The sequence below is a fragment of the Aegilops tauschii genome, chromosome 7 (assembly GCF_002575655.3).
Source record: "Aegilops tauschii subsp. strangulata cultivar AL8/78 chromosome 7, Aet v6.0, whole genome shotgun sequence".
NCBI classification, from domain to species: Eukaryota; Viridiplantae; Streptophyta; class Magnoliopsida; order Poales; family Poaceae; genus Aegilops; species Aegilops tauschii.
In genome coordinates, this window is record NC_053041.3 from 527,069,012 (window position 1) to 527,141,100 (window position 72,089).

General features: G+C 45.9%; 3 protein-coding genes across 7 annotated transcripts in view; all 3 read left to right on the forward strand.

Annotated features, from left to right (window-relative positions):
• LOC109767386 (uncharacterized) overlaps positions 1–2,406 on the forward strand; it is an 8,629-nt gene extending 6,223 nt beyond the window's left edge. For both annotated transcript variants that reach the window (XM_020326139.4, XM_020326138.4), the window contains exons 7-9: positions 831–1,623; positions 1,702–1,902; positions 1,999–2,406. In XM_020326139.4, coding sequence (XP_020181728.1) covers positions 831–1,623; positions 1,702–1,902; positions 1,999–2,129 — 1,125 coding nt within the window. In that variant the 3' untranslated portion in view covers positions 2,130–2,406. The remainder of the gene's footprint in view (positions 1–830; positions 1,624–1,701; positions 1,903–1,998) is intronic.
• Positions 2,407–3,029: 623 nt separating this feature from the next.
• Positions 3,030–6,716, forward strand: LOC109767391 (uncharacterized). 4 transcript variants are annotated; one of them, XM_020326144.4, is made up of 4 exons: positions 3,030–3,212; positions 3,297–4,501; positions 5,670–5,727; positions 5,858–6,716. In XM_020326144.4, the coding sequence occupies exon 4, from the start codon at positions 5,872–5,874 to the stop codon at positions 6,259–6,261; it is 390 nt and encodes a 129-aa protein (XP_020181733.1). In that variant the 5' UTR covers positions 3,030–3,212; positions 3,297–4,501; positions 5,670–5,727; positions 5,858–5,871; the 3' UTR covers positions 6,262–6,716. The 4 variants fall into 4 exon arrangements, with proteins under 4 accessions (XP_020181733.1, XP_020181734.1, XP_040250433.1 ...); XM_020326145.4 differs by having other exon boundaries at positions 5,670–5,722; XM_040394499.2 differs by lacking the exons at positions 3,030–3,212; positions 3,297–4,501 and having other exon boundaries at positions 4,530–5,722.
• Positions 6,717–8,391: 1,675 nt separating this feature from the next.
• LOC123494713 (uncharacterized) lies at positions 8,392–9,953 on the forward strand. Its single transcript, XM_073502857.1, has 2 exons — positions 8,392–9,033; positions 9,134–9,953. Exons 1-2 carry the CDS (start codon positions 8,449–8,451, stop codon positions 9,788–9,790), a joined length of 1,242 nt encoding a protein of 413 aa, XP_073358958.1. The 5' UTR covers positions 8,392–8,448; the 3' UTR covers positions 9,791–9,953.
• The last annotated feature ends 62,136 nt before the right edge of the window (positions 9,954–72,089 follow it).

A 72,089-nucleotide genomic window follows, 5' to 3' on the forward strand; every position in this document is an offset into this window, starting at 1 on the left:
AAGCTTGCCAGTCGTCATGTTCCTTTGCGGAACTGGTACTAGATGCACACAGCTTGCACTTACGTTCATAAGTGTATACAACATAAAATTCAGTTTGTGATCGTGTGATGTGTAATGCATGGATATGGCTGCATGACAGACATGCACCTCTCCAAAACCACCACCAGTTATCTTTCCAGAAGGAAGGTATTAGATATGCAACTCCTGTTTCTAGGAATCCTAATTTGCAATTAAGTGGTGATGGTGCACAGGGCAGAATCTTTTAACTCCAGTAGCATGTATCATAAATTCTGTACATAAAATTCAGTTTGTGATCGTGTGATGTGTAATGCATAAATATGGCTGCATGACACACATGCACCTCTCCAAAACCACCACCAGTTATCTTTCCAGAAGGGAAGGTATTAGATATGCAACTCCTGTTTCTAGGAATCCTAATTTGCAATTAAGTGGTGATGGTGCACAGTTCAGAATGTTTTAACTCCAGTAGCATGTATCATAAATTCTGTATGATGGTTTGTAAGCACATAGCTCGTAGAATGAGGCACACATGATCCATTTATGGAAAGGAAAACTGGATAAAAAACTCCAAGAACTACTAATTATTTGCTATATTTGTTGGTTGAGAATTTTACGATTCATTGTAACGAATTTGATACATGAATATAGATATCATTCGAATATATTTTACCCTACCCCAACTTGCTTGGGACAAAAGGCTTTGTTGTTGTTGTTGCTGCCCTTCTCAAGCACACCAGTTATATATGTACAAATATTACAGGCTAGTAAGGTTTGTGTTTAGCATAACTTTATTTTTGGATCTGTTGCAGCCATCACTATGGCATAAATCTTCTGTCGAAGTGATGTCCAGTGATCCTGCAAGGGTAGCAGCAGAAGATCCTGCAAGGACAACAGAAGAATACATATCCTTGGATAAAACAACTGGGCATTGTGCACTAACTCTTGGTAACCTTGGTGATTCCTGTGGACCAAATACATTGGCTGAAAGTTCCACAGCTCTTAGCACCAAAGGATGTGATACTCTTGCAGTAGCTACGGTGCCCAAAAGCCATGATTCTGTCGCACCAAGCAGTGTGCCTGAAACATCTACTTCTTCTGGTGGCATATGCCTAGCTTCCCCAAGTGTGAAACCCAAAAGTAGGGATTCTCCTATACGAATAATGTCACCTGAAAGCTCTGCAAATCATGGTGCCAAAAATCAGGATCCTTCTGCAGCTAGAATGGCACCTACACTTCATGACGTCCTTCGGAGGACAGCTTCTGGAAAATCTGCATCTCGTGGTGCGGAAGGTAGCAATGGTGTTGCACCAAGTATGAGACCTCATGGTTATGCTTCTCCAGCACCAACTAATGCCTCAAAAGGCCGTGGGATTGGTGCTCCGGGACTCAGTCTGAAGGGCTCTGAATGTCCTGGGCCAGTTTTGGCACTGGGAAGCACCAAATTCAGAGGGATGAAAAGTCCCAGCTCTGTGCCAAGAATGACACCTGAAGGCCCGGAATTTCTTTCACTGAGTATTGCGCCACAAAGCCAAGTAATTTATCCAACTAAGTGCCATGGTGGTGATTTGAGTTCTTCTGTCGCAGCTCCAGCTCACGTGCCAGGTAACTTGTGGATCATGTGTAAAACTGATTCTTTCCTAACAAAAATGCGAATCATCGAGGCTGTTCATGATCATGCAGGACATGTGAACTCTTCAGCTTTGAGCGCTGAAGGCTGCGATTCTCTAGCACTGAGTATCGCGCCAAACTGCCATGATCCTCCAGCATCAAGCAATAACGAGCCAGCGTTCCATGGGGCTCCAACAACAAATACAGCATCTGAAGGCGAGCACTCTCAGGCGCCGAGTGCAGCCACCATGGATTATACTGCTCCTGCACCGAGTACGTCTGTCATAAACAAACGCCTTTTAACCTGTGACATCTTAGCTACCATCATTCCTGTTTCCACTGACACAAACACTCCTTTACCAATTGCAGCAACCGGGGAGGCCGTACAATTTGGACCCTGCAATAAGCCATCGGCGCCCGTCCCTGAGCCCGGCAGCAACGTCGCTCAGGCGGCTGACATCCTCGTCGCCCTGTCAACTCCGCGAGAGAAGGGCAAGTAGTAGCAGAGGGGACAGCCGAGACTGCACCGCCGATGACCCCTTTGGTCCCCGTTTTGGATCTCTGTTGCTGTACATGTAAATGTTTACCCGTTTCATGTGCTGGATGGTGGCTTGGCTTGCCGTTGTACAGGCGGGGGGAACTTGTGCTGTTAGCTCAGGTGTAAACAAACCAGTGGGATGTGCTGTTAGTTTGGGTCAATCTGTAGGGATACATACCAGTCACCCTGTCGACTCTGAACACAAGTAACTGTTTATCTGTTGAACTTGGCAACCGTTATCTCCTCTGTTTTATGTGCCTGTGGCCGTGGTGGTGTTATTTAATCTCTGTGGTACTCCTAGTTTACCCGTTTGTCCAGTGCTGAACCTAGGCCAGGAATTTCTTGGCGTTCTAACCTCGACATGGCAATTGGCACGCCCGGTTGGTGCTGTATACATCACCACAAGGCTTCTTCCTTCGACCGGTGGTGCAAAAATACTTCTTGCAGGACGAGGAAAGAAGTTGGCAATGGCCTAAGGACTGTAAAAATCGGAAGGCATGTTTATGCCATCTGAGTTCATCCTTCACTAAATTATGGTTGCAGTCCTATTCTTCATGCATTGCTTTGTAGTTTGTATAAGTATTTTGTTGGCAACATAACCTATGCATCCGGAGGGCTTCTACTTGTGACATCTTTTAATTTCCTGTAACATGGACGGACGCTGTGTAAGGGGGTGATTTTTAGGACCACCTGGAGATGCTCTCCACATGTCACAAGAAGAAAGTTTCAGCAAGGACCGAGGGAGAAGTTTCACAAGTTAAGATTGTGTTTTTCTCGCTGATGTTCTGAAGATGGTTGGTTAGGTGGGCACGCACAAACAGTTTTGATACAAGACCATCTATTTCAACATTTTCTCGGTGCAGCTGCTTCAACTTAATTTTCTATTCGTTTGTTTTTCTTTTTCAGGGAAAAACACAGACGTGGTTAGTGGCGGTGGTTACCAAGAAGAGCAGGTGCCATTTGGAACGAACTGCATATCCAAGTCATCAAACAGCTTTCACTACGAGGCACAAGCACAAGTCCAGCTCCGGCCTTGCCTTGTCAGGTACGTCCGCCCCTCCTTTCGATATACCAGTACTGGAATCGAATCCATGACGCCGATGGTAACCTTTTGCTGTGCTCCATGCAGGCTCCGGGTGCCAGGTTTGAAGCTAGAATTCTTGGCTAGAAACCAGATTAATTTGAGGCAACCGGCAACATTCCCTGGTATTACATCTTTCAGTACCACATTCAGGTTTTTCCACATTGATCAAAAGCGGTATCACCGTGTCACGCAGACTCCAGGTATATACAACTTCTCAGTCACAACGGCACCATGTTGATTTTCGATGGGAATATCATATTATGTGTTCCTTTGGGATGCTTCATATGTACTCCCTCCGTTCCTAAATATTTGTCTTTCTAGACATTTCAAATGGACTACAACATACGGATGTATGTAGACATATTTTAGAATGTAGGTTCACTCATTTTGCTTCGTATGTAGTCACTTGTTGAAATCTCTAGAAAGACAAATACTTCCTCCGTTCCCAAATATAAGTCTTTCTAGATATTTCAACAAGTGACTACATATGGAGCAAAATGAGTGAATCTTCACTCTAAAATATGTCTACATACATCCATATGTTGTATTGCATTTGAAATGTCTAAAAAGACTTATATTTAGGAACGGAGGGAGTATTTGGGAACGGAGGGAGTAGGATATATTCTTCTTCTCTGTCTTTTTAGGAGCCTACCTCCAAGCAACAGCTAGCTTCATGGTCAAGCCATTGCCGTCCTTTACTTGTAGTGGGTCTCGATTCCAATTGGAGCGCGTATGAACACTGGTGGTTCAACCATGGCCCTGGGCGTTGTTGGGTCAGGTGTAAATTAACAGACCAGACCAGTGGGATCTGCAAATGTCACCACACCTGTCGACTCTGAACATAAGTAAACAACTTTTGATCTGCCGGAACTTGGCAAGTACTGTAATATCCGATGCGTGTCAGCTCATCAACTAGAGAATAAGATTCTTGCCTTCCTTCACGGTCATCAAGAGTACACCGTAGGCACATGCCTTGCTCTTGTATACAGATAAACAATCTTCCTTGCTTGCTCTTTGTCTGCGATCAAACGCGAGCGCCGCAGCCACCCGCCGTCCTCCTCCTGCTGCCCCAAGAACGCGGGAGCGGGCCTCCGCCGCCGCTGCCCGCCGGTCTTCCTCTGCTGCCACACGGACGGACGTTGGCCGCCGCCACCGGTACTCCTCTGCCTCCTGCTAGACGACAGGATCCCGCCACCGCCGTCCCCCTGGTCGCCTGTCCTTGACTCGCCAACTGAGCAAGTGCCCCACAGGTTGGTTGTTTGCAACTTGATCGATGTGGCTTCCATTTGTAGCAGAGCAGCTTCGGTTGATAAAGATTTAACTTCAGTTCCTAATTCCTATATAGTAAGATGATTCGCCAGCATCCTACCAATTTACATCCACTCTCTTCTGAGTCGTTGGTCTATGTAATCAGGAAGAACATTTGCTGTTATTTGCTTCATCTGAATCGTTCATCAATTTAATGACGAAAATTTATGTGGATTGTTTAGTCAGGAAGAAACTTGGGTAGTACCCTTCTCAATCTAGCTACTCTGCACAATCCTTCTTTGGTTGAACTGGCTGTTTCATGTCCTTTTGAATTGTTTGTGGATACTGCCACATAGTGCATGGCGGCATGGTTCCATTGGAATGGTAAATTGCAGGCAACCACTGCATTTTATATTTCTTTTGATTGACTGCCAAAACTCACTCCGGCACCCATTATATATCTTCAAATCATCCAGACACACATGTTTGTGTAATAAGTAGTGGCACACCATGGGGATTTTATTCAGAACCAAAGGTTACTCTTAATTGAACATACATGATAGAGTTTGTGAACTCACTTTTAAGGTAGATGATGCAGCTTTCCTGGTTCACCATCTATAATTGAACAAAAAATATTGACCAGAAATATTCCTTTTTTGACATTACAGTGGTTGAAGAATATTATATGTATGTACGTAAAGGGTGGATAGTTTCACTGTCTTAGTTGTTTCTCCGTACTTGTGTTTCATCTGATCCAAATTCTTGCCTTCAAGTTGGCCTATCATGTGCTATGACCTATGACTGATGGTAGAAATTAACCATGCTCTGATCTGTGTGCATCACTTCTCTTGGTAGGAATTAAGCAGCCTTACGTAACCACTTAAATGTCATTGGTACCATATTTAACCATGCTCTACCCATTCTGATTTGCATGTATGCGCAAGTCATCTTTTTCATGAAATCAGCAGGAGCTGCTATTTTATTGGCAATATGAGGAAATGGCTCATATGAGAAAAACATAGATGGAAAATACAGGGATTGCAATCATGTACTAAAAATTATACTCTAGATGTGAACTTACAGAGAATTAGACATATATGTACTCTAAAGAAGGTGCATGTATCGTTTGTTTTCGATTGTCTGTAATTTGCATTTGTCTTTTTCGTACAGAAACCGGCGTGTCGCGTATCTATATCAACCGGGTGCATCTTCTTCTCGATCTGGTGTGGTGAGCGTGACCCTGTTAACAAAGATTGTACTGCTTGCTCAAATGCGAAATGCCATGTTCTCCACACAAGCATATTACTTTTCTCCCTTTTATATTTAGTGATTATAGTGTTTCCCCATGATTTTAACAGGCCGCCCCAACGACATGTCGTCGCAGCCGCATCACCAGCCGCTCGGCATCACCGCCCCGGTGCCCGTCCCGGTGCACGAGGACGACCGGCTGGCCAAGCTCAAGAGGCGGATCAAGGAGAAGCGCGGGCCGCTGATGGTGGCGGCGATGTTCCTGGCGTGCGCGGCCCACCGGTCCGCCCTGAACCCCCCGGGCGGGTACTGGAAGCACGGGCGCGACGCCGGCACCCCGGTGATGGCCAACTACGAAAACTTCAGAATGCTTACCTCCATGGCGTTCTTTACGTCACTGGCGCTCCTGGTGCTGCTCTCCTGCGACCGCTTCTACCGGACGTGGGAGAGGACATGGCAGGGCTGCTCCTCCTCGCTCTCTTCGACGCCGGCTGCCTCGCCTCTGCCTACGTAGTCGGCGCCGGCCAGATTGACCAAACCGACGGCCTCGTGTTCCTCCTCGGAACCCTCATGGTCTTGTCCTTCCTCTTCTTCGGCGTCCCCAGGGCTTGGAGACTTGTGAATCGCTGCTGCTGAGTATATGTGTAGATAAAAAGCGTCTGCATGCTTGAAGATGGTTAAGGGTACCACCCTGTCTATCTGTTGGTGGTTGTTATTATTGTACCGTACGTAGAGTGCATGGGTTCAGCAAATGCCCGCTGTACGTAGAAGAATGAGCAAGCCGTCACTAGCTGTGGTAAATAAGTTGTGTTGTGTTGGCCATGGTTCAGCAACGCGCGCGGTCTTTTCTAATCCAGGGTTTACTTTTTTGCTGTACACCTGCTGGGTTCAGCTTGTAAATGCCCGCTGTTGGACAATGGCATCCATGACTAGCGTGCAACAATTAATAAGATTGGCACTTTCGCGGAAGTAATCAAGATCATAAGCGGTAAGAGTAGATTACTGGCTCATGGTAAGTTTCTTCTACAGTGAATATCACCTGGCCTGCTTATGTGCATTCCAGATTCCACAGCAAATGAAGACATGTACTAATCGCTCCAAACGGGTAAAATTAATTAGCCCAAGTTTAAATGCCGTGATGATGAAATGAAAATCTAGTGGGTGGACGTAGGATTGGGCAAGCATTGGATTCTTTCCCCTCCTAGCTAGGATAAGACGGACTTACGCGATGGATGGATTGACTTGATAAGAAGGCAGTCCTGCTTCCTTTTCTTTTGACAAAGAATCTGCTTTCATATATAGGCTACAGTACTAGGTCTACAGTGGTACAACGTGGCTGATGCTTGTTGTGACTAGCATTTTCAGTACGCCTTACTCGTGCATTGCTTGAAGACAAATTTTGAATTGATGCTCGCTAATACAGACGTGCTAGGCGTTTTATTTTTTATTTAAATTTACAGCACTAAATACATCCGCTAGTTATCATGCGAATCATGTTTTAGACTGGACCGCACCAGTGGTACAGAAATTTAAAAATCATTAGAGGTAAATAAATGTCCATAGTACAGTTGAGGACGTGGCAAAGCACGATGCGTGCTCGACACGTACGTGGGCTAGCTGTAGGAGGTGACAACCGATGCGTGGCAAAAGCACTATGCGTGCTGGATGGAGTAGATACGTGGGCTAGCTGTACCAATTGACAACTGATGGAAGCCTTTGGTGCTAACCCTTTCACAATCTTGCCATGCACTCTTCGTCGTTTACTTCTCCCCAACTCGTAGCCCCAACTCGTAACCCTGGTGCACCCAGTTTTGCATAGTCATTGATCCTGTGTTGTACTACGCACAGATACAGGCATTCCGTTCTGCATGCGCTTTCGTTTCTCTCCCCTCTCAACCTTTGCACGCAGCGCGCGCACACACGCGCTCTCTCTCTCGCGCGCTCTCTTTCTTTATGTCAATTTCCTGTCATCACCACAAGGAACCGAGCAAGAGCAAAGCACAGTGGACACCATGCTGGACAAGAGAATAATGGAGCAAATAAAGCCAAAATGCCATAGGTTCATAGCTAGGGAATCTCAAAAGGAACAGCAGTGTCCTACGACAGCAGCCCATATTGCTGCACTCTTTAGTTTACCCGTTTGTCCAGTGTTGAACCAAGGCCAGAAATTCCACACCTCGATGCCCACCATGGCATGCAATTGGCACGCCCAATTCCACAAGGCCACAGATTAATCAAGCGAAAATCACGATGAGCTACACCGTACCGCATTGTAATCGTGACACTGCAGTTGCAGAGCGGCCGTTTGCTATAAAAGCAAGCAGGCAAACACACATTCAAAATGACCATGGGTAGTACAGTAGATGCTTCTCGCTGAGAAGAGACGCTCGCTCGGCATGCAGCTAGCGTTGCTCGTGGGTCTGCATGCGCTGTGCATGGCCGGCGTACGTGGCGGGACCCAATGCGTGTCAATTCATGTGAAACAGGAGTCGCGTCGATGTCGACATAAAACACCATGGCCACATGCCTAGCTCTTGTAGGTATAGTACAGAGAAGAATCTCGCCTCGCCTCTCTTTACGGGCACGCGGCTGCGGCTAGCTCTGGCTGGGTATTTACCAATTGAACCAAGGCCAGAAATTTGTCACCTCGATGATGCCATGGTAATTGGCGCCATAAAATTGAACAACGGACTGAGATCCCATGCCTTGCCAGAGGCGGGTCACGGTGTGCCTTGCGCCCCTACATCCATCGTCCAAATTAATCCTACGGCTGGCAGCAGTTCACACCCAGTCAAAGCGATTCAACACAGGGAAAAATTACGCGGGCGGCCAGACACATCGCGCGGGCTATCTCGGGCGGGCCGGGGAAAACTGCGCGGGCTGGGGCATCGGCCGCCGCCCCCCGCTGCCGCCGCTCTCCGGCCGTCCCCGCCGACGCTCTCCGGCCGCCCCCATTTCCGCTCTCCAGCCGCTGCCGCCGCCCCCGCTGCCGCCGCTCTCCGGCCGTCCCCGCCGACGCTCTCCGGCCGCCCCCATTTCCGCTCTCCAGCCGCTGCCGCCGCCCCCGCCGCCGCTCTCCCGCAGCCCCCCCCCCCCCCCCCCCTCGCCGCAGGAAACAGAGGGGATCGAGCTCCGGCCGCGGCCACTGAAGAAAACGGCGTCGGCAGGTTCCTCCGTCGCCACTCCGGGCTCCTCCACCCCGTCCCCTCCGACGGGCTCCAACGGCTCTCTCCGTCCATTCCCTCGCCCCCGCACTGGCCATCGAGCTCCAGGCCGACTCCAACAGGTAGCCGTTTGTGCTATTTAGCTGATTTTTTTAATGTACTGTGTGATTGGGCTGCGTGGTTGTGCAATTTAACAAGATTTGAGTGTTGTGCATTTGCAAGTGCCGTGCAATGGGAGAAATTGACAATGGGATGCCTCAAATTGGCAAGAGGTTTAGAAATCCGGATGAAGCTTGGCTGTTTTGGGTTGCATATGGAGGCCGTGTTGGGTTTGATGTGAGGAAGAGAAACAAGCATGTAAGTAAGATGGATGGTCAAGTGACTTCATGCACATTTCTTTGCTCCAATGAGGGTATACGAAAGAAAGGGATAACAATAGATCATGAGCCAAAACATGTTCGAGCTGAAACAAGGACAAATTGCAAAGCTCGCATGATTATATCATTGGACGGAGTGCAAAGAAATTACGAAGTCACAGATATTGTGTTGGAACACAATCATTGCCTTCAATTGCCACAAACATGTCACTTGATGGCATCACAAAGTAAGATTTCCGAACTACAAGCTTTTGAAATAGAAGCTGCCGAGGATTCAGGAATAATGCCCCAAGCTGCACATGAGTTTGCTTGTCGCCAAGTTGGTGGACCATTTAACCTGGGCTACACTTGTCGTGATCAAAAGAATTATTTGCGAACCAAGGACAAACAGAGTCAGGCTGGTAGTATGTTGAAGTATGTTCATGACAAAATGATCGAGAACCCATCTTTCCAATATGCTTTGCAGCTGGATTGTGAGAAAGATATAGCCAACATATTTTGAGCTGATGCTAAAATGCTTCTTGACTATGCACACTTTGGTGACGTTGTCACATTTGATACAACTTTTGGCACAAACAAAGAATATAGGCCATTTGGTGTTTTTCTTGGGCTCAATCAGTTTAGAGAAACCACCATTTTTTGCGCGGCATTGCTATTTGATGAAACATTTGAGTCATTTAAATGGCTTTTTGACACTTTTTTAGCTGCACATAATGGGAGCCAATCTAGAACTATTTATACGGATCAAGATGCGGCCAGGGGAAAGCTATAGATAATGTCTTCACGGAATCATATCATGGATTGTGCACCTTTCGTATAATGCAGAATGTTGTTAAGCATTTATGTCCATTCACTACTAGGAAAAGGGCTATAGCTGATATGGACATTAATGGCGCACCATGTATGTGGTGGCCACTGCTATATAGCAGTGGCACATCAGATACAGGTGCGCCATTATTGACATATTACTAATGGCGCACCTGGTGTGTGGTGCGCCATTAGTAGTTTTGAAAAAAAAAATTGTTAGCAATGGCGCACTGACATAGTAATGGCGCACCACACCCACCGTGCGCCATTATTAGTAGTTTTGAAAAAAATATTGTTAGTAGTGGCGCACTATCCCATGGTGCGCCACTAATTTTTTTTTAAACTACTAATGGCGCACCACACACCAGGTGCGCCATTAGTAACCCTGGTGCTAAATGCAACCCCCGGACCGTTTTTTCAGTTTTTTAAAAAATAAAAGAAAATGATGGAAATGTCAAAAAAATAAGTTTCCCATGTGATATGTGGTCTAGTTGTTGGGAAAAATTTACAAATATGAATTTCCACTTTATTTGCAAAATCTCTCTGGAATTTAGTAAAATGGGCATAACTTTTTGCATACGAACTCGCATTAAAAAGTTTTTTATATGAAAAATCATCTACTCGAAAAGTTACATACGAATTGAATGGGGGGAACGCCGTTCAACATCTTCGAAAACCCCAAAAACCTAACAAAACAAAAGATACGGGGCTTTTAAGATCTAGAGGGGGAAAATGGAAAAAAAATTCAAACTTACTAGTGGCGCACCATTCGCCACTAGTAACAGAAAAAAATTGGTTAAATTTTTTTTTTTGAATTTTTTTCAAAATATGATACGTAATATGACAGGGAAGTTTAAAATATTTTTTCAAAATTTCATCACACTCATGAACATGAACAAAGTCCTAGACATCAACAAAGTTTAATAGGATTGATATGATAGATATATTAGTAAGTGCCTGTGAAGTGAGCTAGTGCTGGGGTTGGATAGAACTGTGAAGTTAAGCGTGCTCGGGCTGGAGTAGTGTTGGGATGGGGATTAAGCCATAGTGACCCGAAATTAAGAAAAAAAACGAAAGAAAAATTTGAAAAAAAATTCCTGATTTTTTTTAAAAAATTGTTAGTAATGGCGCACTTAGTAATGGCGCACCAGATAGACATAGTAATGGCGCACTACTATAGGTGCGCCATTACTATCTTGTTACTAATGGCGTGATAATAGTGGCGCACCTGTAGTGTGCCATTAATGGCAAAAACAGGTGCGCCACTAATTAGCCTTTTCCTAGTAGTGATTGAAGGGTGAAGAAAAAGATGAAGGCGTGGGGCGGAGGGGATTGCCGGCGTCGTTATCCGGTGGCCGCTGCCGGAGCTCCCATGGCTCCCTTCCCCACGGCAGCGACAGCGGCAGAGCTCTGCGTCGGAGCCGAGTTCCCACCCGCGAAGCCTCCGTTTTCCCACGGAGCTGATTTTGCCTCGCGCGTGAGGAGGAGGACGAGGATGAGTTGACGACCAGGTTGTTTCCGTGTTGACTGATTCTGACCGTCGGATGCAGATGGAGGGTGGATTCGGAGCCTCAAGGCAATGCGTGCCTTGCCTGAGGCGAGGCACCGGATCTCAGAGCATCTCTAGTTGCACCCCCAACAGGCCCCCCAGGCCACTTTTTCAGCGCCGGCGCCAAAAAAACGCCTCAGTCGCGCCTCCAGGACGCCGAAAAGCGCCGGTTAGGCCCTTTTTGGGCCCGACGGTCGCAGGCCGAACCCGGCGCACTGGGGGGCGACCGGGGGCTTCGGCGCAAGGGAAAAGAACGACTGGCCCACACCTTCAGGTGGAAAAGTCAAGTTTTTCTTCCCCGACTCGCCTCCCACCCCCCGCGCCCTCGGCCGCCACTAGCTATCCCAGCACCGCCCAGCACCCTTCACCGCTAGATAGCCAATCCCCGCCGAAAAAATAGCAGAGGTTCGTCGAGGCAGCCCCTCCACCAGCAGCTGGCCGTTTCCGGCCGCGGAGGGGCAGTTTGGCGGCGGGTACACGCCCACCGGGCGCAAGGTGTTCGGCGATTTGCCTGCCCCGGCGATGGACTCGGATGACGAGGATGCGCTGGCCGCACTGCTAGAGGAGGAAGCCTTGGCCGACGTCCAGGAAGAAGAGCATCTCATGGTGCTCGCCGCCCTCGCCCAACTGCTGGCGAGCAATGAAAAGCCGCGGCGAGGTGGCTCGGCGCCGGGGCGGGTGAAAGCAAAAATCCGGCATCGTCTCGAAGGCTACTGCATGCTCTACTCCGACTACTTCGCCGGTGCTCCACTTCACGGCGACAAAACATTTCGGTGCCGTTATCGGATGAGCCGAAAGCTCTTCCTTAGGATTGTGAATTCCATCCGGGAGTTCGACAACTACTTCAAGTGCAAGATGGATTGCATCGGCAAACTTGGATTCACCTCGATCCAGAAGTGCACGACAGCGATCAGGATGCTTGCATACGGAGCTCCCGGTGATTCACTCGACGACTATGGGCGCATGGCCGAGTCCACCAGCATAGAGTGTTTCTACAAGTTCTGTCGGGCAGTGGTGGCAGTGTTTGGACCGCAATACTTGAGAACACCCAATGCGGAAGACACTGCTCGGATCCTAGCACAGAATGCAGCAAGAGGATTTCCTGGGATGCTTGGAAGCATCGACTGCATGCATTGGAAATGTAAGAATTGCCCATTTGCTTGGCAGGGGATGTACAAAGGCGCCAAAGGCGGTTGTAGTGTGGTACTTGAGGCGGTGGCCACACAGGACCTCTGGATTTGGCACTCCTTCTTTGGTATGCCAGGAACTCACAATGACATCAACGTGCTGCAGTGCTCCCCTATCTTTGCCAAGCTTGTTGAAGGTCATTCTCCTCCGGTGAACTTCGAGATCAATGACCGGCACTACAACAAGGGGTACTACCTAGCTGATGGCATCTATCCGAGATGGTCTACATTTGTGAAGACTATCTCAAACGCTGTGCCAGGAGGCAAGAAGTCCCACTTTGCCAAGGTGCAGGAGGCTTGCCGGAAGGATATCGAGCGAGCATTTGGTGTGCTCCAATCTCGATTTGCTGTTGTCCGGTACCCTGCTCAGACCTGGTCGAAAGATCAAATATGGGAGATCATGACTTGCTGTGTCATCTTGCACAACATGATCATCGAGAGCGAGCAAGAAGACCCAGTGTTTGACACTGAACCATACTACAGGCAGGGTCCTCTAGCCGAAGTTGATCACCAGCTACCGGCAACCTGGACTGCCTACCTCAGTATGCGTCAGGAGATCCGAGACACACAGGTGCATCATCAGCTGCAGCAGGATCTGATGAAGCATCTATGAAGGCTCAAGAGTGACGCCGGGTGCGACGTGTGATAAAATATGAGTTTTTATTTGTTGAACTATATAATTTGTATTGAACTATTTGTTGTTGTACTATTTTGTTGAACTATTTGATTTTTTGTGATGAACTATGTGATAAAAAATATTTATGTTCATAATTCAATGCCCAGCCACGGCGAACCACGCCGAATATGGGTCCCATATGGGCCCTTTATTCGCCAAAAATGGGCCGAAAAGTGGGCATATATCGGCGCCTGGGGGCGACCTGAGGGCGACGGCTGGACGCAAAACCGCCCCCAGCGCCGATTGTATCGCCGGCTCACCCCCAGAAGGCGATTTTCCTGGGGGGCCAACGGCTCGAGATGCTCTCAGTCCGTCTCGCAGACGGGTAAACACGCCAGTTCCCGACTTCCTCGCGCCACTCTTTGCCCGCCGGTCGCCTCCGGAGAGCTCGCCCTCGCCACCACGCCGCCGCCTCCTGGTCGCTGGACGACGCCTTCGGGAAGCTCCTCCCGCCTCCACGTCTAGTCACATGTTCCTTCCTTCCTACCCCGCTTCTTTTTTCTCAAATCGCCGACGAACTGGCGCCCATCCACGGGGCGGTGCTCGTGCATGCTCTCTCTCTTGCTCTCCACACAACCCGACCACGGTCTCTCGCTCTCTCCACATGACCCGCCCACGGCCGGTCTTCCCGGCGAGCAGGAGCGGCCAGCAAGCCCACCCAGGCTCGAGCCCTGCCTCTTCCTATTTGCTTGCTCTATTATGTCTCCCATTATCACTGACTAACTTCCTCCGACCAAACAGGCCGTGAATCCAACGCCGGTCCAAGATGTCGTCGCATCCAGGCGACCTGCAGCTCATGGATGGCCCAGTGCCCATCCAGCACGGCGACAAGGACGACCTGCGCATCGACGTCCCGGAGCCCGCCCAGCAGGACGACGACGACAAGGACGACCTGCTGCTGGCCCGGACCAAGAGGTGGATAAAGGAGATGCGCGTGGGGCTGATGCTGCTGGCGACCATCCTGGCGTCGCTGGCCTATCTGTCCGCCCTGTACCCCCCGGGCGGGTTGTTCTGGAGAGAGGACAAAGCCGGGCCGCCATACCCATACGGGCACGACGCCGGCGACCCGGTGCTGCCCGGCGAAGCCATTTTCAAGTCGCTCAGCACCGTGGCCTTCCTGACCTCACTGCTGCTCGTGCTGCTGGTCTCCAGCGAGTGCTTCTACCGAACGTGGGACAGGGTGGCAGGGCTGGTGCTCACTAGTGCAGAACAGGCCTTTATCACCGGTTCGTAAGGGCCTTTAGTGCCGGTTCTGCAACCAGCACTATGGAGTGGAGACTAAAGGCCCCCCCCCTTTAGTACCGGTTCGGCACGAACCGGCGCTAAACTGCCACCACGTGGCACGAGCCAGGCCCGTGTGCTGGTAGACCATTAGTACCGGTTGGTAGCACCAACCGGTACTAAATGTTTGGGGGGGTTTTGGTTTTAATTTTTATTTTTCCATTAATTTTGTGTTTTCCATTTAATTCTTTTTTGTTTGCTAGTATTTTACGATACTACATATTGTACACGTTATGCATATATATAAATAGATTTTCTCGTAGAACTGATCATATATATATAATCGAATGTCTCACAACCACCATTAATTATTCACACATACACATGTATATATATACAATTTCTCCTACATGTTGCCTTGGTGCCTTCGGAGCACGATGACAAGTGGTTCATGGGGGCGGTAGCGGGTAATAGTATTCTCCTTTGGGATCTATGACCTGGTCGAGCAAAAATCCCGCTATTTCCTCTTGAAGTGCTCGTATGTGCTCCTCTGATAGGAGCTTGTCTCGCACCTCTTGGAACTGTTAAGAAGGAGATCAATATGCATGTGTATTAGTTGTGTGACTAGATATCGACAATCATGTAAGATTTGTGAATAGTGTTCTGGCAAACGTACCCAGTCCTGTCTATCAGATCTGCTCCTTTCGGACGCCATCATGCGAATGTTCTCGCAAACGTAGTATGCACACACTTCAGTCCCCGGCGCCTGCTTCAGAGCCTTTACGACAATAGAATTTAATCAGATAATAATTAATCAAGCATGTTAATTGATTAATGGTATTGAAACAAGAATTAAAGAGATGGTAGCTAGCTAGCTAGTACTACTTAATTACTTACCTTGGGTCGATACCAACATAGCTTTTGTCGCCATTTTCCTGGAGTCACTTTGATGTACTTTGCCCAAGCCCTACCCGCCGGCAAAGAAAATTAATAAAGGAGTTATTAAAAATAGTTCATATCAGGAAATGACGAACTAAATAGGCCGAGATATAGTTAATAATGATTGAAATAACCTGTCGACTATCCCCTTCACGATGCTGTAGTCACTATTTCTTTTAAGTAGTGAGTCAAGTACTTCAACTTTTCCTTCGTCAACTTTAATGTCTAACAAGATCCAGTGAAAGCTGCATGCTCATACGTTTACATGTATAAATTAAGCGGGCATGTGCATAACACTAATCAACTATAACCCTAAACCCTATACACTTATTAACATGTAGCTAGTAAGCAAAAACAGAATTTGTAGTACAAGACAGTGTGACTCACTCGAAGTTGTAAGGAAGTAGTATATCTTCATTGCTATTGAGGCGCTTCAAGAACTCTACCATGTTTTTCTCTACATCTTGTCTACACCATTCCAATTTCCATGTGTATTCATTAACGGTATTTGGGTCAATGAACCCAATGCCATAGCGTCCAGCTTTTTTCATTTCATTCATCTTCATCCTGCATAATACCACAGAAAAGAATATATAGTGAGGATATATAATTATAGGTAATTAATGATCAATCAATGAGCACTAGAGCTAGCTTGAGACTCAAATTACAGAAAGAAATCACTTACAGACAATAGCAACTGACGATAGATTTGTCGAGTGCATCTTGATTGAATAACTGAAATAGTTCTGAATACTCAACGGCCAGAGCTTTCTTATGGAAGTAATGATCTTCCTCGACTTGCACCATGAGGGACTCTCGATTGGAAATCTTGGTAATTTTCATGTACCAATCATGCAATTCATACATTCTCGTTGGGAGGTTCTTGACCTCCTCGGGCTCGACCAAAGGTTCGCCGCGGACATATTTCCGTTTTATTTCCTCCTCTCTAAGCGGAGGCATGGGCTCGATATCGAGGAGTTGTCCAACAGTGATCTTGAGCATTTCAGCCTGCATTATATGCTTCTCGGTTATTACCACATCGCCCAGCTCGGGAACGTAAACGGTTTGCCCACAATAATATTGGGCGCACGTACTCTCATGTGTAGTTGGCACAACAAGCGGGGGGGGGGGGGGGGTCGATTGCGCCGCCTGTTCTCCCAGCTGGGGAACGGTTTTCCCGCATTTTTTGACAGCTGCTTGTTGGCTCGAGCTCGAGCTCGCTTCTTTCTGTAGTCGTGCTCGATGTGCCTTCCTAATTTGGCGCTCATAGTCTGAGTCAACAGGCTTGGGAGCTGGTGGTCTAGCCATACGAATGAAGTGGTTAATCTTTTCCTCAGGCACTTTCTCCCTCGGCGGCGTTGCCGGTTTTGGTCGAAAATGAGCGTCCACTTCGGCCCGCACTATTGCATCGTTTTGCTCCTCGGTCATGTCATAAGGCCTCTGAGGAAGAGGAGCGAGGCTGCTTGGACCATATTTATATCGCCTGTCTCCGCTTGTACTTTCTGTACTACCTCGACTCGTACCGCTACGCACCATAGCTACGGCGTGTCTCTTCTGCGATTGCTTAGGCGGCGGAGACGGCTGACGTGGCTTAGTTGGAGCAGGAGGAGTGGCCTGACGCTGTGCCGGACTTGAAGCAGGAGGTGTGGCCTGACACGGTGTCGGACTTGAAGCAGGAGGTGTGGCCTGACGCTGTGCCGGACTTGAAGCAGGAGGTGTGGCCTGACACGGTGTCAGACTTGAAACAGGAGGAGTGGCCTGACGCTGTGCCGGACTTGAAGTAGGAGTCTGCTCACGCGTTCGTAGACTTGGAGGAGCGGGAGTCTGCTGACACGGTGGCGGACTTCAAGGAGGAGTCGGCAGACGCGGTGTCGGTGGACTTCGAAAGATGATGCAATCATTTTTCCATAGGATGATACGATGTATGGCCTCTCCCAGTGTTTGCTCATCGTCACCTCCAGGAATGTCAAGCTCTAGCCCCGAATATGGGCCCACCACCTCATCAACCAAGACACGAGCATAGCCCGCTGGAACCGGGGCGCAATGGAAGGTTGCTTCGGGGGTAATTGTAAAAGCAACGGCGTTCGCCACCTTCATGGATATGTTCTTCATTTTGAAGTGTAGCTCACAGTTAGTGTTCTCTATGATGTCATCCATAGGGTATGTATCCAGCAGTGCGTCGCCCGGGGTGGAACCAACGCTGCTTCTCGGCATGGATGGGACGGTGCTATCCAATGCTGGATGATCATCCGCTTGCTGCTGCCGCTGCTGAGACCCCCTTTCCTGGCTAAGTGAGTCGATCTGCTGCTGCTGCTGGAATTTGAGTGCCAAGTCCGCGTGCCTTGCTTCTAGGCCTTGAAGGCGTTCCGCGTCCTGCTTCCTCTGCTCCTCCTCCAGCTTCCTCTTCTTCTCCTCCTCCATCTTCTTTCTTGCACGGGTCCTGTAGTCGTCGTTCCATTCCGAAAAGCCCTCATACCAGGGAATAACGCCCTTGCCTCGTGTTCTTCCCGGGTGTTCAGGATTTCCCAGGGCGCGCGTAAGCTCGTCGTTCTCTCTGTTGGGCGTGAACACCCCCTTTCGAGCATCTTCTATTGCGTCAAGTATCTTTTGTTCTGCTCCTTTTACAGTTGCCTTCTTCGAAACCAGGCCTGTCTTCGGGTCCAACGCCCCCCATGCGCATAGAACCAAGTTTTGCACCTGGGGGGCCAGCTCCTAGTAACCGGAGTGACCCCTGCATCCTCCATCTCTTGCTCAGACTTATCCCACTTAGGAATTGCCACTGTGTAGCCACCTGGACCCAGCCTATGGAACTGCGTCTTTTTTGCGGCATTGACCTTGTTTTTTCTCGACCGTTCCTTAGATAATTCTGATTCCTTGAATTTCACGAAAGCGGGCCAGTGTTCTCTTTGCTTCTCCAGTGTTCCCTTGAATTCTGGAGTCTTCCTTTCTGCAGCGAGGTAGTTGACCCATACAGTTTTCTTGTGGGTGTTGAATGCAATTGCCATCTTCTTAAGAGCAGCGTCCTTGACTTTCTGCACATCTGCATTAGTGAAATAATCTGGTAGGGTGAAATGTTCCATCAGAGATTCCCAAAGCTTTTGTTTTGCTCTGTCGTCGACCCAAGTAACATCTGGGCGTTTAGTTTTTGGCTCTTTCCATTCTTGAATGGAGATCGGGAGTTGGTCCTTCACAAGAACTCCGCACTGACGAACGAACTTGCTCGCAATGTTCTTAGGCGTGAGGGGTTCGCCACTAGCTTTGATGGAATCGATGTTGTACTTTACACCCTCGTTCAACTTTTTGCTTGGGCCGCGCTTTGTCCTGCTGTCTGTAGAAGCAAATTTGCTCGATCCGGAGGCCTGAAAGAAGAAAGATCGATTCGTTAATATATCTTCAAATAAAAAAACATGTGATGATCACTAGATGCCTGCTTATATAAATATACCTCGCCGGTAGTCTTTGTTATTTCAAGATCAACATTGTATTCGTCATCATAATCATTGTCTGCGTCATCATAATCATAATCATAGTTCATGACTTCATCAGCTCGGTCGTCGAGATCGAATATCTTATCGTCACCCTCCCCGGTATTGTTCAGATATTGGGAGCCGTCATTTGCTTCATTCAGATCATCTGGCCTGCTAGGGCTGCGTATGATCTCGAACAGGGCCTCTTCTCCCTCTCTACCGGTATTGTCCGCCATAGCTTTTATTTAACTAACACAGAAGAAATATAAAACAATTTAGTATTCAAATTACAATGCATGGATGCAATCAATAAGGAAAAACTGAATCATATAGTACATAATATGCATCGTCTCGAATAATATATAATCTCGAATACATCGTCTCGAATAATATATAATCTCGAATACATCGTCTCGAATAATATATAATCTCGAATACATCATCTCAAATAATATATAATCTCGAATACATCATTGGCTAGGTAGCTAATAAAGATCGAATACTATAGAAGAATCTAGGCCACTCGCGGTTCCTGGGGCGCGGGCGGTGGACACCCAAAGACAAGGAACCATCATAGGATCATATCTCCGGTCATCTGCCCAAAGAACCTGCCAGGTATTGGAGAACCTGACGTCCATAGCAGCCATGTAGCGATGGACGTGCTCGTCCTCCTCCCTGACACGACGACGCACCACCTCCGGCGGGGCCGGCTTCCTCTGCACCGAATGTGGCCCACGCGAACGCCACCAAAGGAGATCAGGGTCGACGACGGGACCCGAGGCCGGGTTCCTCACCAAGCGTCGCGCCCCTCCAGGTAGCACCTCCCAGTGCCAGCCCGGCGGAGACCAATCCCGGACATGGGTCCTCTGAAGCAGGACGTCGTCGCGAACGGGTCGACGGCGAGGATGCGGGCCGGGCATCGTCGACAACAAATACTATATGCCGCAAAAGTAAAGTAACATTTTTTAAATGATTGGATTGTGATTTCTTATATGCAAATTCTAAATTTTATAACTAAAAATATAATAAACTAAAAAAACATCGACCATATCTAAAACTAACATTTCTATAACTAAAATTGTATAACTAATTTTTCTTTAACATTTCTATATAACAAACATTTCTATAACATTAATACAGAAAAAACTAACATTTCTATATATAACTAACATTTCTATATAACTAACATTTCTATAACATTAATACAGAAAAAACTGAAAAAACTAAAAACTAATAACTAATAACAGAAAAACTAAAAACTAAAAACAGAAAAACTAAAAACTAAAAATAGAACAAAAATTGTGTATGTGTGTGTATGGTGTGTGTGTGTGTATGTGTGTGTATGTGTTGTGTGTGCAGGCGACGGCGACGGCGAGCCAAGGCGATGGCGCCGACGGTGCGCGCGGCGGCTTCGATTGGAGGGAGAGGAGAGGGGGGGGGGACAGAGGCTCACAGCGCGGGCGAGGTCGAGGCGACGGCGACGGCGACGCGGGTCGATGCGGGGACGGGGACGCGGGCCGGTGCGGGGATGGGGACGGGCCGGCGACGCGGACGGCGCGACGAGGACGGGGGCAGCGCGGAGTCGACGAGGACGGCGCGACGGCGGCGGCGACGGCGCGGGACGGGGCGGCGGCGATGAAGCAGAGAGAAGTGGGAGGAAACTGACGAAATTTTCGTAAGTGTTTCTTATATAGGATGGTCCTTTAGTACCGGTTGGAGCCACCAACCGGTACTAAAGGTCGATTTTGGCTAGGCCAAGCGGCGGGAAGCGCCCACCTTTAGTACCGGGTGGTGGCACCAACCGGTACTAAAGGCCCACCCTTTAGTACCGGTTGGTGCCACCACCCGGTACTAAAGGGTGTGCGGTGCTAGGCGAGGGGCGCAGAAGTTTAGTCCCACCTCGCTAGTTGAGGAGCGCCAGGACCAGTTTATAAGCCCCGACGCGGGCACTGCATTGAGCTCCTCTCAATAGCAGGCCTTCTGGGCCTACCTCTCCTACTCTGCCTGTGGGCCTACTGGGCTTGCGGGCCTGCATCCTGGCCCAACTACAGGTTGGGTTTCTAGTCGTATGCAGGCCGCTCTAGCCCAGTAGGTGGGCTTTTTTATTTTCTTATTTTTTTACTTTATTTATTTCTGGTTTATTTATTTTTGAGTTGTTTTTTTGCTGTATTTAGAGTTTCTTTGGGAATATTTTTGCTTTAGGTACAAAAAATACAAACTTTCTGTTAGTGCCGGTAGTTTACAAATTTGAATAGTTTACATTTTGAATTATTTGAAATTTGTGTGAATCACTAGTTTGTGAATAACTTAACTTTGAAAATAGATTTTCAGTGATTCTTTTTTCTTATGTTTAATATTAGTGTGTTTTATCATTATATTCAATTTGGTGATGCTTAGGTTATTTAAAAAATGAAATCCCTTGTAACGGATGAGTTTTCGTCCGAAACCCTGATACTTCGAAAGAGATTGTCCATTTTATACACGAAGTGCATCCAGTTTTTGCGGTAACCCTCTCTACTTTTTTGCACATGCTATGTGGGTGAAATTATGATACCATGCCAACTTTCAACCTTTTCTGAGTTCATTTGAAATGCTTTTCAATTTCAGGGTCATTTACCTGAAAAAATCAGTAAATGCATGAAAGAATTTGTTTGCACATAAAATTTCTTCGCGTTTCAAATGCCAAAACACATAACTACCCTAACTATTACAGAGATTCCCTCCTGGGTGTGAAACACAGAAGAAAGTGATGATAGTGAAGCCGATCACATCCCAGATCTTTGGGTGTGAAACTTTTTTTTCGCGTATGTCCCTTTGCGCCGTAGCCATGGAAAATCTTCATCATTTAACTGGATGCTCGGGTCAATATTCACTGTGAATGGGGCAATTTCATCAAACTTTTCATAATCTTCTGACATGTCTGTCTTGTCATCCACTCCCACGATGTTTCTCTTCCCAGAAAGAACTATGTGGCGCTTTGACTCATCGTATGATGCATTCGCTTCCTTATCTTTTCTTTTTCTCGGCTTGGTAGACATATCTTTCACATAGAAAACCCGTGCCACATCATTAGCTAGGACGAATGGTTCGTCTGCATACGCAAGATTGTTGAGATCCACTGTTGTCATTCCATACTGCGGGTCTTCCGTTACCCAATATCGTGTCATATTGACCCATTTGCACCGAAACAAAGGGACCTTCAAATCACGTCCATAGTCAAGTTCCCATATCTCCTCTATGTAATCATAATATGTTTCCTTTCCCGTCTTGGTTGTTGCATCAAAGCGGACACCACTGTTTTGGTTGGTGCTCTTCTTATCTTGGGCGATCGTGTAAAATGTATTACCATTTATCTCATACCCTTTGAAAGTCATTATATTCGAAGATGGTAACTGGGACAGCGAGTACAAGTCATCTTCAATAGAGGCGTCATGCATGGTACATGTCTGCAACCAGCCAGCGAAACTCCTGGTTTATTCACGTGTAATCCAGTCATCAGACCGCTCCGGGTGTTTGGAGCGTAGAAAATTCTTGTGTTCGTCCATATACGGAGCCACCAAGGCGGAATTCTGTATAACTGTGTAGTGTGCTTCAGTGAGAGAATGTCCGTCCATACATATTTTTTGATTCCCTCCTAGCGTGCCTTTTCCATCCAGTCTGCCCTTATGCCGCGATTCAGGAACACCAATCGGCTTAAGGTCAGGAATAAAGTCAATACAAAACTCAATGACCTCCTCATTTTCATGGCCCTTGGAGATGCTTCCTTCTGGCCTAGCACGGTTATGAACATATTTCTTTAAGACTCCCATGAACCTCTCAAAGGGGAACATATTGTGTAGAAATACAGGACCCAAAACGCTAATCTCTTCGCATAGGTGAACTAGGACGTGCGTCATGATGTTGAAGAAGGATGGTGGGAACACCAACTCGAAACTGACAAGACATTGCACCAAATCATTCTCTAACCTTGGTATGATTTCTGGATCGATTACCTTCTGAGAGATTGCATTGAGGAATGCACATAGCTTCACAATGGCTAATCGAACGTTATCCGGTAGAAGCCCCCTCAATGCAACCGGAAGCAGTTGCGTCATAATCACGTGGCAGTCATGAGACTTTAGGTTCTGGAACTTTTTCTCTGCCATGTTTATTATTCCCTTTATATTCGACGAGAAGCCAGACGGTACCTTAATACTGAGCAGGCATTCAAAGAAGATTTCCTTCTCTTCTTTGGTAAGAGCGTAGCTGGCATGCCCCTGATGTATGCCGTCTTTTCCATGCATACGTTGCTGGTCCTCCTGTGCCTCAGGTGTATCTTTTGTCTTCCCATACACGCCCAAGAAGCCAAGCAGGGTCACGCAAAGATTCTTCGTCACGTGCATCATGTCGATTGCGGAGCGGACCTCTAGGTCTTTCCAATAGGGCAGGTCCCAGAATATAGATTTTCTTCTTCCACATGGGTGCGCGTCCGTTAGCGTCCTTTGGAATTCCACATGGGTGCGCGTCCGTTAGCGTCCTTTGGAACAGGTTGTCCGCCAGGACCCTTTCCAAAGATTAGCTTCAAATCCTTGACCATATCATGTACATCAGCACCAGTACGGTGCCGAGGCTTCGTCCGGTGATCCGCCTCACCTTTGAAATGCTTGCCTTTCTTTCTTACGGGATGCCTGCTGGGAAGAAATCGACGATGTGCCAGGTACACATTCTTCCTACAATTCTCCAAATATATACTGTCGGTATCATCCAAACAGTGCGTGCATCCACGGTATCCCTTGTTTGTCTGTCCTGAAAGGTTACTGAGAGCAGGCCAATCATTGATGGTCATGAACAGCAACACCTTTAGGTCAAATTCTTCCCCCATGTGCTCATCCCACGCACGTACACCTATTCCATTCCACAGCTGTAAGAGTTCTTCAACTAATGGCCTTAGGTACACATCAATGTCGTTGCTGGGTTGCTTAGGGCCTTGGATGAGCACTGGCATCATAATAAACTTCCGCTTCATGCACAACCAAGGAGGAAGGTTATACAAACATAGAGTCACAGGCCAGGTGCTATGGTTGCTGCTCTGCTCCCCAAAAGGATTAATGCCATCTGCGCTTAGACCAAACCATACGTTCCTTGCGTCATCTGTAAACTTCTTCCTGTACTTTCTCTGAATTTTTCTCCACTGCGACTCGTCAGCGGGTACTCTCAACTTTCCGTCTTTCTTACGGTCTTCTCTGTGCCATCGCATCGCCTTGGCATGCTCTTTGTTTTGGAACAAACGTTTCAACCGTGGTATTATAGGAGCATACCACATCACCTTGGCAGGAATCTTCTTCCTGGGGCGCTTGCCCTCGACATCACGAGGGTCATCGCGCCTGATCTTATAGCGCAATGCACCGCATACCGGGCAAGCGTTCAAATCCTCGTACTCACCACGGTAGAGGATGCAGTCATTAGGGCATGCATGTATCTTCTGCACCTCTAACCCTAGAGGGCAGACAACCTTCTTTGCTTCGTACGTACTCTCGGGCAATTCGTTGTCCTTTGGAAGCATATTCTTTATCATTACCAGCAACTTTCCAAATCCCTTGTCAGATACACCATTCTGCCTTCCATTGCAGCAATTCCAGTGTGGTGCCCAACTTTTTCTTGTCAGCTTCGCAATTCGGGTACAAAAATTTCTTGTGATCCTCTAACATGCGCTGCAACTTCTTCTTCTCCAAATCACTTGCGCAGTTTCTCTTTGCATCGGCAATGGCCCGACCTAGATCATCAGCGGGCTCATCTGATGCCTCTTCTTCAGCTTCTTCCCGCATTGCCAGCTCAGCTTCTTCCCCCATTGTTGTATCATCGTATTCAGGGAACCCATGGCCAGGATAGCTGTCGTCGTCCTCTTCTTCTTCATTATCTTCCATCATAACCCATCTTTCTCCGTGCTTGGTCCAAACATTATAGTGGGGCATGAAACCGGACTTAAACAGGTGGACTTGAATGGTTCTTGACGTAGAGTAATTGTGATCATTCTTACAGACTAAACATGGACAAGGCATAAAACCATCCGCCCGCTTGTTTGCCTCAGCCGCAAGCAGAAAAGTTTGCACGCCATTAATGAACTCGGGAGAGCATCGGTCATCGTACATCCATTGTCGGCTCATCTTCATTACACAACACCGAATAGACCAAATTAATACAAGTTCATACATAAAGTTCATACAAGACTTGAATGCAACAAATAAATAACTCTCTAACTAAAGAATTTAAATGCAACAACAAATGCGATCAAGATCGCAACTAAGGTAACAATTGATCCAACAGCATAATGATACCAAGCCTCACTATCAATGGCATATTTTCTAATCTTTCTAATCTTCAAGCGCATTTTCTCCATCTTGATCTTGTGATCATCGACGACATCGGCAACATGCAAATCCAATTCCATCTTCTCCCCCTCAATTCTTTTCAATTTTTCTTTCAAATACTCGTTTTCTCTTTCAACTAAATTTAACCTCTCGACAATAGGGTCGGTTGGAATTTCCGGTTCACAAACCTCCTAGACAAAAATATCTATGTCAACTTGATGGGCATAATTTGTCATAAACACGAAATGCAACAATTAGTTTTAAAAGAGAATATACCACATCCGAATCATAACAAGGACGAGGGCCGACGGGGACGGATATCAAAACCATGGCACTATGTATAACAAACAACGTAGGGTAAGATAATTATACGAGTAACTATATATCCAAGTCACACAAACATCAATTTGGTAATGTAAAACATTCATGAACAAGAGGCTCACCACAAGGTGGTGCCGGCGACGGAACGGTGCGGGCGATCGACTGTGGTTACGACGGAGATTTAGAAGGCACTAAGTAAACCACACCTACATATGCAAACTAAGTGTTAGTTTTGACCACAAATTGCATATAAATCAAATACTAGCACATATATTTTCTACCAAATTACTAAACTCATAAATTAATCACTATACAAAGCATTGCAAGAGCTAATCTAGCAATGAGAGATGAAAGGACAAAGTTGCTAACCTTTGTGATCATTTGAATGGATGGGGCCTTCAAATCTTGACAAATTTTGGGCAAAATGTGTGATGAGCTCGAGAGGAAGAACAGAGAGGAGAGGGGAAAGGGGAAGAACAGAGCGAGCTCGGGTGGACGAAGGGCTTATGTAGGACAACTTTTAGCACCGGTTCGTGCCATGAACCGGTACTAAAGGTGCTGGAGGGGCCCCGGACTGACAACATCCTGCCACCACTCACTTTAGTATCGGTCCGTGGCACGAACCGGTGCTAAAGGTCGGCTACGAACCGGTACTAATGAAAGCGGCTGGCTAGCCGTTGGAACCGGCACTAATGCACACATTAGTGCCGGCTCAAAAGCAAACCGGCACTAATATGCTTGACATTTGACCTTTTTTCTACTAGTGGCTCCTCGCTCTCCTCGACCTCGCCTGCCTCGTTGGCGCCTACGTTGTCGGTGCCAGTCCGAATGGCTGGGGCTGGTTCATCATCGTCGTATTCCCCTGCACCGTCGTCGCCTGGAGTTTCCTCTTCTTCTCCGTCCCCTTCATCGGACAGTATGTAAACGTCTGATATACGCGCGAATCGATCACGTTGCCTGGTTTCTCTATGATATATACATAGCGCTGCAATGTTTCTACAGGGTAATATGGATGCTACTGCGGTTCCTGCGTCGTCTCGTCAGCTTCTGGTGGTGACCAGCATGGAGAGAGCGGCAAGGAGCGGGCGCTGTGGGCAGCGAGCGGTCATCTTCCGGTCATTCCTCGCAGATCATGAGATCAAGTCGTAGGCATCGTTCGCTGCTACTCTCTAACCTTATTCTCTGGCTCGGCAATGGCTCTAAGATTAGTGCAATAGTATGTTGTTGCAGTCGGATTCAGTCCATGTAGCGAAGAAGCGAATGTCTGTCTGTACGTAGATGATTAAGGGTGCCACCCCGGTCTGTTTTAGTGGTTAGTACTATTGTACCGTATGATGTTGGGTTCAGCAAATGTACGAGTAAAATCCATGACTAGCTTAATTACAAATAAGTAATGTTGTGTTGGAAATGATTCAGTATTGATGATAATAGCTATCTAGCTGGCTAGTGGCCGATCTTCTTTAGTGTTACTGTTTTACTGTTTTCGCCTCATAATTAACATGAGTTCTCCTTTCACTCTCTCTCCTAACCTGCAAATTTGGCATGCCTTCTCTCTCCAGTCTTTGCATGCAGCATAAAAAACTCGCCATGCACACACAATCTCTCTTCGCCTTTCACTACCTCGCCGTCACTCTCTGTCTTTTACTTCTCTCCTTTTATTCTTTCTCCTTTTTTTTATTTCAATTCCTGTTTCCTGACATGCGTTCGTTTTGCACACACGTCCTCTCTCCAAACCTTTTTTTGTTGCATGAAACGCGCGCGCTCTCACCTCTTTTCTGATCACAGAGTGCTCCAGTTAATTTTGCCATGACAATTGGCACGCCCAGTTGTTGTTGGTGCTGTACATCACCACAAGCCAACAGATTAAGCGAAAATCACGATGAGCTGCACTGTTTTGTAATCGTGACATTGCAGAGTGGCCGTTGCCATAAAAGCACCAACACGAATTCAAATCGTGGATGCTGCCCCCCCCGGTTTTGACTTGGCCAACCGAAGTGTATGATCTCTTCATTCCTCTCCTGTTTATCCTTGTGTTTGGGCATCTCCAACATGGACCCCAAAATGCCCGCAAACGTCATTACCGATGTGTCCGAACGTAGTCTGCCATCAAACACGGTATCCCATTGGTCCGCAGACGCGTTTGATTGTTCGATATCCTGCACCGGATGCAAACCAGGGGAAGCCTTGTGGACGTCCGGACCGCGGCCATGTACGGGTCCGAAACCCTGGTCCCACCCATAAACCTCTTCGCCTGAAAAACTCTCTCCACACAAAGCGGTTGCTGTGCATTCATGCCGATCAGCGCCGCTCCAAAGCAGAAGAGACTCCATGACATTGATGCCGGTTTGAGTGACGTGGCCGAACGAGTGGGAGGCACCGTCTCAATGCCAACACGACAACCGAGAAGCCTACTCCTATGGGTGTGCCGCATTGAAGCCGGCTCCCTCCCTGTTAACCAGGCCGCATCTATTTAAGCACGGCTCTGGCTCTATCCACCACACACCTCACATCCTCTCCTCTCCGCCCTGCCCCGATCCGCTCCTCTTTGTCTCCGTTCACCATCCTTGATGGTGCCGAAGTTGTGGTTCTCCGCACCTGCAGGTCGTGGTAGCGCGTGAAGCAGGAGCATCCTGCCCCCCCCCCCCACGCAACAGCGGCATCCAAATCGAACACTGCGTGAAGGAGGAGCTGCATCGCCACCGCACAGTAGGTACAGCTACATCGACCAGCCAGCGTCACCGCCGCGCATCGCCTGGCGTGGCAAAGCCATGAAGGAGGAGGTGCCCCATGTGACCGCTAAGGCGCGCAGGCACCTCCTCCACTACCTTGGTGGCTGCGGCGATAGTGTCTCCTCTTCGTCGCGGAGCATCATGGCGACCGGGGAGAGGGCGGTCAGGGAGGTGGCGCGGCGGGAGCGCTGCAACACGGCACGCCGCTTGGCCTTCGCGAAGTCCTACGAGGCGCCGTCCGGGGCCAGTGCGGATCTCAACCCCGCGAAGGTCTGGGCCTACCACCGATCGCTAAGCACCGCGAAGACGTTCGCGTGGCGACACCGGGGCCTCGACGGGGACCACAACAAGATCGCCTAGATGGTCACTCAGCGACGCCGATGCCGTTGCCAGTAGGGGAAAGGGAGCCTAGGGCTCCCCAGCAAGGGTTGGTATTTTCCGAGGCGACCCTCCGCACATCACGGGAGGAAGCAAAGTAGGCGGCGGCCGACAGTGCTTTCTCGCCTTTCCGACACTAGAAAGACCACTCCGATGATGATAATGGTGAAGGCATGGACGACGATGGAGGTGCCAATGGCCAGCCCGACCATGCATATGTTTTTTTAGGTTTTATTTGTTGAACGTATGGAATATCATCCAGTTTATTTAGAATATATAAAACTTATTTCCTTTTGAATTTCATCATTTTTGCATGGATTACATCCAAATTTGTTTGTGTCATGGGCGTTTACAGCGAGCGTTGGATGACCGGCTTCCATATCACTGTCAGTGGATGCGTTGACGGATAATACTATGTCCGTCTTGAGGGCCGACATTTGGAGACGTCATTAGCTGTACTAATTGTTTGCATGGATGCATGCGTAGTACGTACTCACCTGTAAACTCTAGTAGAAAAAGGGCCTAATGTTCAGCTCATTAGTCCCGGTTTGTAATTGAAACCGTACTAATGTGACCATTAGTGTTGGTTCCAATGGCTAGGCGGGCGGTGCTCATTAGTCCCGGTTCGTGGCGAATCTTTAGTACCGATTCATGCCACAAACCGGGACTAAAGAGGTGGTGGCAGGCCAGTGTCAGGCTGCGGCCCCACCAACACCATTAGTCCCGGTTCGTGGCATGAACCGGGACTAGAGATGCACCTTTAGTCTCGGTTCGTATAACCAACCGGGACTAAAGATACCTCTATATAAACCCTTCGTCAAGCCCGAGCTCTCTGTCCTTCCCCTTTCCCCTCCTTTGTTTTCTTCCTCTTCCTCTCGAGCTCATCCTCCATTTTTGCCAAAATTTATCAAGATTTGAAGGCACCCCATCCATCCAATTGATCACAAAGGTTAGCAACTTTATCCTTTCATCTCTCATTGCTAGATTAGCTCATGCAATGCTCTATAAGTATAGTGATTTGTGGTTTTAGTTTGGGAGGAATTATATGTAGTAGTATTTGAGTTAAATGCAATTTGAGGTCAAAATAACTCTTAGTTTGCATATGTAGGTGTGGTTTACTTAGTGCCTTCCCGTCTCCGTCCTAACCACAGTCGATCGCCCGCACCGTCCCATCGCCGGCGCCACCTTGTGGTGAGCCTCTTGTTCTTACCATTTATATATATAAAAATCATGTTTGTGTGATTTAGATATATAGTTACTTGTATAATTATTTTACATGTACGTTGTTTGTTATACATAGTGCCATGGTTTTGATATCCGTCCCAGTCGGCCCTCGTCCGGTTTATGATTTGGATGTGGTATATTCTCTTTTATAACTATTTATTGCATTTCGTGTTTATGAAAAATTATGCCCATCAAGTTGACATAGATATTTTTATCTAGGAGGTATGTGAACCGGAAATTCCAACCGACCCTATTATCGTGAGGTTAAATTTAGTTGAAAATGAAAACGAGTATTTGAAAGAAAAATCGAAAAGAATTGAGGAGGAGAAGATGGAATTGGAGTTGCATGTTGCCGATGTCGTCGATGATCATAAGATCAAGATGGAGAAAATACGCTTGAAGATTAGAAATATTAGAAAATATGCCATTGATAGTGAGGCTTGGTATCATTATGCTGTTGAATCAATTGTTACCTTAGTTGCGATCTTGATCGCATTTGTTGTTGCATTTAAATGCTTTAGCTAGAGAGTTTTTGCATGTTGTTTTATGAGAATAAGTGTGTATGAACTTTATGTATGAACTTTATGTATGAACTTGTATTAATTTGGTCTTTTCGGTGCTGTGTAATGAAGATGAGCCGGCAATGGATGTACGATGACCGATGCTCTCCCCAGTTCGTTAATGGTGTGCAAACTTTTCTGCTTGCGGCTGAGGCAAACAAGCAGGCAGATGGTTTTATGTGTTGTCCATGTGCTGTCTGTAAGAAAGATCGGAATTACTCTAAGTCAAGAACCATTCACTAGCACCTGTTTGAGTTCGGTTTCATGCCCCACTATAATGTTTGGACCAAGCACGGAGAAAGAGGGGTTATGATGGAAGAGAATGAAGAAGAAGAGGACGACGACAACTATCCTGGCCATGGGTTCCCTGAATACGATGGTACAACAATGGGGGAAGAAGCTGAGCCGGCAATGCGGGAAGAAGCTGAACCGGCAATACGGGAAGAAGCTGAAGAAGAGGCATCAGATGAGCCCGCTGATGATCTAGGTCGGGCCATTGCCGATGCAAAGAGAAACTGCGCAAGTGAGAAGGAGAGGCTGAAGTTGCAGCGCATATTAGAGGATCACAAGAAATTGTTGTACCCAAATTGCGAAGCTGACGAGAAAAAGCTAGGCACCAGGCTGGAATTGCTGCAATGGAAGGCAGATAATGGTGTATCTGACAAGGGATTTGGAAACTTGCCGATAATGTTAAAGTAGATGCTTCCAAAGGACAATGAATTGCCCGAGAGTACGTACGAAGCAAACAAGGCTGTTTGCCCTCTAGGATTAGAGGTGCAGAAGATACATGCATGCCCTAATGACTGCATCCTCTACCGCTGTGAGTGCGATGATTTGAACGCGTGCCCGGTATGTGGTGATTGCGCTATAAGATCAGCCGCGATGACCCTGGTGATGTCGAGGGTGAGCGCCCCAGGAAGAAGATTCCTACCAAGGTGATGTGGTATGCTCCTATAATACCATGGTTGAAACGTTTGTTTCAAAACAAAGATCATGCCAAGTTGATGCGATGGCACAGAGAAGACCGTAAGAAAGACGGGAAGTTGAGAGTACCCGCTGATGGGTCGCAGTGGAGAAAATCAAGAGGAAGTGGGGGGACTTTGCAGGTGACGCAAGGAACGTATGGTTTGATCTAAGCGCAGATGGCATTATCCTTTTGGGGAGCAGAGCAACAATCATAGCACCTGGCCTGTGACTCTATGTATGTATAAACTTCCTCCTTGGTTGTGCATGAAGCGTAAGTTCATTATGATGCCAGTGCTCATCCAAGGCCTTAAGCAACCCGACAATGACATTGATGTGTACCTAAGGCCATTAGGTGAAGAACTCTTACAACTATGGAATAGAAAAGGTGTACGTGCGTGGGATGATCACAAACATGAGGAATTTGACCTACATGCGTTGTTGTTTGTGACCATCAATGGTTGGCCTGCTCTCAGTAACCTTTCATGACAAACAAACAAGGGATACCGTGCATGCACGCACTGTTTGGATGATACCGACAGTATATATTTGGATAATTGTAGGAAGAATGTGTACCTGGTACATCGTCGATTTCTTCCGAGCAGGCATCCCGTAAGAAAGAAAGGCAAGCATTTCAAAGGTGAGGCAGATCACCGGACGAAGCCTCGCCACCGTACCGGTGATGATGTACATGATATGGTCAAGGATTTTAAGGTAATCTTTGGAAAGGGTCCTGACGGACAATCTGTTCCGAATGATGCTGGCGGACGCGCACCTATGTGGAAGAAGAAATCTATATTTTGGGACCTACCCTATTGGAAAGACCTAGAGGTCCGCTCTGCAATCGACGTGATGCACATGACGAAGAATCTTTGCGTGACCCTGCTTGGCTTCTTGGGCGTGTATGGGAAGACAAAAGGTACACCGGAGGCACGGGAGGACCAACAACATATGCACGGAAAAGACGACATACATCAGGGTCATGCCAGCTACGCTCTTACCAAAGAAGAGAAGGAAATCTTCTTTGAATGCCTGCTCAGTATGAAGGTCCCGTCTGGCTTCTCATCGAATATAAAGGGAATAATAAATATGGCAGAGAAAAAGTTCCAGAACCTAAAGTCTCATGACTGCCACGTGATTACGACGCAACTGCTTCCGGTTGCATTAAGGGGGCTTCTACTGGAAAACGTTTGACTAGCCATTGTGAAGCTATGTGCATTCCTCAATGCAATCTCTCAGAAGGCAATCGATCCAGAAATCATACCAAGGTTAGAGAATGATTTGGTGCAATATCTTGTCAGTTTCGATTTGGTGTTCCCACCATCCTTCTTCAACATCATGACGCACGTCCTAGTTCACCTATGCGAAGAGATTAACGTTCTGGGTCCTGTATTTCTACACAATATGTTCCCCTTTGAGAGGTTCATGGGAGTCTTAAAGAAATATGTTCATAACCGTGCTAGGCCAGAAGGAAGCATCTCCAAGGGCCATGAAAATGAGGAGGTCATTGAGTTTTGTATTGACTTTATTCCTGACCTTAAGCCGATTGGTGTACCTGAATCGCGGCATAAGGGCAGACTGGGTGGAAATGGCACGCTAGGATCGAAACAAATAATATGTATTTACGGGCATTCTCTCACTCAAGCACACTAAACAGTTCTACAAAATTCCGCGTTGGTAGCTCCGTATATGGAGGAACACAAGAATATTCTATGCTCCAAACACCCGGAGTAGTTTGACGACTGGATTACACATGAACAAACGGGGACTTTCGCCGGTTGGTTGCAGACACGTGCCATGCATGACGACCTGTACTTGCTGTCCCAGTTACCATCTTCGAATATAATGACTTTCAAAGGGTACGAGATAAATGGGAATACATTTTACACGATCGCCCAAGATAAGAAGAGCACCAACCAAAATAGTGGTGTCCGCTTTGATGCAGCAACCAAGAGGGGAAAGGACACATATTACATAGAGGAGATTTGGGAACTTGACGATGGATGTGGTTTGAAGGTCCCTTTGCTTCGGTGCAAATGGGTCAATATGACACGAGGCAGGGTAACAGAAGACCCGCAGTATGGAATGACAATAGTGGATCTCAACAATCTTGCGTACGCAGACGAACCATTCGTCCTAGCCAATGATGTGGCACATGTTTTCTATGTGAAGGACATGTCTACCAAGCCGAGAAAAAGAAAAGATAAGGAAGCGAATACATCATACGATGAGCCAAAGCGCCACATAGTTCTTTCAGGGAAAAGAAACATCGTGGGACTGGATGACAAGACAGACATGTCAGAAGATTATTAAAAGTTTCATGAAATTGCTCCCTTCACAGTGAATATTGACCCGAGCATCCAATTAAATGATGAAGATTGTCCATGGTTACGGCGCAAAGGGACACACGCGAAGAAAAAGTTTCACACCCAAAGATCCCACTCTCGGATGTGACCGGCTTCACTGTCATCACTTTCTTCTCTAGTGAGTTTCCGGACTTATATATCTCAAAAGTCCCACTTTGGACAAACTGTAGGGAATCTTTGTAATAGTTAGGGTGCTTATGTGTTTTTGCATTTGAAACATGTACTTTTGTGCTTCGGACAAATATCATCAATTTCCAACCCTTTTTGACTTCATTTTCTATTTTTCACCTCATTTACTGATTTTTTTGAGCTAAATGATCATGAAATTGAAAAGCACTATAAAAAGATTCCCTACAAAGGCATTTCATTTTTTAACTTATTTCAACTCCAGACTTTTTGTGCGTTTAGTATGCACCATTCAAAGCCACGTCATCAATTTCCAACCCTTTCTGACTTCTTTGCTATTTGTCATGCATTTACTGATTTTTTTGAGCTAAATGACCCTGTAATTGAAAAGCACTACAAATGAACTCTGAAGAGGTTGAAAGTTGGCATGGTATCATCATTTCACCCACATAGCATGTGCTAAAAAGTTGAGAGCATTACGGCAAAAACTGGATGCACTTCATGTACAAAATGGATAATCTCTTTTGAAGTATCAGGGTTTCGAACGAAAAATCATCTATTACAAAGGCATTTCATTATTTAACTTATTTCAACTCCAGATTTTTGTGCATTCAGTATGCACCATTCAAATACACGTCATGAATTTCCAACCCTTTCTGACTTCATTTGCTATTTTTCGTGCATTTACTGATTTTTTGAGCTAAATGACCCTGAAATTGAAAAGCACTACAAATGAACTCTGAAAAGGTTGAAAGTTTGCATGGTATCATCATTTCACCCACATAGCCTGTGCTAAAAAGTTGAGAGGGTTACGGCAAAAACTGGATGCACTTCGTGTACAAAATGGACAATATCTTTCGAAGTATCACGGTTTCGGACGAAAACTCATCTGTTACAAAGGCATTTCATTTTTTTAACTTATTTCAACTCCAGACTCTTTGTGTGTTCAGTATGCACCATTCAAAGCCACGTCATCAATTTCCAACCCTTTCTGACTTCATTTGCTATTTTTCATGCATTTACTGATTTTTTTGAGCTAAATGGCCCTGAAATTGAAAAGCACTATAAATGAACTCTAAAAAGGTTGAAAGTTGGCATGGTATCATCATTTCACCCACATATCATGTGCTAAAAAGTTGAGAGGGGTATGGCAAAAATTGGATGCACTTCGTGTACAAAATGGATCTCTTTCAAGTATCAGGGTTTCGAACGAAAACTCATCTGTTACAAAGGCATTTCATTTTTTTAAATAACCTAAGTATTACCAAATTAAATATAACGATAAAACACACTAATATTAAACATAAGAAAAATGAATCACTGAAAAATCTAGTTTTAAAGTAAAGTTATTTACAAACTAGTGATGCACACAAATTTCAAATAATTCAAATTTAAACTATTCAAATTTGAAAACTAATGGCACTAATAGAAAGTTTATAATTTTTTATACCTAAAACAAAAATGTTCACAAAGAAACTCTAAATAAAGTAAAAACAACTCAGAAATAAAAGAAAATAAATAACGCAGAAAACAAAAAAAATGAAAAAAGCCCGCCTACTCGGCCACAACGGCCTGCATATGACTAGAAACCCAACTTGTAGTTGGGCCAGTATGCAGGCCTGGAAGGCCCAGTAGGCCCACAGGGTAGCGCAACATTTTTAGGCACAGAAGCCTACTTTGAAGAGGAGCTCCAAGGAGCAGCCGCAGCTGGGTTTATAAACCAGTGCGGTTGCCCTTCGCTCGGCAAGGTGGGACTAAACTTTGTGCACCGCGGGTGGCAGCGCACCACCTTTAGTCCAGGTTGGTGGCTCCAACCGCGACTAAAGGGGGGGGGGTCTTTAGTCCCGGTTGGAGCCACCAACCGGGACTAAAGGCATGCACTTCCCGCCGCTTGGCCTGGCCAAAATAGACCTTTAGTACCGGTTGGTGGCTCCAACCGGGACTAAATGTTTGTTCGTCTGTCATTCAGAAAATGATTCCAACAAGCTTGACCGCGAAACTGCGCAAAGTGAAGGTCTTGGCACTAGAATCTATCGGGCCCGACCTGGAGCAAGTTGTCAGTTTCCTAAGATGCTTTCTGTGCCTTGAGAAGCTATATATCGAGGTGATGTTCCATTCCTGTTAAATGTTAACCATAAGGGAGTTCAATTTGTGACACCTTTTTCCAAGTTTACAATGACAATGTACTATGATTTCTGAAGGTTCTTTTGGAGGATTTCAGTACATACATGCCCCCCATATTGGTTGCTTGATCCATATGGTTACATTCAATAAGAATTTCTCCTTTGGATTCATCTGTACTAGTTTTCTTGGGGAACTTTTCATCCACTCCAACCTCTTGTGAAGAAGGCTAGATTTTTCTAGAATGTAATCAAATGCCCATGTTAATCATGTTAGATCAAAGATGGCATGTTAGTGCATTTTACAAATCCTGCAAACCAAATAGCTAGGCCTGTAGTAATGTTCAAAAGTGCATGTAGGCACTAACACGTTTTCTTCTTTTGCAGATAAGATTAGGCCCAGTGGTGGATAATGTGATATGGTATAACAATCACGTCGAATGCCTAGATCTGCATCTCTCAGAAATTACTTTGAACTCCTACCGAGGGACCTTACCGGAGATTATATTCGCCAGGTTCTTTGTTCTCAGAGCAAGGGTGCTCAAGGAAATGAGGTTTGCCCTACATTTATTTTGCAAAAATGAATGGTCTGTTGATCAGCACTGGCGCCTGCGGCAGAATGGAGTAGGCTCCAAAAATGCTGAATTTCATTTTGGAACTTCAGATGACAGAGTAATCGGAAGTCATCGGGTCAACCCCATACATGACTTCTCAATGGCTGACCACTTTGCAAAAATTGTGAGGTTTCGAAGCCAGACTTAGAAGCGGTGATATTAGTTTGAACCTCTCTGATATCCATGTTCAGTGCATCAGCGCGAGCGTTTGCAGCTGATGAGCTAAATTTCATTTCTAATATCAGTTTGAACCTTGTAATCTTCGAATTTGAGCCATATAACTCTGGAATTTGAACCTTGTAACATTTCGAGCTTTTGTGGTTCAATCGTTGAAATGGGATCGTATGAGACTCGTATATTGCTAGCACTATTTTGACCTTAATATGCAATGGTCTTAGATTTTATTAACCATTCTCGAATCAGTTTACCTTGTCGATCTCACAGCACACGATCTGTATAGCTAACTTGACTGCGATCTTTGACATTATTGCACACAGTTGGCTTCTTCCACCGTCTGCACTGTAGAGCGCAGAATTAATTATCGCACTCGAGTGTCCATCATCACCCTTCTGTGTAACTTTGACCTCATCACCCAAGGGTAAACTTATGACCGAAGTCATTCCACACACTTTGTTTTTACAAAGCTTTTTGCCAATAAATGCCCACGATTTTTCCCTCTTCTAGCCGACGCGTGGCCAAACTAGCCAGGTGGGAAGCTTGCATGGTAAACAACATGGTAGCGCAGGAACAGGCTCACCGACGATACATTTGGCGCCTCTTCGAGCCCACGCCTGGGGTGCGGTGTTGTCAAGCGTGCACTGGATTCTGGAATCCTCTGCTATGAATGCCGTGACAAGACGTGACGATTACAGGCCGGCCGGCCCCCATTTATTACATCGGCTATTTAACCTACCCTTGTGTCTCTTCAACCTTTTGATCGTGCCCCACCATTGCAAGAAGTGAAGGAAATATGCCCTAGAGGCAATAATAAAGTTGTTATTTATGTTTCCTTATATCGTGATAAATGTTTATTATTCATGCTAGAATTGTATTAACCGGAAACTTAGTACATGTGTGAATACATAGACAAACAGAGTGTCACTAGTATGCCTCTACTTGACTAGCTCGTTGATCAAAGATGGTTAAGTTTCCTAGCCATAGACATGAGTTGCCATTTGATAAACGGGATCACATCATTAGGAGATTGATGTGATTGACTTGACCCATTCTGTTAGCTTAGCACTTGATCATTTTAGTTTACTGCTATTGCTTTCTTCAAGACTTATACATGTTCCTATAACTATGAGATTATGCAACTCCCTATTACCGGAGGAACACTTTGTGTGCTACCAAACATCACAACGTAACCGGGTGATTATAAAGGTGCTCTACAGGTGTCTCCGATGGTACTTGTTGAGTTGGCATAGATCGAGATTAGGATTTGTCACACCGATTGTCGGAGAGGTATCTCTGGGCCCTCTCGGTAATGCACATCACTATAAGCCTTGCAAGCAATGTGACTAATGAGTTAGTTGCGGGATAATGCATTACAGAACGAGTAAAGAGACTTGCCGGTAACGAGATTGAGCTAGGTATGGAGATACAGACGATCAAATCTCGGGCAAGTAACATACTGATGACAAAGGGAACAATGTATGTGTTATGCGGTTTGACCAATAAAAATCTTCGTAGAATATGTAGGAGCCAATATGAGCATCTAGGTTGCTATTGGTTATTGACCGGAGATGTGTCTCGGTCATGTCTACATAGTTCTCGAACCCGTAGGGTCCGCACGCTTAACGCTCGGTGACGATTTGTATTATGAGTTTATGTGTTTTGATGTACCGAATGTAGTTTGGAGTCCCGGATGAGATCGGGGACATGACGAGGAGTCTCAAAATGGTAAAGATGTAAAGATCAATATATTGGACAACTATATTCGGACATCGGAAAGGTTCTGAGTGATTCGGGTATTTTTCGGAGTACCGGAGAGTTACGGGAATTCGTATTGGGCCTTAATGGGCCATACGGGAAAGGAGAGAAAGGCCTCAAAGGGTGGCCGCACCCCTCCCCATGGACTGGTCCAAATTGGACTAGGGATGAGTGGTGCCCCTTCCTTCCTTCTCCTTCTCCCTTCCCTTTTTCCTATTCCATGTGGGAGGTGGAATCCTACTAGGACTAGGGAGTCCTAGTAGGACTCCACACATGGGCGCGCCCTATGAGGGCCGACCTCCTCCTCCCTCCATCCTTTATATACGGGGAGGGGGGCACCCCTTGGAGAGACAACAATTAATCATTGATCTCTTAGCGGTGTGCGGTGCCCCCTCCACCATAATCCACCTCGGTCATATCGTAGCAGTGCTTAGGCGAAGCCTTGCGTCGGTAACTTCATCAACACCGTCATCACGTCGTTGTGCTGACGAAGCTCTTCCCCGAAGCTCTACTGGATCGTGAGTTCGCGGGACGTCACCGAGCTGAACGTGTGCTGAACGCGGAGGTGCCGTACGTTCGGTATTGAGGATCGGTCGATCGTGAAGACGTACGACTACATCAACCGCGTTGTCATAACGCTTCCGCTTACAGTCTATGAGGGTACGTAGACGACACTCTCCCCTCTCGTTGCTATGCATCACCATGATCTTGCGTGTGCGTAGGAAATTTTTGAAATTAATACGTTCCACAACAGTGGCATCCGGGCCAGTTTTATGCGTAGATGTTATATGCACGAGTAGAACACAAGTGAGTTGTGGGCGATACAAGTCATACTGCTTACCAGCATGTCATACTTTGGTTTGGCGGTATTGTTGGATGAAGCAGCCCAGACCGACATTACGCGTACGCTTACGCGAGACTAGTTCTACCGACGTGTTTTGCACACAGGTGGAAGGCGGGTGTTAGTTTCTCCAACTTTAGTTGAACCGAGTGTGACTATGCCCGGTCCTTGAGAAGGTTAAAACAGCACTAACTTGACGAAATATCGTTGTGGTTTTGATGCGTAGGTAAGAACGGTTCTTGCTCAGCCTGTAGCAGCCACGTAAAAATTGCAACAACAAAGTAGAGGACGTCTAACTTGTTTTTGAAGGGCATGTTGTGATGTGATATGGTCAAGACATGATGCTATATTTTATCGTATGAGATGATCATGTTTTGTAACAGTTATCGGCAACTGGCATGAACCATATGGTTGTCGCTTTATTGTATGCAATGCAATCGCCCTGTAATTGCTTTAGTTTATCACTAAGCGGTAGCCATAGTCGTAGAAGCAATAGTTGGCGAGACGACAACGATGCTACGATGGAGATCAAGATGTCGCGCCGGTGACGATGGTGATCATGACAGTGCTTTGGAGATGGAGATCAAAGGCACAAGATGATGATGGCCATATCATATCACTTATATTGATTGCATGTGATGTTTATCCTTTATGCATCTTATTCTGCTTTGATTGACGGTAGTATTATAAGATGATCTCTTGCTAAATTTCAAGGTACAAGTGTTCTCCTGAGTATGCATCGTTGCCAAAGTTCGTCGTGCCGAGACACCACGTGATGATCAGGTGTGATAAGCTCTACGTTCACATACAACGGGTGCAAGACAGTTTTGCACACGCAGAAATACTCAGGTTAAACTTGACGAGCCTAGCATATGCAGATATGGCCTCGGAACACTGAGACCGAAAGGTCGAGCGTGAATCATATAGTAGATATGATCAACATAGTGATGTTCACCATTGAAAACTACTCCATTTCACGTGATGATCGGTTATGGTTTTGTTGATATGGATCACGTGATAACTTAGATGATTAGAGGGATGTCTATCTAAGTGGGAGTTCTTAAGTAATATGATTAATTGAACTTTAAATTATCATGAACTTAGTCCTGGTAGTATTAGCATATCTATGTTGTAGATCAATAGCTCGTGTTTAGCTCCCCTGTTTTATTTTTGATATGTTCCTAGAGAAAACTAAGTTGGAAGATGTTTGTAGCAATGATGCGGATTGGATCCGTGATCTGAGGATTATCCTCATTGCTGCACAGAAGAATTATGTCCTTGATGCACCGCTAGGTGACAGACCAATTGCAGGAGCAGATGCAGACGTTATGAACGTTTGGCAAGCTCGATATGATGACTACTTGATAGTTTAGTGCACTATGGTTTACGGCTTAGAATCGGGGCTTCAAAGACGTTTTGAACGCCATGGAGCATATGAGATGTTCCAAGAGTTGAAATTGGTATTTCAGACTCATGCCCATGTCGAAAGGTATAAGACCTTTGACAAGCACTTTGCCTACAAGATGGAGGAGAATTGCTCAGCTAGTGAGCATGTGCTCAGAATGTCTGAGTACTACAATCACTTGAATCAAGTGGGAGTTAATCTTCCAGATAAGATAGTGATTGACAGACTTCTCTAGTCACTATCACCAAGTTAATAGAACTTCGTGATGAACTATAATATGCAAGGGATAACGGAAACAATTCCCAAGCTCTTCGTGATGCTGAAATCGGCGAAGGTAGAAATCAAGAAAAGCATCAAGTGTTGATGGTTGGCAAGACCACTAGTTTCAAGAAAAGGGCAAAGGGAAGAAGGGGAACTTCAAGAAGAATGGCAACCAAGTTGCTGTTCAAGTAAAGAAGCCCAAGTCTGGACCTAAGCCTGAGACTAAGTGCTTCTACTGCAAAGGGACTGGTCACTGGAAGCAGAACTGCCTCAAGTATTTGGCGGATAAGAAGGATGGCAAAGTGAACAAAGGTATATTTGATATACATGTTATTGATGTGTACTTTACTAGTGTTTATAGCAACCCCTCAGTATTTGATACTAGTTCAGTTGCTAAGTTTAGTAACTCGAATCGGGAGTTGTAGAATGAACAGAGACTAGTTAAGGGTGAAGTGACAATGTGTGTTGGAAGTGGTTCCAAGATTGATATGATCATCATCGCACACTCCCTATACTTTTGGGATTAGTGTTGAACCTAAATAAAATGTTATTTGGTGTTTGCGTTAAGCATGAATATGATTTGATCATGTTTATTGCAATACAGTTATTCATTTAAAGTCAAAGAATAATTGTTGTTCTGTTTACATGAATAAAACCTTCAATGGTCATACACCCAAGGTGAATGGTTTATTGAATCTCGATCGCAGTGATACACATATTCATAATATTGAAGCCAAAAGAAGCAAAGTTAATAATGATAGTGCAACTTATTTGTGGCACTACCATTTAGGTCATATTGGTGTAAAGCGCATGAAGCAACTCCATGCTGATGGAATTTTGGAATCACTTGAATCTTGCGAACCATGCCTTATGGGCAAGATGACTAAGACTCTGTTCTCCGGAACAATGGAGCGAGCAACCGACTTATTGGAAATAATACATACTGATGTATGCGATCCGATGAGTGTTGAGGCTCGCGGCAGGTATCATTATTTTCTAACCTTCACATATGATTTGAGAAGATATGGGTATATCTACTTGATGAAGCATAAGTCTGAAACATTTGAAAAGTTCATATAATTTCGGAGTAAAGTGGAAAATCATCATAACAAGAAAATAAAGTTTCTACGATCTAATCGTGGAGGAGAATATTTGAGTTACGAGTTGGGTCTTCATTTGAAACAATGCGGAATAGTTTCGCAACTCACGCCACCTAGAACACCACAACGTAATGGTGTATTCGAACATCGTAACCGTACTTTATAAGATATGGTGCAATCTATGATGTCTCTTACCGATTTACCACTATCGTTTTGGGGCTATGCATTAGAGACAGCTGCATTCACGTTAAATAGGGCATCATCTAAATCCGTTGAGACGACACAATATGAACTGTGGTTTGGCAAGAAACCAAAGTTGTCATTTCTTAAAGTTTAGGGTTGCGATGCTTATGTGAAAAAGTTTCATCCTGATAAGCTCAAACCCAAAATCGGAGAAATATGTCTTCATAGGATACCCAAAGGAGACAGTTGGGTACACCTTCTATCACAGATCCGAAGGCAAGACATTCGTTGCTTAGAATGGATCCTTTCTAGAGAAGGAGTTTCTCTCGAAAGAAGTGAGTGGGAGGAAAGTAGAACTTGATGAGGTAACTGTACCTACTCCCTTATTGGAAAGTAGTTCATCACAGAAATCTGTTCCTGTGACTCCTACACCAATTAGTGAGGAAGTTAATGATGATGATCATGTAACTTCAGATCAAGTTACTACCGAACCTCGTAGGTCAACCAGAGTGAGATCCGCACCAGAGTGGTACGGTAATCATGTTCTGGAGGTCATGTTACTTGACTATGACGAACCTACGAACTATGAGGAAGCGATGATGAGCCTAGATTCCCCGAAATGGCTTGAGGCCATGAAATCTGAGATGGGATCCATGTATGAGAACAAAGTGTGGACTTTGGTTGACTTGCCCGATGATCGGCAAGCCATAGAAAATAAATGGATCTTCAAGAGGAAGACGGACGCTGATAGTAGTGTTAATATCTACAAAGCTAGACTTGTCGAAAATGGTTTTGACAAAGTTCAAGGTGTTGACTACGATGATATTTTCTCACTCGTAGCGATGCTTAAGTCTGTCCGAATCATGTTAGCAAATTGCCACATTTTATGAAATCTGGCAAATGGATGTCAAAACTACATTCCTTAATGGATTTCTTAAAGAAGAGTTGTATATGATGCAACCAGAAGGTTTTGTTGATCCTAAAGGCGCTAACAAAATGTGCAAGCTCCAGCGATCCATCTATGGACTGGTGCAAGCATCTCGGAGTTGGAATATACGCTTTGATGAGTTGATCAAAGCATATAGTTTTATACAGACTTGCGGTAAAGCCTGTATTTACAAGAAAGTGAGTGGGAGCACTACAGCCTTTCTGATAAGTATATGTGAGTGACATATTGTTGATCGGAAATGATGTAGAATTTTCTGGAAAGCATAAAGGAGTGTTTGAACGGAGTTTTTCAAAGAAAGAGCTCGATGAAGCTACTTACATATTGAGCATCAAGATCTATGGAGATAGATCAAAACACTTGATAAGTTTTTTCAATGAGTACATACCTTGACAAGATTTTGAAGTAGTTCAAAATGGAACAGTCAAAGAAGGAGTTCTTGTCTGTATTGCAAGGTGTGAAACTGAGTAATGACTCAAAACCTGACCACGGGCAGAAAATAGAAAGAGAATGAAAGTCATTCCCTATGCCTCAGCCATAGGTTCTATAAAGTATGCCATGCTATGTACCAGACCTATTGTATACCCTGCCCTGTGTTTGTCAAGGGAGTACAATAGTGATCTAGGAGTAGATCACTGGACATTGGTCAAAATTATCCTTAGAGGACTAAGGAAATATTTCTCGGTTATGGAGGTGATAAAGAGTTCGTCGTAAAGAGTTATGTCGATGCAAGCTTTGACACCGATCTGGATGACTCTGAGTCTTGATCTGGATACATATTGAAAGTGGGAGCATTTAGCTAGAGTAGCTCCGTGCAGAGTATTGTAGACATAGAAATTTGCAAAATACATAAGGATCTCAATGTTGCAGACCCGTAGACTAAAAATTTCTCTCACAGGCAAAACATAATCATACCTTATTACTCTTGGCTGTTAATCACATAGCAATGTGAACTAGATTATTGACTCTAGTAAACCTTTTGAGTGTTGGTCACATGGCAATGTGAACTATGGATGTTAATCACACAAAGATGTGAACTATTGGTGTTAAATCACATGGCGATGTGAACTAGATTATTGACTCTAGTGCAAGTGGGAGACTGAAGGGTATATACCCTAGAGGCAATAATAAAGTTTTTATTTATATTTCCTTATATCATGATAAATGTTTATTATTCATGCTAGAATTGTATTAACCGGAAACTTAGTACATGTGTGAATACACACACAAACAGAGTGTCACTACTATGCCTCTACTTGACTAGCTCGTTGATTAAAGATGGTTAAGTTTCCTAGCCATAGACATGAGTTGTCATTTGATAAATGGGATCACATCATTAGGAGAATGATGTGATTGACTTGACCCATTCCGTTAGCTTAGGACTTGATCGTTTTAGTTTACTGCTATTGCTTTCTTCATGACTTATACATGTTCCTATAACTATGAGATTATGCAACTCCCGATTACCGGAGGAACACTTTGTGTGCTACCAAACGTCACAAAGTAACCGGGTGATTATAAAGGTGCTCTGCAGGTGTCTCCGATGGTACTTTTTGAGTTGGCATAGATCGAGATTAGGATTTGTCACTCCGATTGTCGGAGAGGTATCTCTGGGCCCTCTCGGTAATGCACATCACTATAAGCCTTGCAAGCAATGTGACTAATGAGTTAGTTCCGGGATGATGCATTACGGAACGAGTAAAGAGACTTGCCGGTAATGAGATTGAGTTAGGTATTGAGATGCCGACGATCGAATCTCGGGCAAGTAACATACTGATGACAAAGGGAACAACGTATGTTGTTATGCGGTTTGACCGATAAAAATCTTCGTAGAATATGTCGGAGCCAATATGATCATCCAGGTTCCGCTATTGGTTATTGACCGGAGACGTGTCTCGGTCATGTCTACATAGTTCTCGAACCCGTAGGGTCTGCACGCTTAACATTCGGTGACGATTTGTATTATGAGTTTACGTGTTTTGATGTATCGAAGGTAGTTCGGAGTCCCGGATGAGATCAGGGACATGACGAGGATTCTCGAAATGGTCGAGACGTAAAGATCGATATATTGGACGACTATATTCGGACATCGGAAAGGTTCTGAGTGATTCGGGTATTTTTCGGAGTACCGAGCTGAACGTGTGCTGAACGCGGAGGTGCCGTACATTCGGTACTGATGATCGGTCGATCGTGAAGACGTACGACTACATCAACCACGTTGTCATAACGCTTCCGCTTACGGTCTATGAGGGTACGTAGACGACACTCTCCCCTCTCGTTGCTATGCATCACCATGATCTTGCGTGTGCGTAGGAAAATTTTGAAATTACTACGTTCCCCAACAAGAAGCACACCCACCACGAGAAATTCTTAGAGGGTATCCTGCGCGGCTCCAATGGCGCTCCGAGCGGCTGCCGACGATGAGCGGCAGTTCACCATGCGCGCCGTGGTGGACACCCACAGAAGGTTCATGGACCTCTCGGTGGTGTACACCAACGACCCGGTCTGGGCGGAGCACTCCATCCACATCATGGAGCTGTTGCTTGCCGAGGAGAAGTACAAGGTGGTCGGGTTCGACCTCGAGTACACCCGCGCTCGTGCCGGGTCTCGTCCCAAGGTCGCCGTCGCCCAGATGTGCGTGCGCCACCACGTCCTCGTCTACCACTACTGCCTGGCCACAAGGCCTTGCGAGTGTTTCACCAGGTTTGTCAACATCCCCCACTACATGTTCCCTATGATGGACATCACCAATGATGTAAAGGCACTCGAGAATTCAGGCATTGCCTGCCAGAATCTTGTCGACATCCAGGGCCAATACAAGATCAGGGGCAGCAAGGAGCATGAGAAGGACTCACTGGTTCACCTCGTCGAGGCCATCATCGACCCCTACTACAGAGACATGAAGGATTCATGCAACAACGACAAGCGTGCCTGGCACTCGGCCTGGATGGAGAAACTCGACAAAGCTCACGGCGTGTACGCAACCAAGGAGGCGTACACAAGCTATGCCATGTACAGGCGGATCGTTGACGTGAGGAAGTCCCTCCTTCCCCAAAACGGCCAGGGATCCAACCGGAAGCAGAGAAATGGCAAGCGTCGTCGCAACAATAAGTAGATGATTAGATCCTCGTTTCTCCTACTTTAGTATGCATGTAATTGCTTTCTTTGGTGTGTGGAAATGTTATGTGTGTAGTCACTTGTGTAATTGTATGCTTAATTTGGTTATGCAATGCTGTCTTTTTAAGTATATATGTTGATGCCCTGTAGACAGAGCGTAGATGTTGTGCGGACAAAGAAAATCACATCGCACACGGACTAAACAATGAAACCCGTCGGTGATGATTTCATCAATCACTCACAATTGTATACCAGCAATCTTTTGCTCACAACACATACATCTTATTAGAAGCAATCGTCTGCGTTATTATCGGTCTTCGCACACATTTCTGATTACAGACCTGTTTGCCGCGTATCACACATATCATGTTAAGCTGAACCGTTTCTGTTCTCTTGTCTCAACGCAAACAGTTCATCCGAGTGAACCGCATGCCGTATATCGCACACACCTTGATCTGGCTGACCGTTTCTTTTGTGTTGCCTAATCACAAACAGTTCATCGAGTGGACCTTTTGCTCTGTATCGCACACGCCTTCATCTGGCTGCCCGTTTCTTTCGTTCCTCCTCATCGCAAATAGTTAATTGAACCGAACCTTATGCCCTTCATCGCACACGCAACTAAAACCTGAACCGTGTTTGATGCATCCGTCATCGCAAACGTTTTATACATTTCTGACGGTTTTCATACAACACCGTTTGCGATTATTGCATCGCACATAGTTTCTCGGAGGGTCTCTGATCGTAGTGTCGCGTTAGCAGCATCCTGCAGTAGTTATGAACGCTGTATTAAAAGGACATATGAAGATGCACGGCGGTCGGGAAGTACTTCAAGTGATGCAAGGTTAGCACAATGAAGAAGTGGGAAAAAATCCCCAGCTCGGCGAACAGGCGAACCAATCGTGCCCCCCGCTCAAAGTGTCTAGCAATATCGTTGCTAATCTGCCGAGCATGGTGCCCGGTACCAATCCTGCAGATTACCTGAGCGATGATATAGTGTTTGAAACAATGGAGGTGGATGAATTCAGATACCAGTACGGGAAGCCTCTCGTCAAAGATGGAAGTACTCTTCTAACAACGATGATGTGAGGATTCCATGAATGGTACTTGAAAACCTGCAGCGAGTCTGGGAAGGATGTTTTGACGATGAGAATTAAAGAGGAGCATGACCTCATTGGAACTGGTCTGTTCTCTGTTGAATTTGACGAGTTATTCCAGTTATACAATCAAAAGGCCCTCGACAAAACACTCGTGACTTGCTACTGTCTGTAAGTACTACTTCTGTAATTAAGTCTCTATATATAGCTCAGCTCTTTCATTGCATGTGTATATATAATTATCCTCACTATATTATGCAGATTGAAGATCGCCGAATGCAGAAGAACACAAATCTATGACATTGGGTTCATTAACCCAAATATCATACATGAATGGACGGTTAAACACAATGTCATAGAAACCGAGGACAACTTGCTACAATCGTTGCTCAAAAATCAAAACAAAGATAAAATACTCTTTCCTTACAACTTCAAGTGAGTGTTACTGTCTTGTGCATATTCGGTTTCCCTTATTACTCGAGGTTATAGTAATGTAACTGATGAGTTATGCATGCGTGCATAGCTTCCACTTTATTCTCCTAGAGATTAAGCTTGAGCGGGGAGTAGTAACCGTCTTAGACTCGAGACGAAAAGATCCCCAGGACTATGCGGACATGACTCAAATGCTCCAGAAGTAAGTTCAATCGATCATTATCGCACCATATAGGCAACTTTGTTCATTTCCTGATATCAAGTAATTATTTTCTTTGTCTGGCAAGGTTTGGAAAGAGTTCACCGCAATGACTCCGGGACTGCCGAGCGAGCTGCGATTTACACACCGGAAAGTAAGTACTACTACCTAGTTCCGCGCATCTCCCATTGATTCTAGCTAGTTTCATCAATACCATTTAGCATGCTTGCTTATCAGTTTGATTGACCTCTATTTCTTGTAAAGTGCTTGTGGCAGCAATCCGGGAATGCTTTTTGTGGATACTACGTTTGTGAGTTCATCTACAACGCGACAGCCTCTAATAAGCGCAGCTACTCTGAAAAACAATATGAAGTGCGTAAGCAAAAATATTCACAATTTTATTTTATTACCATCATTTGTGTTGAATTTAATTCATATACATGTATTGACCCTCTTCTTCAATTTGGATCTGGCAGATGCGGGATGAACTCCTATCACAAGATCACATACATGCAATTCAAGAGGAATTGGCGGGATTCTTTCTTGACCACGTCATCAATAAAGCCGGAGAATACCATGTGGAAATTGATATAGACATGAGATGTTAGGGATTGTAAGAGATCTTATATATATTGTATATATGTAGCTAGTAGCGTCATATATATATACGAAAACTTATTGTTCGACCAATCTCCCGGAGAAAGAGAGGTCGATCACTTCTCTCTGTATATGTTCATGACGATCTTGTGTACTTAATGGTTCCTTCATTTGCTTACTAGCTAGCACGTCGAGTTCTCTCTATACGTATAGTAGCTAGCGTCGACCAAGCACGGAGAAAGAGAGGACACTTCTCTCTATTAGCTAGCTAACACAATATGAAACCCCTAAATTAACCCTCCAAAACCCCCTAAACCGCCCCCTTTAAAAAAAACAAAAACCCCAGCTCCAGAGCTGCTGACGCGTGGATGCCTTTGGTCCCGGTTGGTGTTACCAACCGGGACTAAAGGCCCTCCTGCCTGGGTTCCCCGCAGCGGCCACGTGGAGCACCTTCTGTCCCGGTTCATAAGCGAACCGGGACTAAAGGTTTTGGGCTTTAGTCCCGGTTCCAGAACCGGGGCTAATGGGCCTCTGGAACCGGGACAAATGGGCCGTTTTCTACTAGTGCTTTTAGTCCTAGTTGGTGTTACCAACCGGGACTAAAGGTCTCCCAGCCCCCGGCGCGAGCTCGTGCCACGTGGTGGCCTTTGGTACCGGTTCGTGTTGAACCGGGACTAAAGGGGGGGACGTTTAGTCCCCACCCTTTATTGTCGGTTCTAGAACCGGCAATAAAGGGCCTCACGAACTGGGACTAAAGCCCATTTCTGCACTAGTGAAAGCTATCAATATGATTTTAATATTGTTTTCATCATGATTTATTATGGATTAAATCAATCAGAAAATTGCTAATGTATCCAACAATTTCTTTACCCCACTAGGGTAGCTAGCTGACACGTCTCCAACATATCTATAATTTATGAAGTATTCATGCCATGTTTACAATAGTTTTATATGGTTTTGGTATGATTTGAATGGTACTAACCCGGACTGATACTGTTTTCAGCAGAATTACCGTTTTGTTGTTTTTTCTGCAAAAATAAAAGTTCTCGGAATTGGACGAAACTTCTTGACGATTTTTTTGGAAGAAAAGAGAAATAATGGAGCAAAGAACCACCATAGGGGGCCCCCTGCTGCCCACAAGACACCAGGGCACGCTGGCTCCCCCTGGCGCGCCCTGGTGGGTGGTGGGCCCCCTGAGGCCCATCTTTGCGTGAAACCGACGCTAATAAATCCTATATATTCAGAAACCTCTGAAAGTTAACCTAGATCGGAAGTTCGACCGCCGCAAGCCTCTATATCCACAAAAAACCTATCTGGACCCTGTTCCGGCACCCTGTCGGAGGGGGAAATCATCACCGGAGGCCACCTTCATCATCCCGGCGGCCACCATGATGAGGAAGGAGTAGTCCACCCTCGGGGCTGAGGGTTTTTATCAGTAGCTATGTGTTTAATCTCTGTCTCTCTCTCTCTCGTGTTCTTGATTTGGCACGATCTTGATGTATCGCGAGCTTTGTTAATATAGTTGGATCATATGGTATTTCCCCCTCTTTATCTTGTTGTGATGAATTGAGTTTTCCCTTTGAGATTTTGTTATTATTGGATTGAATACTTTTATGGATTTGAGAATGTATGTATTGCTATGAACACCCGTGGCGAGAATGGGGTATCACATTGATTCACATGATGTGTGTTTTGGCACTCAACTCAAGGATTCCCGAGGTGACATTGGGGTAATCTATGCCTAGGGGTTGATGCATGTTCTCGTCTTTGTTTCTCTGATAGAAATCTTGGGGCACTCTTTGAGGTTCTTTGTGTTGGATTGAGTATTATGAATCTGAAATTGTTTGATGTACACTGGTACAGCGAGGTGCTATGCAAACGGTTTTAACCCCTCTCCACAATGGCGTTTTGAACCGTCGCCAAGTGAGTGATTGCGATAGCGGGGTCCTTCCCACATGACCCAGAAACCGTCGGGGATAGGGAGCCTTGATGCATATAGTTGTCCCTATAAAACTATTTATGATATCTCGAATATCCAAAACGCTTCATCCTTGCAATTCGTTTGTGCTCGCATTGCCATCGCAGTCGGTATTCTATAGTTCTACGTTTACGATGCGCGACGCATCACAAACAGTTCACAATTATAGAACGTGTACGATAAGCGGACAATCACACACATTTACTTTTCCTCTACTATATGCGATTCGATGTAAGAGCGCATACAGTTGTCCCTATAAAACTATATGCGAAGCTTGAATACATCCCACATGATTCATCCGTCGTACTCGCGTCGGATGAAGACCTATTGCACACGTTCTTCAATGACCAAACGTTTGCGATGCGCACAACATCATAAACAGTCCATAATTGCCAAGCGTGTGTGATAAGGTGACATTCGCAAACATTTAATAAGAAGGAACTGTGTGCGATGCTGTTGTTAATCGCACACGTTTTTTCTTGGCTCATCGTGTGTACAGTAGAGATTGATCGCACACATAGTGGATCCAAGAAACGTGTCTGATCTCCACATCTATCGCAGATGTTTTGGTTTGCAAACCGTGTGCATTGTAATCCCTAATTAATCCCTAAATTTCAAAATCACAGATTTTGAATTTGAAAGTAGGCAATCACTTATTTCATATCGAACCATGTTTATTACAAATATAGGTTCAACCACGAATGCATAATTCGATGCACTACAAAAAAAGACACATCCGTGACATTTTGGGCTGAACAATTTTTTTCCTGTCATGCTTATGACACTTCTATGACGATAATTGTGACAAACCCGGTATCATCATAGATGTGGTGGGCTCCTACTTCTATGACAAAAAATCATGACAGAAAATGGGCTTTTCATGGGTGGCCCGGAGACGCAGCTGCATGACATTCTTTGGGCCGTCCATGACGAAAAAAACCGTGGTAGAAGTTAGGGCGAGGAAAACATCGGGGAGTTCCTGGTTACGGTGGGTGGTCGGGGCCGAGCAATGCACGGAGGGATTGCGTGTTTCTCTCGTACACGTACGCGCATGGGTGCGAGGCGTTGGGCTCTAACTGAACCCGAGCGAGGCGTTCACCTACTGAACCCGAGCGATTGCACTGCAGGCTATGCGTTACTGAACCCGAGCGATCGATCGATCCCTGGCTGTTAACTGGACCCGATCAAGCGATTCCTTCGCTAGTGCTGCTAACTGAAGCCAATCGAACCTGCTGCCTCTTGATGAATAGTGAGCGTTGTTGGGGGTTGGATGAACAGTTCCCGATGGGGGTTGGATGAACAGGACCCCGTGGTAGTAGCTAGAGGCTGTTTGTCGGTGTCAAAACCGGCGGATCTCGGGTAGGCAGTCCCGAACTATGCGTCTAGGATCGATGGTAACAGGAGACCGGGGACACAATGTTTACCCAGGTTCGGGCCCTCTCTATGGAGGTAATACCCTACTTCCTGCTTGATTGATCTTGATGAATATGAGTATTACAAGATTTGATCTACCACGAGATCGTAATGGAAAAACCCTAGAAGTCTAGCCTGTATGACTATGGTAATGAGTATTCAGTCCTATAGACCTAACCCTCCGGTTTGTATAGACACCGGAGGGATCTAGGGTTACACAAAGTCGGTTACAGAGAATCTTCATGTTTGATCGCCAAGCTTGCCTTCCACGCAAAGGAGAGTCCCATCCGGACATGTTGAGAGTCTTCGGTCTTCATATCTTCATAGCCCATCAGTCCGGCCCATGGCTAACAGGCCGGACGCCCGAGGACCCCTTAGTCCAGGACTCCCTCAGTAGCCCCTGAACCAGGCTTCAATGATGAGGTGTCCGGCGCGCAAATTGTCTTCGACATTGTAAGGCGGGTTCCCCTTTCCGAACTCCAAGATAGTCTCCGGACGAGAGATGTGTCCGGATCTGCAACATAAATACCACACACACAGCCATTGAGAGTATAATATTTCACGAGTCCAATCTGCTGACAACTTTTTTGTAATGTGACATCACATCCACCCGGTCATTATTTCGAACCGTTTTCGTCTGCCGTTCCGCATTTCGAGATGCGGTTTCCATTGGCACGTCTTGTCAAAGCAGAGATCGTGTCCTCTTATTGCGGGATTCTCATCAATACGGGCGTGGGTAACCCAACTGTGCCGTTTGCACAACCCTTGGGAATAGGCGAGTTTTAAGGCGAGTGGGGAGGCGCTTGATATTTACTGCCTTTATAAGGGGATAAGGATTCCCTTTCTTCACCCACGCCTTCTCTCTCTGCCCTTCCATTCTCGAGCTCCAGCGCCCAAGTTCTTGACTTTTCCGCCTCAAGCAAGCGTTCAACCATGTCCGGATCCGGAGCTGGAGGCAAGTGGATGGCCTCCTCCGTCAAGAAGAAGGACATCAAGGAGCTCATGGAGGCTGGATACGTGGCCAAGGAGATCGTCCACCGACTCCCAGCCATGGGACAGATCGTCCCCACACCGAAGCCCAATGAGAGGGTGGTGTTCCTCCCTCATTTCGTCCGCGGGCTAGGGTTTCCACTCCACCCTTTCGTCCGCGGACTAATGTTCTATTACGGGCTAGACCTTCATGATCTAGCCCCGAACTCCTACCTCAACATCTCGGCATTCATCGTCGTGTGCGAGGCTTTCCTCTGCATCCAGCCCCACTTCGGGCTGTGGCTCAAGATCTTCAACGTGAAGCCGAAGGTGGTGGATGGCCAACACTCGGAGTGCGGAGGAGCCATGGTGAGCAAGATGCCCAACGTGTCATGGCCCAAAGGTACGTTGTGGAGACCGTCAAGGAGTGGCAGAAGCAGTGGTTCTATATCACAGAGCCTCGTGATGCCACTTGGGCCGCGGCTCCAGAGTTCAAGTCCGGAGCTCCAATGCGGCTCACCTCCTGGCTAAAGAAGGGCCTGGACTGGTCTTCGCCAGACGAACTAACAGCGCTGCAAACGCGCATCAAGAGCATGGTGGATAAAAACATCAAGCTCGTCAATGTGATCCAGGTGATGCTTGTTCGTCGGATCCTTCCATGCCAGAGCCGAACATGCCCTTTATGGGAATTTGATTCGGAGAAGCACCAGACTTTGGAGAGGCTCTTCGGAACCACTCATGAAGATGTCTGGAAGTTTCTCTTCAAGGGCACCGAGACGCCGCCGGCCGTAGACTCGGACCGCGGGCACGATCTTGCCCACCCTGCTAGTGCGGTAAGTCATTTATGTCTCAAGGTGCATCCTCCTCTTAGTTATTCAGGGAAGATATCTAAAAAACTTTACTGTTAACTTTTCAGGCATGGACAGAGAAAGCGGAGCGGATTCGATGTCCGCCTCCGCTGCCCGAAGAACCAGTCATCCCGCTCCTGGAGAAGATGCTGGTTCCAGCGCCCTACAAGGCGCCGGAGAAGAAGGCCAAGGGGGTCCGAAGTGGCCCCCGCCGTAAGGGAGCTTCGAACATGTCGTTCGAAGACCAAACTCACTCCTCAGCCACCGAAGACGACGACGATGAGGAGGAGGAAAGCAACTCCCCCCCTGAGGGGGGAAGGAAGAAGTGGGCGGCCTCTACAAATTTGGAGGCGGAGGCGCCCAAGAGGGGCAAAGGCCCCCTCGCGGATAACTCCACCTGGGATGTCGACAGCAGTCCGGAGCGGCCCCCCAGGACCAAGCCCCTGGCCGCATCGTAAGTACTAAAAACTTGTGCATGTCCATGTGTACATCCTCGTGGTATTAATATATTAAATTGTGCTATTACAGTCCGGCCCACGACAGCTCCCAGCGATCCTCATCAAGAGGTTCGCTGGATTCAAAGGCGATGGCCAGCGAATCACCGCCGACCGCTCACTCTCCCACGGCCAAGGGCGACGACGGGGTGGTGTACCAAAGGACCTTCCCAGGCCAGGGAGAGGTTCAGGAGGCTGTCCGGGTCGCGCCCGAGGATGACTCTTCAGCCGCCGGACACATGGGGGAGAAAGCCCCCATGGAGACTGGCGATGGGGGCCATGTCCAATTCGGCCCCCAGCCGAATACCCTTCCGGAGACCTACACGGCTCCGAAGTCAAGTGGGCAGCCTTCCCCGAAAGGAGGAGGGGTGCCTGTTCCACCGGTGACCTCTGTCCAACCAGAGGCACCGGATAATCTGCTGGAAGCGCTGCGAGGCGCTTCCATTGTGGATGAGCACCGTATCCTTATGGGTACGGTGATTGAGAAGGTTCAGTCCATCAAGAGCGGACTGACCGAAGCCTGCAGCAATCTGCTGACCGGCTTTGAGGTAAGCGACGCAAAAGAAAAAGTCCCAATATAGACAGTAGCCCCTGAGACACTGTCCGGTGTTCGGAAAGAAAAAAGCCGGACAGAGGATCAATACCCTGCATGAAACTAACTAGATATTGTGACTGAGCAGGCGTCGCTGCTGGCCGCGACCTCACACGCTGCCGAAGTCTCCAGACTGAAGCAGAAACTGGAGCGGGCCGAGGATGAGCTCGACCAAGCGAGGAAGCAGCTGGAAGACCAGCAAGGTATGTAATCACTCGCTATATATTCGGAAAGAATAAAATTTTATTGACCGTAATGTCATGACGTGTGTAGGAGCGACGACCGAGGTCGAGGCCCTAAAAAAGGCCCTGGCCGAAGTCGAGGGGAAAGCTGTCTAGGAGCAAGCTGCCCGTAAGAAGCTCAAGGCCAGGCTTACCGAGGTGCAGCAAGAGCTCCAGGATGCTGTTAAAAATGCGAGACCTTGGAGGGCGACGTTTTGGCTCGAGACACCGAACTCGCCAAGGCTCGCCAAATCGCAGAAGAGGCCCGTGTTGAAGCCCAGGGCGCCCTCCAGGAGATCCAGGAGGCCAAGAAGATTGCGGCGGGTAAGGCGTTTAGTATGCAAAGCAAGTATGTGAAGAAGAAGTATTTCTTACTAACCCGGATTCGGAGTTCTCCAAGGGCGTTTGCGGATCTACCACGCAGTGCGTCCGACGCTGCGGAGTTCTTCCGGGCTGAAGAAGGGAGCTCAACGGAGAAGCTGTTCTGGTCACAGTACCTTGCACCAGAACATCCAGTGCCCTTTAGCAATCAGCTGAAACAGCTGGTCGAGCTGCATAGGACGGCCGAATTGGCCATGAAGGATTTGATAATCCGGCTGTGGCCTGCCGAAGCTATACCCAGCAGCTACTTCAGCCTCGTGAAGCGGCTGGTGAATGCATGTCCTCGGCTGGACGTTGTAAGCGGTCGGTCTGCATCGAGGGCGTGCGCCTGGCTTTTGCCCATGTCAAGGTCTGGTGGGCGAAGATGGACGCCGTCAAGCTTCTGACAGATGGGCCGCCTGAAGGCAAAGAGCACGACAAGCCCCAACTGTATTTTGATAGTATCCTGGAGGGATCCCGCATTGTGGCGGACCAATGTGCTAAGGATATTGTTTTTGAATGAATACATTCATATTATCCCTGCATTGTATGATAAAACAAAGCCGTTATGTAATACTAGCCGTCAACCCGTGCATTCGCACGGGCTAGTCCTTAAGATTTTGTAATACTTTTTCATATGTAAATAATTGGCATAGTCCATCCTTTATGTTTAGTGAATACATGAGTTAGATGCGTTTTTATATTTGCGATTGTAATTTTTGAAATTCATTTAACATAGTCATTTATTATTCTGTACTAAGAAAATTCTTATCTATATGATAGTGGAGTGCATAAAGTTATCTATTGTAGTTTACTTGCAGCAACTGTTTCATCAAATGGCATATTACTTGAGTTGGAATGTAAATAGACATATACTCCCCATTTTTTTACATCTTACATTGGTTATTACGTTTAATTTTCCAAAAATAATAATTTATTTAACTTTTTGAAAAACGACTAATTTTTTATTGATCCCTACCTGCACATAACAATTGAATGCATACAGAAAAAAAAAGCTTGAACAGTTATTTCGGTTGCTGGTTTCTCAATCAAAAAAAGAAACAAATTTGTTTTTGAAAACTCCAAACGCTATATTGTAAGGTTGCTACAAAGAAACTTAAAAAGCAATCCAACCTACGCGCGCTTTGACCAGCATGCGTCATGCATGTATATAGCTACAAAAAGAATACCTTTAGGAAAACATTGAAAATGATATGGTCAACATGCAGCAGTACTCCAATCTATATCTTGTCAATACAATCAGTGTAGAATGCTAGAGTTTATGTTACAAAGAAAATTTAAGACAAAAATAAGCGTGGAACTTCTAATGGGTCATCCATTGAATAAAAAATCATTGGATTTATCCAAAAATGACTATGTCATTAATTATTACTTCGCGAACAATATCATTAATTAGCTTATCACATGAACTATAGCCGGTGTTGTTATTTGTACGAAGAAAGAGCAACAACTCTATCATCGATCGGAGGAGATACTTTAGATGCTTAGAACTGTGTAATGCAAAACTGCTAATTATGTTTCTTTAGTGTCATGGATTCACCGACACCGGTGAATCTGCCCAGCGTCCAAAGGTAGGCAAACCATGCATACTGGAAAGAGAATGTGAATAAATTTAGATCAAAATGACATGTGAGATCTCATCATGGAGAAGCTAAAAATACATGAAAAATAACATAAGAGATTGGAAGTAATGGATAACCACTGTACTGAGAAAAGGGCTAAATATTCCGAGTCCAGTTTTTTTAAACAATATAATGAGTCCAGTTATTAGTTAGACCAGTCTAGGAAGCAGCAAATAAATGTATTGTTGTTTGAACCATAAATTAAACATTTTACATCGGCAATTACTTGTGGGCCAGCTTATGGTTGCCTCTGCTGTGCAAAAATCTGGGTGTGCGATGTAGTCTTAATTAAGGTTTCCAATGGTAATTAAGAGCCATAAGAGATTTAAAACCTTAATACAGCGAGCCCCTCACCCGCGAAGTCTAATGCATCGACATATGCTTAGCACCGTGTAATACAAAACTGGTAATTATGTGTCTTTAAGGTGATTGATTCATGGACGCTGGTGAATCTGTTGAACATCCAAAGGTAGCTCATCAGTTCACATGTTGTCCAGCAAACCTTAAATACAGGAAAGAGAACCGGAATTCATTTAGATCAAAAGGACATGTGAGATCTCATTATGGAAACTGCAAACATACAGGAAAAAAGGCAATTGAGTGGACAGCAATTGAACTTAGAAAAGGGCTGCATACATGATGTACGGTGCACCAAGACCACCATTGATGCGTTTGTCCAGTAACATCAGGCAGCTATACACTGATTCAGGCGTTCATCTTTGGCTATGATGAAGATTTTCTTGTTTGTAGGAATCGTCAGAGATGTGCTGGTCGGGGAGAAGACACAACCTGTCATAAACGTAGATTAGACACTGCACGTTATAACAAAGGGATATATGTTGCACCATAAATTATTAATCTATGGCCATACAATTGAATTAGGATCTGTACCTTAGAGTAGTAGTTCTCGAACAAATTACATATCTACGTACATATTCATCAAACAAATAACTGCAGTAATTACCTTACAAACTGGACAGAATTCCTTTTGATCAAATCAGGGATATCTAAGGAGAAGCCAATAAATGATGAGCTAAAACACTTAAAAATAGAACGCTAGCATTGGCTTTCCGATGGTAATTAAGAGCCATAAGAGATTTAAAACCTTAATACAGCTAGCCCCTCACCCGCGAAGTCTAATGCATCAGCATATGCTTAGCACCGTGTAATACAAAACTGGTAATTATGTGTCTTTAAGGTGATTGATTCATGGACGCTGGTGAATCTCTTGAACATCCAAATGTAGCTCATCAGTTCATATGTTGTCCAGCAAACCATAAATACAGGAAAGAGAACCGGAATTCATTTAGATCAAAAGGACATGTCAGATCTAATTTATGGAAACTGCAAACAAACAGGAACAAAAGGCAATAGATTGGACAACAATTGAACTTAGAAAAGGGCTGCATACATGATGTACGGTGCACCAAGACCACCATTGATGCGTTAGTCCAGTAACATCAGGCAGCTATATGCTGATTCAGGCGTTCATCTTTGGCTATGACGAAGATTTTCTTGTTTGCAGGAATCATCAGAGATGTGCTGATCGGGGAGAAGACACAACCTGTCATAAGCGTTGATTAGACACTCCACGCTATAACAAAGGGATATATGTTGCGCTATAAATTATTAACCTATGTCCATACGATTGAATTAGGATCTGTACCTTAGAGTAGCAGTTCTCGAACAAATTACATATCCACGTACATATTCATCCAACAAATAACTGCAGTAATTACCTTACAAACTGGACAAAATTCCTTTTGATCAAATCAGGGGAAGCCAATAAATTATGAGCTAATACACTTAAAAGTAGAACGCTAGCATTGGCCAGCGACCTCCACCTTATTGTTACTAATCCTTCTGATCACAATGCTTTTTATGCCTTCTCTCATAGCCACGTCCAAGCCCCATCCTCCATCGTCAACATAAACCGGCCCTTCTCTCATAGATCACACTGTTGGTGTTTGCTAAAAGCAAATGAAAACACGCTCCTGTTGTTAGGAAGTGTACCAATAAGAGGAGCCGTGGAAGCATCATCAAGATAGAGATGTAGGCTGAACCAGCTGGCAGGAGGCGACGTATAGGAAGTGTACCAATAAGAGCAGCCATTGAGACGTCGTCAAGATAGAGATTGTGGCAGCACCAGCTGGCAGGCGGCGACGTACAAACATAAGTTGCGACTTGAGCAGCGGAGGAGCCTGATACGGATGATTGAACAGAAGGCGGCACCAGATGGTCGGCTGCGGCGTGCGAACGACACATGGAGAGAACATCGAGGATAATCTGGAGGAGAGGACGGACGGGCCAATGGAGGATGGTGGCGATGAAAGTGGAGGCCGATAGATCGCTCTCACCTATAGCGTTTTGTGTGATTTATGTGTCAGATCGGGGAGGCAATTAGGGCATGACGTCATTGGAGGAGAGAGAATATAGGAGTGGTAGAAAGTAGAAACGTGTGATTTCTGAATCGTGATTTGTGAATAGGTTTCATGAGCATGGCTAATCGTGATTTGTGAATAGGTTTCGTGACCATGGCTGATTGTATTTGATTAATCCAAGCCATTGAAACTCCGATGGACCGATGGATGATTTACATTTTTTTTTCTCTTTTCTCAATTAATCTAGAAAAAATCGGATTATCCACACTGTAATAACTCGGTCCCACCGAATTAATGGCAATTAGTATAGGTATAGATAATGCTTGTATTTAAAATTTTGTTTTACCTCCTGCGCGACCGTTTTTTATTAAATCTGAGAGTTGGCCAGTCGTCGGCTTCAGCCCCCATGTAGGAAGTACAGGGGTGTTCGGTTGGCGCCAAAACACACATGATCCAAAGATTTTTGGTCCGTTAAGGAGGTGTTAGCGCTGCGGACCTGGCAATCGGACTATACGGCTTTACAACCCTCACTTAGCTATAGGAGTTTGACAGATAAAAATTTAGGTGCAACCCCTAGTGTTCGTAAGTCCGACCTTGGGATGCTGTAGACACCTGATCGGGTGAAAATCGATCTTTCGCGAAATGCGGAAAAACCTCTAACGATTTGTAACCTCTTGAACAGCTGACCGGCTCACGCCGCATCATGACAGTCAGTTTTTGGCTTTCTCTACTGAGGTGCTCAGCCGGATGAACCAGGGCACAATCGAAGTAGTTCTCCCTTTAATACCCTAGCCGATATAGCGGAACGTAAGGTAGTAAGCACAGGAGCCGGTCAACCCAACTATTGACCAAAGACATAATTCGAAGCCGATGCATATAATGCTAAAGATCGGGGTGCCAAACTATACTGTAAAAGTTGTTTGGATTTTGTTGCCGTATTATGGGGCATAATAAAGCCCCTGGCGAATGAAAGTGTATCAGAGTGTTCGGGTGCAATTGATAAAGATATCAGGAAAAAGAAAAAGGAAAAGGACAGTAAGACAGTGCCACAAATATTGGGACTACGAACTAGTTTCCATAATAGCATAATTAATACGTCAAAGCGTATTTGTACAAATAGTGCAATAAGCAATAGGGCTATTTAACATGCCACAACCAAGGCAAAGCTACGTGCGGGTACCAAAAACAGGTAGAGTGATTGTTGAAGGGGCCGCCTAGAGCTTCCCTTATGTATCCGAGCTGCTTGCCGCCTTGGTGTATTTTATCCTTCGAAAGGGCATGTGATCCGGCCTTAATGGAGGGCTTGTGGAAAAGAAACCTGAAAAGGAGAAAAAAAGGTAAAAGTGAACGCATGTGTGTATCCGGGGTCGTACGAGCCGTACTGTGGATCACGAGCTAGCTATGCCTCCGTCGATGCCCATGGAATTTTGAGTGCGTAGTTACGTACGCACGGTACTAATGCCGCCACCTGATCGGGACCGGGACGGAGGCCGAATTGCTAATCGAGCTCTTGACGAGCCGAGCTGTCATGCTGTAGAATAGTCCGGACCCTTTTGACAGTGTCCGGGAGCTTGGCTGCCGAATTGAGGTTCTGATTGAAAAGGCCGCGCTGTACTTCTGCTGCTAAGGCGGCGGCGGTATGCTCTTCGGTACGAAGGGAGCGTTCCGTATTTCCATTGACTGTTATGACGCCGCGTGGTCCGGACATCTTGAGCTTGAGATAAGCGTAGTGGGGTACCGCGTTGAATCGAGCAAATGCGGTTCGTCCAAGCAGTGTGTGATAGCCGCTGCAAAAGGGGACGATATCGAAGATTAACTCCTCGCTTCGGAAGTTGTCCGGAGATCCGACGACAACCTCTAGTGTGATTGAGCCTGTACAGCGGGCCTCTACACCTGGTATGACCCCTTCAAAGGTAGTCTTTGTGGGTTTGATCCGGGTTGGGTTTATGCCCATCTTGCGCACTGTATCCTGATAGAGCAGATTAAGGCCGCTGCCACCGTCCATGAGGACTCGCGTCAGGTGGAATCCATCAATGATTGGGTCGAGGACTAGTGCGGCTGATCCACCATGACAGATACTGGTTGGATGATCCCGACGATCAAAAGTGATTGGGCACGACGACCATGGATTGAATTTTGGGGCGACTGGCTCTAGCGCATAGACGTCCCGGAGTGTGCGCTTGCGCTCCCTCTTGGGGATGTGTGTAGCATATATCATATTCACCGTTTTTACCTGAGGGGAAACTTCTTCTGTCCCCCTGTGTTCGCTGGCTGGGTATCCTCGTCATCGTCCTCACTTTGCGACCCCTTCTCCTTGTTCTCGGCATTTAACTTGCTGGCCTGTTTGAAGACCCAACAATCTCTGTTGGTGTGGTTGGCTGGTTTTTCAGGGGTGCCATGTATCTGGCACGGACGGTCGAGTATGCGGTCCAGACTGGATGAGCCCGAATTGTTCTTATTGCACGGCTTCTTCCACTGATCAGACTTGGAGCCACTGAATCCGGCGTTGACCGCCGTGTCATCGGTATGGTTGCCATTGATTCGATGCTTGTGTCTGTTGCGTCGGGGCTTGCCGTTGTTATCCTTGGCTTCAGAGGCGGCGGGTTCGCCTGCATTATTATTGCAACGGGCTAGCCAACTATCTTCGCCTGCGCAAAAGCGGGTCATAAGTGCCGTAAGGGCCGCCATGGACTTCGGCTTTTCCTGCCCGAGATGTCGGGCGAGCCATTCGTCGCGGATGCTATGCTTAAAGGCCGCTAGGGCTTCGGCGTCCGGACAGTCGACGATCTGGTTCTTTTTAGTTAAGAACCTAGTCCAGAATTTCCGGGCTGATTCTCCGGGCTGTTGGACTATATGACTTAAATCATCTGCATCCGGAGGCCGGACGTATGTTCTTTGGAAGTTGTCCAAGAAGGCTTCTTCCAAGTCTTCCCAGCTGCCGATGGAGTTTTCTGGCAGACTGTTCAACCAGTACAGAGCTAGTCCTTTGAGTTTCAGTGGGAGATATTTGATGGCGTGGAGATCGTCGCCACGAGCCATATGAATATGGAGGAGGAAATCCTCTATCCAGACCGCAGGGTCTGTTGTCCCATCATATGATTCGATGTTTACGGGTTTAAACCCTTCTGGGAATTCATGATCCATTATTTCATAAGTGAAGCAAAGAGGGTGTGCGGCGCCTCTATATCAGGCCACATCGTGACGTAGCTCCGATGGAGTCCGTCTGCGGAGTTCGGCCCGGGCGTGACTGGGCTTGTTACGTCCGAATAGGTGGCCGTCTTCATGCGTCGGGGCACGCCCTCGCGATCCGTAGATCGATCTAGTATGTCCTGCATTATTATCCAATTTTTGCCGCAGGTCGTAGGTATGTCCCCGAGCTGTTTTACCTCTACCCTTACGGTGAGGTGGAGCAAGCTGGTGTTCGGCTTGAGTTGCCGCTTTGTCCCGACCCCGTGGTGGTCGGTCAGCCGCATTGCGCGATGACGGTATGGGCTCCAACACCTCATCATCAAACTGAGGTAGCAATTTACGCTGCAGGTAACTTTTGGTTGGGCGCTTAAGGCCGTATTCTTCGGCTGCCAGGACATCAGTCCATTTATCGTTGAGCAGATCTTGATCAGCTTGAAGCTGTTGCTGCTTCTTTTTCAGGCTCCTTGAAGTGGCTATTAGCTGGCGCTTAAAGCGCTCCTGCTCGAGGGGCTCCTCAGGCACGATAAAGTCCTCGTTGCCGAGGCTCACCTCCTCCTCGGAGAGCGGATGATAACTACCATCCTCCGAGTCTTCATTTATGGCCTGTTCGTCAGGGCTGACTTTCCCATCCTCCTGATTGTCCTGTTCGGCAGTTTGTTCATCGTGGTCTTCTACGTCTTCGGCACTGTCCGGAGTGTTGTCGTATCCTGTGCCGGTGTTGCTGTCCTTGCTACGGTGTGGTTTAGAGCGGCGCCGCTGACGCCGGCGCTTTGGTTGTGTCTTAGGGGGGTCACCCTCCACTGGGTTTTCCTTGTCATCATCGCTATTATCTTTTGGCGTATCCACCATGTATACGTCATATGTGGAAGTGGCCGTCCATCGTCCGGTGAACGACGTGGCTTGGGCCTCCTCTTCTCCGGCATCATCGTCCATACCGTCGATGTCTTCGTAGTCATAATCGAGTGTTTCGGTTAAGTCATCGACAGTGGCTATGAAGTGGGTGGTGGGTGGGAATGGAAATTCTCCGTCATCAGCCTCCAGTTTGAACCGGACATAATTTGGCTGTGAGTCTCCTGCCAAGGATAGATTCTTTAATGAGTTTAGCACATCACCGAAAGGCGAGTGTCGGAAGACGTCTGCGGCGCTGAATTTGAAGATCGATAACCGATCAAGCTCGGCGTCCGCGGATGCACATGGTTTGGAACTTATAGCCGGAAACGAGTCCGGAGTTCCGGTGACACAGATATCACATGAGGCTAAGTCTGTGTGCGGCTCCAACGCCGTGAAATCTGTGGCCTCCGTGGCGGGGTTGAGCTTCTCGTCCCCGGATGGCGCGATTTGCTCCGGATCTAAGGCCAGAGTAGTTACAGGAGCTATCTCCAGGATGTGGTCCGATGACAGATTTAAGTCATGTTCATTGAGGTGACAGGGAGCGGCTGCCGCAGTCTTGAATCCGTCGAAGATCAAGTCTCCACGGATGTCCGCGACGTAATTCAAGCTCCCGAATCTGACCTGATGGCCAGGGGCGTAGCTTTCGATCTGCTCCAGATGGCCAGGCGAGTTGGACCGCAGTGCGAAGCCGCCGAATACGAAGATTTGTACGGGGAGGAAGACTTCCCCCTGGACAACATCATTGTAGATGATTGAAGGAGCCATCAAACCTTTTGACGACGGCAGAATGGAACTCTCAATGGAAGCACCAATGTCGGTGTCAAAACCGGCGGATCTTGGATAGGGGTGAAGGAAATATGCCCTAGAGGCAATAATAAAGTATTATTTATTTCCGTATATCATGATAAATGTTTATTATTCATGCTAGAATTGTATTAACCGGAAACATAATACATGTGTGAATACATAGACAAACAGAGTGTCACTAGTATGCCTCTACTTGACTAGCTCGTTAATCGAAGATGGTTATGTTTCCTAGCCATAGACATGAGTTGTATTTGATTAACGGGATCACCTCATTAGGAGAATGACGTGATTGACTTGACCCATTCCGTTAGCTTAGCACTCGATCGTTTAGCATGTTGCTATTGCTTTCTTCATAACTTATACATGTTCCTATGACTATGAGATTATGCAACTCCCGTTTACCGGAGGAACACTTTGTGTGCTACCAAACGTCACAACGTAACTGGGTGATTATAAAGGTGCTCTACAGGTGTCTCCAAAGGTACTTGTTGGGTTGGCGTATTTCGAGATTAGGATTTGTCACTCCGATTGTCGGAGAGGTATCTCTGGGCCCACTCGGTAATGCACATCACTATAAGCCTTGCAAGCATTGTGACTAATGAGTTAGTTGCGGGATGATGTATTACGGAATGAGTAAAGAGACTTGCCGGTAACGAGATTGAACTAGGTATCGAGATACCGACGATCGAATCTCGGGCAAGTAACATACCGATGACAAAGGGAACAACGTATGTTGTTATCCGGTCTGACCGATAAAGATCTTCGTATAATATGTGGGAACCAATATGAGCATCCAGGTTCCGCTATTGGTTATTGACCGGAGAGGTGTCTCGGTCATGTCTACATAGTTCTCGAACCCGTAGGGTCCGCACGCTTAATGTTACGATGACAGTTATGTTATGTGTTTATATGTTTTGATGTACCGAAGGTTGTTCGGAGTCCCGGATGTGATCACGGACATGAAGAGGAGTCTCGAAATGGTCGAGACATAAAGATTGATATATTGGAGGTCTATGTTTGGACATCGGAAGTGTTCCGGGTGAAATCGGGATTTTTCCGGAGTACCGGGAGGTTACCGGAACCCCCGGGAACTTAATGGGCCTTAGTGGGCCTAGGTGGAAGAGAGGAGAGGAGGCCAGGGCAGGGCCGTGCCCCCTTCCCCCCAGTCCGAATAGGACAAGGAGAGGGGGGCGGCGCCCCCCTTCCTTCCTCCCCTCCACCTCTTCCCCTCTTCCACTCCTAGTCCAACATGGAAAGGGGGGGAGTCCTACTCCCGGTAGGAGTAGGACTCCTCCTAGGCGCGCCTCTCCTCCTAGGCCGGCGGCCTCCCCCTTGCTCCTTTATATACGGGGGCAGGGGGCACCTCTAGACACACAATTGATATACGATATTTTAGCCGTGTGCGGTGCCCCCCTCCACCATATTACACCTCGATAATATCGTAGCGGAGCTTAGGCGAAGCCCTGCGTCGGTAGAATATCATCATCGTCACCACGCGTCGTGCTGACGAAACTCTCCCTCAACACTCGGCTGGATCGGAGTTCGAGGGACGTCATCGAGCTGAACGTGTGCTGAACTCGGAGGTGCCGTGCGTTCGGTACTTGATCGGTCGAATCATGAAGACGTACGACTACATCAACCGCGTTGTGTTAACGCTTCCGCTTTCGGTCTACGAGGGTACGTGGACAACACTCTCCCCTCTCGTTGCTATGCATCACCATGATCTTGCGTGTGCGTAGGATTTTTTTTGAAATTACTACGTTCCCCAACAGTGGCATCCGAGCCTGGTTTTATGCGTTGATGCTATGCACGAGTAGAACACAAGTGAGTTGTGGGCGATATAAGTCATACTGCTTACCAGCATGTCATACTTTGGTTCGGCGGTATTGTGAGATGAAGCGGCCCGGACCGACATTACGCGTACGCTTACACGAGACTGGTTTCACCGTTGCGAGCACTCGTTGCTTAAAGGTGACTGGCGGGTGTCTGTCTCTCTCACTTTAGTTGAACCGAGTGTGGCTACGCCCGGTCCTTGCGAAGGTTAAAACAGCACCAACTTGACAAACTATCGTTGTGGTTTTGATGCGTAGGTAAGAACGGTTCTTGCTAAGCCCGTAGCAGCCACGTAAAACTTGCAACAACAAAGTAGAGGACGTCTAACTTGTTTTTGCAGGGCATGTTGTGATGTGATATGGTCAAGACATGATGCTATATTTTATTGTAGGAGATGATCATGTTTTGTAACCGAGTTATCGGCAACTGGCAGGAGCCATATGGTTGTCGCTTTATTGTATGCAATGCAATCGCCATGTAATTGTTTTACTTTATCACTAAGCGGTAGCGATAGTCGTAAAAGCAATAAGTTGGCGAGACGATAACGATACTACGATGGAGATCAAGGTGTCGCGCCGGTGACGATGGTGATCATGACGGTGCTTCGGAGATGGAGATCACAAGCACAAGATGATGATGGCCATATCATATCACTTATATTGATTGCATGTGATGTTAATCTTTTATGCATCTTATCTTGCTTTGATTGACGGTAGCATTATAAGATGATCTCTCACTAAAATTTCAAGATAAAAGTGTTCTCCCTGAGTATGCACCGTTGCGAAAGTTCTTCGTGCTGAGACACCACGTGATGATCGGGTGTGATAGGCTCTACGTTCAAATACAACGGGTGCAAAACAGTTGCACACGCGGAATACTCAGGTTAAACTTGACGAGCCTAGCATATGCAGATATGGCCTCGGAACACAGAGACCGAAAGGTCGAGCGTGAATCATATAGTAGATATGATCAACATAGTGATATTCACCATTGAAACTACTCCATCTCACGTGATGATCGGACATGGTTTAGTTGATGTGGATCACGTGATCACTTAGAGGATTAGAGGGATGTCTATCTAAGTGGGAGTTCTTAAGTAATATGATTAATTGAACTTAAATTTATCATGAACTTAGTCCTGATAGTATTTTTGCAAATTATGTTGTATATCAATAGCTCGCGTTGTTGCTTCCCTGTGTTTATTTTTGATATGTTCCTAGAGAAAATTATGTTGAAAGATGTTAGTAGCAAAGATGCGGATTGGATCCGTGATCTGAGGATTATCCTCATTGCTGCACAGAAGAATTATGTCCTTGAAGCACCGCTAGGTGACAGACGTATTGCAGGAGCAGATGCAGACATTATGAACGTTTGGCTAGCTCAATATGATGACTACTTGATAGTTTAGTGCACCATGCTTAACGGCTTAGAATCGGGACTTCAAAGACGTTTTGAACGTCATGGACCATATGAGATGTTCCAGGAGTTGAAGTTAATATTTCAAGCAAATACTCGAGTTGAGAGATATAAAGTCTCCAACAAGTTCTATAGCTAAAAGATGGAGGAGAATAGCTCAAGCAGTGAGCATGTGCTCAGATTGTCTGGGTACTACAATCGCTTGAATCAAGTGGGAGTTAATCTTCCAGATAAAATAGTGATTGACAGAATTCTCTAGTCACCATCACCAAGTTAGTAGAACTTCGTGATGAACTATAGGATGCAAGGGATGACGAAAGTAATTCCCGAGCTCTTCGTGATGCTGAAATCGACGAAGGTAGAAATCAAGAAAAACATCAAGTGTTGATGGTTGACGAGACCACTAGTTTCAAGAAAAAGGGCAAAGGGAAGAAGGGGAACTTCAAGAAGAACAGCAAGCATGTTGCTGCTCAAGTGAAGAAGCCTAAGTCTGGTCCTAAGCCTGAGACTAAGTGCTTCTACTGCAAAGGGACTGGTCACTGGAAGCGGAACTACCCCAAGTATTTGGCGGATAAGAAGGATGGCAAGGTTAACAAAGGTATATGTGATATACATGTTATTGATGTGTACCTTACTAATGCTCGCAGTAGCACCTGGGTATTTGATACTGGTTCTGTTGCTAATATTTGCAACTCGAAACAGGGGCTACGGATTAAGCAAAGATTGGCTAAGGACGAGGTGACGATGCGCGTGGGAAATGGTTCCAAAGTCGATGTGATCGCAGTCGGCACGCTACCTCTACATCTACCTTCGGGATTAGTTTTAGACCTAAATAATTGTTATTTGGTGCCAGCGTTGAGCATGAACATTATATCTGGATCTTGTTTAATGCGAGACGGTTATTCATTTAAATCAGAGAATAATGGTTGTTCTATTTATATGAATAATATCTTTTATGGTCATGCACCCTTGAAGAGTGGTATATTTTTAATGAATCTCGATAGTAGTGACACACATATTCATAATGTCGAAGCCAAAAGATGCAGAGTTGATAATGACAGTGCAACTTATTTGTGGCACTGCCGTTTAGGTCATATCGGTCTAAAGCGCATGAAGAAGCTCCATACTGATGGACTTTTGGAATCACTTGATTATGAATCACTTGGTACTTGCGAACCGTGCCTCATGGGCAAGATGACTAAAACACCGTTCTCCGGAACTATGGAGAGAGCAACAGATTTATTGGAAATCATACATACAGATGTATGTGGTCCGATGAATATTGAGGCTCGTGGCGGATATTGTTATTTTCTCACCTTCACAGATGATTTGAGCAGATATGGGTATATCTACTTAATGAAACATAAGTCTGAAACATTTGAAAAGTTCAAAGAATTTCAGAATGAAGTTGAAAATCATCGTAACAAGAAAATAAAATTTCTACGATCTGATCGTGGAGGAGAATATTTGAGTTACGACTTTGGCCTACATTTGAAACAATGCGGAATAGTTTCGCAACTCACGCCACCTGGAACACCACAGCGTAATGGTGTGTCCGAACATCGTAATCGTACTTTACTAGATATGGTGCGATCTATGTTGTCTCTTACTGATTTACCGCTATCATTTTGGGGTTATGCTTTAGAGACGGCTGCATTCACTCTAAATAGGGCACCATCAAAATCCGTTGAAATGACACCTTATGAACTATGGTTTGGCAAGAAACCAAAGTTGTCGTATCTTAAAGTTTGGGGTTGCGATGCTTATGTGAAGAAAACTTCAACCTGATAAGCTCGAACCCAAATCGGAGAAATGTGTCTTCATAGGATACCCAAAGGAGACAGTTGGGTACACCTTCTATCACAGATCCGAAGGCAAGACATTCGTTGCTAAGAATGGATCCTTTCTAGAGAAGGAGTTTCTCTCGAAAGAAGTGAGTGGGAGGAAAGTAGAACTTGATGAGGTAACTGTACCTGCTCCCTTATTGGAAAGTAGTTCATCACAGAAATCTGTTCCTGTGACTCCTACACCAATTAGTGAGGAAGTTAATGATGATGATCATGTAACTTCAGATCAAGTTACTACCAAACCTCGTATCTAAACCAGAGTGAGATCCACACTAGAGTGGTACGGTAATCCTGTTCTGGAGGTTATGTTACTAGACCATGACGAACCTACGAACTATAAAGAAGCGATGGTGAGCCCAGATTCCGCAAAATGGCTTGAAGCCATGAAATCCGAGATGGGATCCATGTATGAGAACAAACTATGGACTTTGGCTGACTTGCCCGATGATCGGCAAGCCATTGAAAATAAATGGATCTTCAAGAAGAAGACTACGATGAGACCTTCTCACCCGTAGCGATGCTTAAGTCTGTCCGAATCATGTTAGCAATTGCCGAATTTTATGATTATGAAATTTGGCAAATGGATAAACAAAACTACATTCCTTAATGGATTTATTAAAGAAGAGTTGTATATGATGCAACCAGGAGGTTTTGTCAATCCTAAAAGTGCTAACAAAATATGCAAGCTCCAGCGATCCATCTATGGACTGGTGCAAGCATCTCGGAGTTGGAATATACACTTTGATAAGTTGATCAAAGGATATAGTTTTATACAGACTTGCGGTGAAGCCTGTATTTACAAGAAAGTGAGTGGGAGCACTACAGCATTTCTGATAAGTATATGTGAATGACATATTGTTGATCAGAAATAATGTAGAATTATTCTGCAAAGCATAAAGGAGTGTTTGAAAGGAGTTTTTCAAAGAAAGACCTCGGTGAAGCTGCTTATATATTGAGCATCAAGATCTATAGAGATAGATCAAGACGCTTGATAAGGTTTTTCAATGTATACATACCTTAACAAGATTTTGAAGTGGTTCAAAATAGAACAGTCAAAGAAAGAGTTCTTGCCTGTGTTACAAGGTGTGAAATTGAGTAAGACTCAAAGCCCGACCACGGCAGAAGATAGAAAGAGAATGAAAGTCATTCCCTATGCCTTGGCCATAGGTTCTATAAAGTATGCCATGCTGTGTACCAGATCTATTGTATACCCTACATTGATTTTGGCAAGGGAGTACAATAGTGATCTAGGAGTAGATCACTGGAGAGCGGTCAAAATTATCCTTAGTGGAATAAGGATATGTTTCTCGATTATGGAAGTGACAAAAGGTTCGTCGTAAAGGGTTACGTCGATGCAAGTTTTGACACTAATCTAGATGACTCTAAGTCTCGGTCTAGATACATATTGAAAGTCGGAGCAATTAGCTAGAGTAGCTTCGTGCAGAGCATTGTAGACATAGAAATTTGCAGAATACTTACGGATCTGAATGTGACAGACCCGTTAACTAAAATTATCTCACAATCAAAACATGATCACACCTTAGTACTCTTTGGGTGTTAATCACATAGCGATGTGAACTAGATTATTGACTCTAGTAAACCCTTTGGGTGTTGGTCACATGATGATGTGAATTATTATTGTTAAATCACATGGCGATGTGAACTAGATTATTGACTCTAGTGCAAGTGGGAGACTGAAGGAAATATGCCCTAGAGGCAATAATAAAGTATTATTTATTTCCTTATATCATGATAAATGTTTATTATTCATGCTAGAATTGTATTAACCGGAAACATAATACATGTGTGAATACATAGACAAACAGAGTGTCACTAGTATGCCTCTACTTGACTAGCTCGTTAATCGAAGATGGTTATGTATCCTAGCCATAGACATGAGTTGTCATTTGATTAACGGGATCACCTCATTAGGAGAATGACGTGATTGACTTGACCCATTCCGTTAGCTTAGCACTCGATCGTTTAGTATGTTGCTATTGCTTTCTTCATAACTTATACATGTTCCTATGACTATGAGATTATGCAACTCCCGTTTACCGGAGGAACACTTTGTGTACTACCAAACATCACAACGTAACTGGGTGATTATAAAGGTGCTCTACAGGTGTCTCCAAAGGTACTTGTTGGGTTGGCGTATTTCGAGATTAGGATTTGTCACTCCGATTGTCGGAGAGGTATCTCTGGGCCCACTCGGTAA

Bases quoted from the DNA above. Each gene is read 5' to 3' on its own strand.
- LOC109767391 (XM_040394499.2), top strand. From the start codon at position 5,617: ATGTATCGTTTGTTTTCGATTGTCTGTAATTTGCATTTGTCTTTTTCG. The intron at 5,723-5,857 runs GTGTGGTGAGCG...TGATTTTAACAG, and splicing joins TGCATCTTCTTCTCGATCTG to GCCGCCCCAACGACATGTCG.
- LOC123494713 (XM_073502857.1), top strand. From the start codon at position 8,449: ATGCCTTGCCAGAGGCGGGTCACGGTGTGCCTTGCGCCCCTACATCCA. The intron at 9,034-9,133 runs GTAGCCGTTTGT...TGCATTTGCAAG, and splicing joins CTCCAGGCCGACTCCAACAG to TGCCGTGCAATGGGAGAAAT.